Source organism: Phoca vitulina, unplaced genomic scaffold, assembly GCF_004348235.1.
Source record: "Phoca vitulina isolate PV1807 unplaced genomic scaffold, GSC_HSeal_1.0 scaffold4, whole genome shotgun sequence".
Lineage (NCBI taxonomy): Eukaryota > Metazoa > Chordata > Mammalia > Carnivora > Phocidae > Phoca > Phoca vitulina.
The window spans coordinates 67,120,973-67,193,061 of NW_022589707.1; the positions used below are offsets into that span (position 1 = coordinate 67,120,973).

General features: G+C 38.4%; 1 long non-coding RNA gene and 1 other non-coding gene across 2 annotated transcripts; one reads left to right on the plus strand and one right to left on the minus strand.

Annotated features, from left to right (window-relative positions):
* Window positions 1–4,399: 4,399 nt before the first annotated feature.
* Window positions 4,400–28,131, minus strand: LOC116631067. Its single transcript, XR_004299073.1, has 5 exons — window positions 28,025–28,131; window positions 26,269–26,356; window positions 9,477–9,510; window positions 8,649–8,705; window positions 4,400–4,448 (listed from the first exon to the last, which is right to left on the minus strand). It is a non-coding gene; the product is annotated as an uncharacterized LOC116631067 (long non-coding RNA).
* Window positions 15,545–15,694, plus strand: LOC116631192. The gene has a single exon (XR_004299130.1). It is a non-coding gene; the product is annotated as a U12 minor spliceosomal RNA (small nuclear RNA).
* Window positions 28,132–72,089: the final 43,958 nt, after the last annotated feature.

Here is a 72,089-nt window from a genome sequence, read left to right on the forward strand (position 1 = left end):
AGCCACACATTATCCTGTCATCAATTGCCAGGGATGTGAATCTTCTCGTCTTTTGTTAAGGAATTGATTTCCTCTAGTAAAATGTGCTTTCCTGTGGCAGCTGCGTAAGCGCCTTCATTACAGCTGAAAAGGGAAGGCTGGGAGGCAGGATCACCTACCAGCTGTAAAGCAAAGGGAACACTAGCGAGTCCAATGGGGCACCCATCTTCCTTACCAAGGCACAAACAACATTTTTCTCCATGTGTTCCCTCTCGGTGCATGCCTTCTAGATTTTCTATAGGGCCAAATTCTGGCCTGAAGAAGAGGAAGGGGTACCTTCCTGCTCAAGAACAAGGCAAGAACAAATTTCTAAAATCATTGGTCAAACTGTAGAGAAAAGTCTCTTGACACCTAGTAAGACAGTCCATAAACTTATATTGAAAGAAGCACAGAAAAAGCAACCTTCAATTCTTCATAGCATATTTTATATGTTTGCAGATGGGATGCATTTAACCAGGAAAAGGAAACATCACTGATTTCAATATACATCAAAAAACGATTATGCATTGATGGGATACTTTGGATATATTATAAACTGTGTGGTGTAAGAATATTGATTGACATGAAATATTTTCACATTACACAAGAAAGTAGAATGTTCACTGTAATTGCTAACACTCCTTTTCATGTCCCCTCCACTCTCTTGTTCTCTCTCACACCCGCTTGACATCACGTTAGCCCTGCTTACATCCACCTGTCTGCCTAATGCATGCCTGCCCCTGGGCATCAGAGAATTGCTAATAAGAAGCACTCAACCCAGCTGACAGATTTCCCCTAATATTTTTAAGCACAAATCTCAAGTAAACCGTCGGCATGTCTCCAGTTATTTGGTTCTCCCACAAACCAAGATGTTATTTCAGATCTCGTTCTTCAAATTGCCAATATTCCCTCCCCATTCTTTCCTCCCTCTTAGTTAAAGACCATCTTTCCATCACCGAATCTGCCTGTTGGCCTCTCTGCATGTGTATGTAAATGCTCTCCTTTCTCTCTGATTCTAATAAAAACTTACTTTCGCTAATCTTGTGTAAGTCCAAATACACTTCACCTGCCTGGATGCTCGCCTGTCCTTCCTTTCATTCCAGGACTTTGCTCCTGCATTTGACCTCTCATCCTCCACCATCATTCTCTCTTTCTCCATCTCTTTATTACCCACTCCCATGGTTTCAGTGTATCTATTCAATGACAATACAAAACACGATTACACAATTTCTGTCTTCAGCTCTGATTTCGCGCCTCAACTATACAGATTTGTCTAAATAAATAAGAGTCGTATTAGCTGTATTAACTAAGCACCTTTTATATGCAATGGGCAACTCGCAAGTATTATAACCAAAAGAAAATTATGTATTCTCCACTTCCCCCCAGACAACCTCCCCACTACTACTTCTTCTCAGAAGATGGTACTGTCATTGTTCCTGTGGCTCACACTAGAAAACCTGGAGTCATTCTTTACAATCCTCTTTTCCTCAAAGCCTAAGTCCAATTTGCTACCAAGAATTGTATAGTTATGCAAAATATAGTCTAACAGCAGCCGCTCCTTACCTACCACTTAAGTTCAATTTATCATCATTTTCGTCTAGAATAACTTTCTCACTGGTCAAGCTTTTCTGCTTTTGTTCCCAAAGGTCACTTCTGCACATCCAAAGCAGTCTTTTTGTACAATGTAATTCAAGTTCTATCACTCACATGGCCATATTGTCCGATGACTTCATACTTGTTGAAATGTTAACCATTTAGTTGTACTTTTTCTTTTTAATAGAGTCATGGTCCTATGATACATATTGCTCTGCAGTGGTTTTTAAGATTAATTAAGTCATCCATTTAGCAAATATTTGTTGAATGTCTACAATGTTCCAGGTACTATTCCAGCCTCTGGAGATACAGGGATGGAGAAGAAAAGAATCCTGTAAGAAGTTACCCTATTTCCTTGGATGTCCCATAGCACATAAACATTTACTTTTCCTGTTGACAAAAATAGTGCATGTTCACCATATAAAATTTGAAAAATACAGAAAAACAAGTGGAAGAAATGCACTATACTACAGACTTCTAATATTATGTTCATTTTCCTCTCATGCTTTTCTGTATTTCACTTACTATATTATCCCTGTGGGCATAGCCTATGTTCTCTTTATTCTTTAGTATCCAGGTCAGGACACTTCATCCCTTTTGGGTTTTAGAAGTTACTGCACCCCTGAGCTGGCTTCTAAATGTCTAGATCATTCTTTCCTCATCAAGGTCCCCTACTCTGAAGGCCAAGCACATGTTTCTGCCCATCTTTCTAGAGAACCTGCCCTTGAGGTATGTATCACATCAAGCATCCAGTGGCCACACTGGATGTATCTCTACCTCTCCATCAGAAAAGCAAGAGCATCTCCAAACCTCATGACTGTATCTTATAGGTCTATTCATGTAACCTCCAGAGTAAGCAAAAGGAAGGACTTGGTAGTGGTCGTTTCTTTTGGGGGGGGGGGTGGAACAGCCCAATCAGAGATCCTAGGGAATTTTTTGGCTGATTCTAATAGTCAGCAAGTTTGTGGTGCCATTCATAAATAAGAAGAAATAGAAAAATCAAGCAAAAGCATGAAAGCTTCAAATAAAATCAAAAGCCCTATGAGCATGTCATTTTACCACAGAACTACTGCACAGCCTGGAATCATAAAGAGAAGCACCAGGGAGCTGATTAACTAGGACCATGGTGACAGTGAGCTAGAAAATACGTTTCTCTTCAAATGCAGAGCACCTGATGGTCCTGCAAGATACAGTACAATGCCACATACTTCAGGGACACCAATTTAAATCCAAGCAGGGACATTTGTCAGAGCAAAAGTCATTTGTGCCTAATAGCATTTTATTAGTCCATGTGAAATGTTTCAAAGTTCTGAACCTCGTTCTTAGGGGACGTGACTACATTATCAAGTGGACTACTCCATTTGCTCCCACTTCGTATCTCCAACGATAAACCATGCCCACGCCACACAAGAGAACACAGGAGCAAATAACGGGTATCAGAGCAGTTCGGGTATCAGAGCAGTTCAATTTTATAATAATTATCACAGCAACAGCAACTGAAACACCTGGTATTTAGGTAGCACTTCACATTTCACAAAGCACTTTAATGTTTACCATTCATCTCTTTTAACAACCTTATGAAATTAACTAATTTACAAGGTATCACCACTTTTGTTTTACCGAGGTGGAAAATTGAACTTCTGATTTGCTAAGTAACTTGCACCTTGATTTATCACTGGAACTCAAATCCTAACCATCAATAGAAGTGAACAAGGACTCTAAACCGGGCTTTTGGATTTCAAGTCTACCATCATCTCTTGGATAGCATGTGGTCTCTTTGTAAGAGTCTCTGTAATACTAAATTCTTTAGAACAAAGTAATTTCATCAGTGAACGATTTAGAGAATAAATGGTTGTCCAGATGTTTTTCCTGAGTGTAGAAATATATTATTTTATAGTAGAGCAATTATGTGGTACTTTTAGAATAATCAGTTGCGCATGCTAAGATTATTCACAGTGGAAGACTATTTGTTCTTTCTTCAAGTTTATAATAAAGCTAATAATTTAATAGCAGCCAACATTTATTGATTGCCTGACATGTGACAATCTTTCTTCTTCTTTTTTTAAGATTTTATTTATTTATTTGACAGAGAGAGTGACAGACGAGAGAGGGAACACAAACAGAGGGAATGGGAGAGGGAGAAGCAGACTCCTGGCTGAGCAGGGAGCCCGATGTGGGGCTCGATCGAAGGACCCTGGGATCATGACCTGAGCCAAAGGCAGACCCTTAACGACTGAGCCACCCAGGCGCCCCGACAATCTTTCTTCTTAAACCTTATACCAACTTAACAAAATGAGCATTATCCCCTATTTTTCAGATAGAAACTCAGGTATAAAAAGGTTAAGAAACGGGAACAAACCCAGAGAAAGAGAGGAACCGCTGGGATACAATTCCTATCAATCTGGCTTTGAAGCTTGCACTAAATCATTACACTTTTGCCAAGAGGATAAGCACACAGCAGAATCATTAAGGAACTTTCTCTGAGGAAGGTACAAGGCAAAGCAGACGTCGAAAACCTGCATGACTTTTTTAGGGTTCACTTGATCTAGAAAAAATACACAATACTGTTTTCTCAAGTACTATACTATTGTCCCAGGAAAATTATCAAAGGGTATATATTTTACAAACACAATTACTGTGATATGCTAACTCACAGAACAAATTCAAGCGTGATACCCATTTAACAGCAAATATTCAATGAGTTAGTATTGACTGCCAAACACTGTGAATTCTGTGGTCTCAGCAGTACAAGGAATTCAGGATTTAAAAAAAGAGAAGAATAGACATACCTGCAGTCTTGGAAATCCCTCCATGGAATCATTGCAACTTACAACAAACTGCAAATAAAATACAAGTAGTGAGATCCATGGTTCTCAAACTTTAGTGGGCACTGGAATCACCTGGAGAACTTGTTAACAAGTAGATTCTTGGACCCCAACCCCTGAGTTTCTGATTCAGAAGGTCTGGGGAGGGTGTGAGTATTTGCATTTCTAACAAACTTCCAGGTGATGCTGATGTTGCTGGTCTAGGGACCACACTCTGAGAACTACTGTGATTTAGGTTCAACAGAATTCTAAGAGAGCATAGAGGAAGGTGTAATAAGCCTTCCAAAGCAGAAAAAAAAAAAATTCATGCAAAGCTTAGCCTTTTTTTTTTTCTTTTAAGGTTTATTTATTTATTTGAGAGAGAGAGAGAATGTGTGCGTGCACACACACCCTCCTTGGAGAGGGGGGCCAAAGGAGAAGGGGAGAGAATCTCAAGCAAACTCTGCACTGAGTGCAGAGTCCGACATGGGGCTCGATTTCACGACCTTGGGATCATGACCCTGAGATCACAACCTGAGCCCAAACCAAGAGTCAGGCTCTTAACTGACTGAGCCACCCAGGCATCCAAAGAGCTTAGCCTTTGAACTGTGCTTTGACAAAGGAGGAGAATTTCAGATATCAAGGGATAATGTACTTCTGTCTCAAAAGGAGACGTAATTCTTCAGACTCATCCTTCTCTCATCTTAGTGATTTGGTGGCCTCACTCTACTCTTGCAGAATGGAATGAAAATTATGAATCCATCTCTCTTTGCCCAACAGCTCAATATACATTGATATTTTCTTGGCTTCAACTGGGGTCCTGACATTTCAGAAAGGAATGAAAGAATAGTTTTAACACATTTTAAGCCCTATTAAATTCCTTCTTTGTTCCATTTCAAATGATTTCAATTTCCTCTGAAATCTTCACCTAACCTGACTTTCACATTTTAGTGATGATCAAGAATGTGAATGAGATGTTGGTCAAGTTTTCTTTTGTAGATTTGTTTGATTGATTGTAATGGCTGAAATAAGTCACAACTTCCTGAGTAAGTATCCTTCCTATTCTTATCCCAAAAGGCAAAAGAATAAATGGAAACAATTCTAAAACGCCTTTTAACTGTATGCTGGAGCTGGAGAATAATCAAAGGGATAATGTACTGACTCATGAGAATAGTTCTATTCCCCATTCCTCCAATCATTTTACCACATGACCCTAAAGAAGTCATTTAAATTCTCACTGCTTTAATTTTTGCATTTATAAAATGGAGATAATATTTGCCATAAGGTTTAGTTAATGCTTGAAAATGCTTTTGAGATCACTGGAAAAGGAGAGAATAAAATACTATTACTCTACATTGAACTTTGGAACTCAAACTATAAAACAAGAAGAATCTACAATCCTGCAGCAACCAACCAGTTGAGAAGGAATTTTCCTACAACTAAGCTGCTCACTGTCGTGACAAATGTATATTGGATTCCAATATTGTCAAGTGCTTTACGATCATTCCTTCTAATGGTTTTTCTTCATTGCTCTTGCAGATGGAACAACTAATGGGAAGATAATTCAAATGCTATCTGTCAGTCTAAGAGGAGAAAACCTTTTCGATAAGGGCCAGGTAGTAAATATTATACACTGCAGGCCACATATGAGCATGCAATCACATATGATCATGATTATGAGTCATGCTTACAACTGGGACAAATAATGATCACTAATCATTATCATTTTAAATTTTCCCCTTAAAAGCACTAGCATTCCTTCCCTCTTTCATTTTAGTTTATTATTCATTCAGATTGGGTCAGTAATACAGAGTTAGGGAAAATCTACTACCTAAATATTTGGGTTTTTAGTTTGAAAATGGACCATTTTTTCAAATAATACTGTTGCTTTCAAGTTCTATTTTCCCAAAAATAATTTATTAAATCAAGCTAGTTGATTTTAGGACCCCAAACACAAGCCATTCTGTTTCATTCACATTTTCTCTTTTGTTTTGCCTGCTGCTTCATTACTTGTGTTTCCTCATGAGCCTTTAGGGAAAATAATGTTATTCCTTTGGTCGTGCAAACTGAAAACCTATTTTTAAAGAGCTGTGCTCCAGCCATTTTGATTATCCTACATTCCATTCTCCTCTTCATTTATTTAAAAAAAAAAGAGACTATCTATAAGTCCCATGTCTCTCCTGGGAGTTGTAGAAGCCTGTTTTATTCTTATTAACACGTTTACACACATTTTGTTTTCTTATTGCAGTGACAGTTTACCTTCCTGTTTACTTTTCTGTTTATGTCTCCTTTAAGAAGTTTTGTCTAAAGTGCTCTATATAAAGATTTGTAATCAGGTCTCCTTTTAAAACTACATAAAGTAGAAACAACGAGTTTTACATCTTAAGTTACCAGAGTTTATAAAATGGAAAGTAGTTTAAAGATTTTTGCTTCCTTGTGGTTATAATTAAAATTTTTAATATTAGGAGTTTCTCCTTTAACTGAGATGAACTTCCACATGAAGTTCCTCATAAATCCATGTTAAGTCAATCAAACGTTTCTTATTACAGGTTACTATAGTTTCTTCTTATAGGTTAATAAAGCAATTATATTTAGTCTTATGTGATAGAAAATGAGAAAGGCACTTATTTTTAATCTATGACTATAATCTCACAACTTAATATATTTAAAGCCATTTTTTCTGGTTTTTCTTTCCCTGCGGTATGCACTTCTGAAATAAGCTTATCAGTCTTGACACATGGAAGTCGCACTATCCTGTTTTCCTCAGATTCATGCCATAATTAGAAATCAATCAATTGTAGAAATGTCTTCACAGCACTATGATTTAGCATTATGTCCTCAGCTTTTATTGAGGGCTGATATAATAAAGGACTCTATGAGGAAATTCTCTGTGGTTTTGATAAAACTGCTACTAAAGACACCGCCCATTATATTATTCAATATCCCAACATGAATGCTCACATTTTATGTTTTTCTCAAGGTTCCAAGCAAGGAAAAAAATGTTTCCTCTTGATTCTATTTGCTCTCTTATAATTTAAAAAGAGTTTTAAACTAATAAATTCAGCACTAAGTCACAGTATACAAAATCAATATACAAAAATTAGTTGTATTTCTCTATGTTAACAATAAATAATCTGGAAATGAGGATTTGAGAAACAAGACAGAGGATCATAGGGGAAGGGAGGAAAAAACAAGACGAAACAAGATGAAACCAGAGAGGGAGACAAACCATAAGACACTCTTAATCTCAGGAAACAAACTGAGGGTTGCTGGAGTGGTGGGGGGTGGGAGGGATGGGGTGGCTGGGTGATGGACATTGGGGAGGGTATGTGCTATGGTGAGTGCTGTGAACTGTGTAAGACTGTTGAATCACAGACCTGTACCTCTGAAACAAATAATACATTATATGTTTAAAAAAAAAGAAGATAGTAGGAAGGGAAAAATGAAGGGGGGGAATCAGAGGGGGAGAAGAACCATGAGAGACTATGGACTCTGAGAAACAAACTGAGGGTTTTAGAGGGGAGGGGGATGGGGGGATGGGTTAGCCCAGTGATGGGTATTAAGGAGGGCACGTATTGCATGGAGCACTGGGTGTTATACGCAAACAACAAATCATGGAACACTACATCAAAAACTAATGATGTAATATATGGTGACTAACATAATAAAATAAAATTAAAAAATAAAAAATAAATAATCTGGAAAAAAATTAAGAAAACATCCCTAGGGAACTACAATTCAAAACCACAATGATATATCACCTCACACTTGTTATGACTGCCATTACTCCCAAAAAGCAGAAAATAGCAAGTGTTGGTAAGGATGGGGAGAAATGGAAACATGTGCACTGTTGGTGGGAATGTGAAATGGTGCAGCCACTCTGGAAAACAGTATGGAGATTCCTCCGACACTTAAAAATAGAACTACCACATTATCTAGCAATCCCACTTCTGGATAGATATCTAACAGAATTGAAAACAGGACTTTGAAGAGATATTTGCCCTCCCATGTTCAGTGAGGCATTATTCACAATAGCCAAAATGTAAATGACCTAAATATCCATCAGCGGATGAGTGGATAATAAGAATGTGGTGTACACATACAATGAAATATTATCAAGCCATAAAAAAAGGAAACCCTATCATATGTTTCAACATGGAAGAACCTTCAGGACATTATGTTAAGTGAAATAAATCAGTCAAAGAAGGACAAATATCGCATGATTTCACTTACACAAGTTATCTGTAAGAGTCAAACTCAGAAGCAGAGTAGAATGATGGTTGTCAGAGGCTGAAGGGAGAAGAAAGAAGGTGTTGTTAAATAGGTATCGATTTTTAGTCACACAGGATGGAAAATTCCTAGACACTAGCTATACAACATTGTGCTCATAGTTAACAATACTGTACTGGACATTTAAAAATTTGAGAGGGTAAATCTCATGTGTTTTTTACCACAATAAAAAAATTAAACTACAAAACTTCTAGAGGAAAACATAAGAGAAAATCTTTGTGACCAAGAATTAAGAAAATATTTCTTAGATATAACACCAAAAGCATGATTCATAAAACAAAAAATTGATCATTGAATTCCATCAAAATTATGTACTTCTACTCTTTCAAAGACACTGTTAAGGGGATTAATAGACAAATTGCCAACTGGGAGAAAATATTTGCAAATCTAATAAAAGATTTGTATTCTGAATATATAAAGAATTCTGAAAATATTTTAAAAAATGGGAAAAAAGTTTGAATAGACAGTCTACCAAACAAAATATACAGGTTACAGTGGAAAGTACACCAATCCACTGTACACACACACACATGCAAAATAAGCTCATAAATATATACTCAATAGCATTAGTCACCAAGGCAATGAAACACCACTATACACTTACTAGAATTCCTTAAATTAAAAATTTCCACTCTACAAAGTGATGGTGAGGCTGTAAAGTAACTAGAGAAGTAACTAGAACTCTCATATGCTGCTGGTCAGGATGTAAAATGTCACAAACACTTTTGAAAACAGTTGGGTAGTTTCGAAAATAGTTAAATATATACACACCACATGACCTAGCTATTCCAGTCCTTGTATTCACCTAAGAGAAGTGAAAAGAAGTTCATATAAAGACTTGTATCTCATTCAAAGAAGCTTTATTAAATCAAAACTCAAAACACCCCAAACGTCCATCAACAGGTCAATGGATAAACAAAACTGGGCATATTCATAGAATGAAATACGACTCAGCAATAAAAACGAATAGACTCCTGGACGAATCTTGATAAAATTATGATAAGTGAAAGAAGTCAGAAAAAAAAAGACTATATACTGTATCATTCCGTCTATACAAAACTCTATGAAATGCAAACTAATCTAGGAAGCAAAGCAGTGGTTGCCTGGGAATGGGGTTGGTGTGCAATGGGGTGAGAAGGGCTAGAAGTGATTATAAGGGGGCACATAGGGGAACCCTTTGTCAAAGGGTTATTGGAGGTAGTGGTTATGTTCATTAGCCACATTCTAGAAGAATCTGCAGATGTATACATATGTCAAAACTCATCAAACCTCACACTTCAAATATGTTTAGTGTGTTGTTTATCAATTACACATCAATAAAACTGTTAAAAATGTTCCTCATGCGGCTCTGAAGTGATCTGAGTCACACTTTGAAAGGGTGACCAAGAGGCAACATTCTCTAAGATAAAAGAAAGGCTGAGGCTAGGACTTCCACGAGGAGGTAATCTGCAATAGTCCTACAAGCGTTAATAAGAGACTGGGTTGGATAAATCGTGTGGGAACGGAGAACAGAGAAGAATGGACAATTCAATACTTGTTGGCTCACCTATGACAGTATTCCCCTACTCCAAAAGCAAAACCTGAAAACTATTTGGCCTCCAAAAGTCCATTGTAGTTTTATGAAGCATAACTATTTTTCTCCTTCAAGTTCAGTCTCAAGTTTAAGATAATTCTCAGAGTCCAGAAAGGCAGAGGAATACTGCATAAATTTCATCATATTTATTAGATTGACTATCATGTATTCAACCAACAAGTATCTTTTGATCACCTTCTAACTCTGTGCAAGGCTCCTGACTAGGCATCAAGATATAGGGAGTTCCACATACACGTGCTGGCAGATAGGGACTGCCAATACATTTAGCAGGATGAACAACAATTGAACGATTGCCTTTCAGAGTCAGAAGTGACTTACTGGCCTGGTGTTAACGCCCAAGGTCCAGATTTGACTTTTAATTCGTGTCCTATATGATTACACATATAATTTTTAGGGTATCATGCATGTACCAATTACTGTGTTGAGAGGTGTAGTCCAAAAGTCCAACATCTGTCTTGAGCTAAAGCTTTGTGCCCTACATCAACCTTTGTTCCTCATAGTCAGGCTGGCCTCGGGACAAATAAAATTACATATAAATGCACCCTGACTTTTATTTCCCCCATAGGTTCTAAATAATTTGGCTGTAACTCTTTGCGGATGGCATTCATGAAAAACCCTATAATCTTCGTTACTGTGTTTCTCAGCTGCAGGTACTTCCAAAGCTGTGATTTATCTAAATTGTATTTTTGTCAAAGGGGTTATAAAGGGGATAATGTGAAAAGTCTATTGGGATATTGTTAGTAAATTTATAAAATTACTTTCTGTATCCAGTTAGACCAAGTAATTTTTTCACTCGTTGCTTTTAGAGCAGGCTTATGTATCACTGAAGACTTCAAGGGAATAAAAATTAAGCACCCAAACTAAAGATTCTTTGTCTAAAACCATGTGTTAGAACAAGTTTATCATTTACGAAGCTCAAGGATAGTCTTTAGATGAATGAACTATCTGAGCCTAAAGCTACAAAACTGCATACAGATATTTTCAGAACTCTTCCTCTTGCCCACTTTATACTGTTCTTTCAGATCTATGAGTGAATTACTGGTCCCAGTGCCATATACCCACCACAGGAGCACATTCTCACTGCTGCTTGATCCAACCAAGGCGGCAGTCCCTACGCTGGGCTTGACTCCAAAGAGGTTTGTCTAATGTAATGGATGCTTCTGAGCACGGCTATGCCCTTCTGTAGTTGAAAGGAGCTGATGGTACAAAACGCTAAGGAGGGTCTGACCTCCTCTGGTCTTGTGCAGGTGAAGTCCTACTGTATTTGCAATGCCAGAGGGCCAAAGAATTTTGGAATCTCACCTGACTCCTTGATGGTGTTAGGTTGAGCAGTCAGTGAATATGAAACATTTTAGCTCCTTAGTTCTGTAACCTTTAACCATATGTCTGGAACCTTTTCATCTTAACCATCTGGTTAATTTCTATGGATCCAAGAGAAATGTAAAGGGCCTATGAGCCAGAAGTAGCTAGCATGAAGTCCAAAGTGAAAGCTAGCTGGGACTAGCGGCCAGATAACAGCGCACTGCAAAGCAACAAAGTTTTAGCAACAGTTAGAACATCAAGCTGGGAAAATAGCAACATGAGCGAGCAGAAGAACTATCAAAACCCAGCCTAATATCTAAGTTATATCAGTTTAGTCCATTTAGCTGCTGGGTTACAAATTTGAATAAGAAAAACAAGGAAAATAGTAACTTGTCCCAGCTCAGCAGAGACTAAGGTGACAAAGAACTAAATGCAATGTGGTGTCCTGGACTGATTCTGGAACAGAAGGAAATTCATGGGAAAACTGGCGAAATCTGAATAAAGTTTGAAGTTTAGTTCACAGTAATGTGTCAATGTTGATTTCTTAGATCTGCCAAATATACCACAGTAATGGAAGATAATACCCTTAGGGAAACTAAAATAGGTGGGAGCTTTATAGGGATTCTCTGCTCTGTCTGCAACTTTTCTGTGAATCTAACATTATTTCAAAATAAAAAGTTTATGTAAAAATGAGTAAGACAAGATTCTTATCCTGGAGTAGAGCATAATTGGAAAGATATTATAGTAAAGAGACCAGCTCCATTCTAACACTAAATGATTTAATAAAAAAAAATTCACAAGGCTCAATGGTCCATAGGACCAGCAGAGCTCCTCGTCCAAGCTAGAGTTTAATGAGAATACCTGAGATCGATTCTAAAGGCCTGGCAGGAAAAGGAAAGGGTAGCCAGAATTGCAGGTAGGAGGAAGGGCATGAGGCATATAGAGAACAGATAATTTGGAAGGGCAAAGGGTAAGATTAGAGATGGGACCAGATCCGACCGTGCGAGGCCAAGTGCCTGGATAAGGACCTGGAATCCACCTGGGGATGATGGTGAATAACATCATCAGATCTGCAACAGCATGCACATATATTTTTGGAGGCAGAGCTGAAAGTAGGGAGACAAATTAGGAATCTTTTGTAATGCAGTGAATTGAGAATTACATAGGAAGTAAAACAAGCAGTATTTAGTGAACCTGACCTGAGGCCATTGAGTGCAGAGGGAAATGACCTAGCAGACAAAAAATGTCTCTGGATTATCACTGTACAACAACATGATACAATAATTAATTGTCAAACACTAATAGCTGACTTGTGAAAAACAGTTGAAACTCTGCTTAGTATACAACTTCACTGTGGGTACGACACAAAAACTTTCAGTCAACGAGGCAACAAGGCATCAGTTCATGCTTTTAAAGCCCATACACCTGAAACAGAATAGTAATTGATAAAATATTAAAAGGGAAACCAAAACACACAGCTAGCTTGAAAATGTTAGGATCTCTGTGAACCAGAACGAAGACCCAAAAACTTTTCTTTTTTGTAAAAAACAAACATTTCTAAAATACAAAGTTTATATTTTAAGAAAAGAAATAGGAACATGAGTTTCAGAGAAAACAATAAATCAGAAGATGGGAACCAAAATCACAATATGCATTTTTAAAAGTAATAAATGAAAGAAGAAATTTTCAAATTTCAAACAACACAACATTTGACAAAAGCAAATAGAGCACCCGGGTAGAAAATGTTAGCTAGCGTTGTCTAACTGCAATTTTATATGTGAGCGGTCATATCCTTGTCTGCGTATCTCTTTGGGAAACTGGCCATTTCCATATGTGATCATTCTTTTAGGATACCATTGGTACTGGGATGTCTAACCGATAATAAATAAATGACTTCAGCAATAAGTCTCCTATTCCTTCTCTTGAAGTAAATAGTGCCATAAACCTAAGAATGCTACTATATGGGCATTTAAAGCATTTCCATAGTGCCTGGCATACAGTTAGTCCACTACTATTCCCGCAAGCATCAATGATATAATTTATTACTAGTATTACTATCATCATTATTCAGCACTCTCAGATAGTGTTAGAGATGATACAAGTTGTATCATCCCCTCTCCCTCCCTTCTATGAAGACCTACCTGCTCTTCTTTGTTCTGATTTCCAAAGACCTCTGAATAGTTCCCTTCTCATTATTTCACTTTCCAAAACACATTCTTTTTTTTCCCTTTTATTTATTTTCCTAATAATGGAAACCCTTTTGATTACTCTGTTTCTGTAAATAGTGCCACCATTATTCCAGGCTTAAAACCTCAAACTAATCTTTTAATCTTCTATCTTCTTGTTCAATTCAATTAGCCATCATCTAAAAAAAAGAAGAAGAAGAAGAAGAAGAAAAAATGCGTCCTTTAAATCTCTCTCACATCTGTCCATTTCTTTCTGTCATCATCACCAGCTTTAAGGTTTTAGAAGTTCAGGGCTAGCTAGCTGTTATTACATCCCATCTGATTTGATTCCCCTTGTCTCCTCATACTAAACTTTCCCCTTTGCACAACAATATGTAAATACTGTATTCAGGGAGCTGGACTCAATAGGGTGCAAATGGAAAACAGCATTATTCCTTCTTCTACATTCAAACGTGCTCATGCACTAATTCTCTCCCTGCATCTGCCACAAGTCACAGGCAGATCAGAAAATTTTCTAGGCCCTTTGGTCACAAACAGTCTCAATCTGGTCCAAAACAATTTAAAAATCTTCCTCTCCGTTCTCCCACCTCCCCACCCCTGATAGGGTCTGTATCAGATGTAAGCCTGCAATGGAGGGTGGGGACTTCTTTGCTTCTCCTCTATTCCTCTGTCACTTTCTCCTCCACTTACGGCTGTTCTAACGGACACCTCAAGAGCCAGGACCCGGAAAAAATGTAATGAGAGATAGAAAGAATTGTGACAGGTGGTTAACAAAAGGCATTCCTCCTTTTGGATGTGATGGATGCACAAATACTGTTTTATTTCCATTCATTTCCCATTTGGGGAGCACTTTTTTTTTTAAGAGAGAGCATGCAAGCAGAGAGGGGCAGAGGGAGAGAGGGAATCTTAAGCAAGCTCCACGCCCAGCATGGAGCCTGATGCAGGGCTTGCTCTCACAACCCTGAAATCATGACCTGAGCCTAAATCAAGAGTCTGACACTTAACTGACTGAGCCACCCAGGCGCCCCTCATTTGGGGAGCACTTTTGTAGGTTTTCCAAAGTGTCTCTCTCAGGACTGCTGACTGCAGTTATCAGGACACTGTCCATAGCGCCCCCTGTAAGGGCGATAAATAGACCCACAGGCACCCCTGTTCAGAGAAACTCCCTCGGGTCTGTTCACCCCCACACACTTAAGAGATGCAAGTGAGCATTCACGAGACTAAAAGCAATAGGTTTCCAATCTGCTAGCATGCTTTGCATAGTCCTGCAGGATCCAAAGTACATATTCAACCCCTATTAAAGTATTCTCAATTTCCACTGAAATTATGGTAAGAAAAGTTCCATTTTTATAGTCTGTTAAAACTAATGTTTTCAACTCACACTTTTATGAAAAGTCCTCATATGCTCATAAAGCCCATAGGCTATTTTCTTAGCCTAAGATTCTTAACCTAAAGCCCTCTCTAATCTTCTCTGACTGGTCATTCTAATCTATTCCCTACTACTGAGTGAATCCAGACATCCTGTGCTGCCCCAGATCTAATCACTGTTCTCTGAATTCTGGCCTTGTTGCATCTCTATTTACTCCACTCTCCACCCCCAGTCAGGACTCTTTTTCAATCTCCATTTTCAATGAAACTGTAAATTTGATTAATTCACACAGTAAAGGAACTAATTGGAGGGATAGTGGAGTGTTCACAGAATCAACTGGAAAGCCAGAGAACTCTATGTGGAAGGAAATTAAGAAAGGAAGAAATCTATGCCTTAAACTTATGAGTAAGTAAAATAACAATTCGGGGTGACACCTGAGTCCTCACCGCTAATGTGAGATGAATTTGTGAGTGGATACAGGTTGCCCCTCAGGTGATCCGCCTACTTGGTAGGATGCCTGGGAGTCATGATCTGCCCGTCCCCCTTTAACACTGAAAGAGTAGACTGGTAATAAATTAATAATCGAGATTGAGAAGGTGCTTGTTTCCTACAAGTAATAAACAGGGTTAATCCAAGGAAGGAAGGAAGGAAGGAAGGAAGGAAGGAAGGAAGGAAGGAAGGAAGGAAGGAAGGAAGGGAAGGAAGGAATCCAAGATTATTTCATAGGAATGATCTGTTGGGGAGACCCTCAATGTTATCAGTCATCATTACACTACTTGGCCCTCCAGTCTTCTGCAACCACAGCAAATGATCTCTCTCCCTGTCCTTTCCCATTTTTTTTTATTTCCACAAGATTTAAAGTCCCAGGCAAGAACACACACTTACCCATGGCTGACTCACGTGCGCACAACTCAAAAACCATGGGGCAAGGGAAAGTTACTTAGCATTAGAAATTAGTCAAATGTATTACTTGGGGCACATAATATCATTGTTTTTATAAAATCCCAAGAGACTATATTAAAAATAATTAGAATTCAAGGGAGATATCCACAAAGCAACTGCGCACAGACATATATGCAAAAACTCAATGTCTCCCTTATACAAAAACAAAGAAAACTGCAATGCCGAAGACATCAATCACTTAAAAGGGAAAAACAAATATAGATCCTTATGAAGAAAACTATAGAGGTGCCTGGTGGTTCAGTCAGTTAAGCATCCAACTTTTGCTTTCGGCTCAGGTCATGATCTCAGGGTCCTGGAATTGAGCCCTGCGTAGGGCTACACTCAGTGGGGAGTCAGCATGAGGGTTCTCTCTCTCTCTCTCTCTGCCCCTCCCCCCCCACTCATGGACACACTTTCTCTCTCAAATAAATAAATCTTCATTTTTTTTATTTAAATTCAATTAGCCAACATATAATACATCATTAGTTTCAGATGTAGTGTTCAATAAATAAATCTTTTAAAAAGAAGAAAACTATAAACACTAATTTAGATGTGTAACAGAAGAATTGAATAAATAAAAACATTCATTATTTTTGGATGGAGAGATTGAGTATTTTAAAATAACTCTTTGTTACTTTACCTATAATCCAGGATGAATCTGGATTAAGATTTGTAACCATGCCCCTCCTTACTGAACAACAGGTATTTAGTGTGTGAATTAAATTTAGTTAATTTGATTGAGCTTATTTATCTTTTATGTGGAGAAGGAGTGGGATGTGTGTGTGTGTGTGTGTGTGTGTGTGTGTGTGTGTGTTCTGGAAATGATTTGAAATTGGCCTACAGACATAGATAAATAGAGAATTTACAGTTACTTAGACTAACATACTTGATATTAAACATGAAGTAATTAAACAGAAAAAAATATCTAAGTTCATGGCAGAGTCACAACATCCACATTTCTACCCAAAGAAGTGTTCATATTTTAAATCTGAAATCTCTCTAAGGAAATCATATTAACTTTTAGCTTATCTTCCAGACTGTCAACCATTAAATACGGTCACTTACTCATGGAAAGATCCCACTGTATCTTCCATCTTATCCAGAAACTAGAAAGTTAGATTATTCTTAGCTTTTTTGTGTCCCTTTGTCCTGCTATTAGGGGTCTGGGCAGATGGGAAGATAGGATCTAAGATTGTTAAATCTCATGTTAAAGAATCCCCCATCTAATTATCATGTTATACTCCAGACACAATGCCATTACTGATGGAGATTTGATGAAGGTTGGGAATTAAAGCAAAAATAAATAAAGTTGAGAACAATTAGGGAATTATCATCAAATTGCTGGCCAATACAGAGTATCCAGTTGATGTCTAGAACAAGACTTATTTTTTACTCCTCTGATACTAACAGCTTTCCTTTACCAACTCCTGTGACTGAAGAATATCAGAAGGTCAAAAGTCCTGTGTAATCATATGAAACCCTTAATCCTTGCCTGGTATCAATGTTCCTGTTCAGGTGCTTTTGCTGTACCTCCAAATCCTCACACAGTGTCCGCTTGATCTAGAGCCATTGGGGGAGGCTAACTAACCTTGTTCCACCCCAGTACGACCCAGTCCTCATGTGCTCTGAAGAACATGTCAGTGCACTCTCACCATTCATTTTTTATCTTGATATAGTGGTATGGATTTGTTTACAGAAAAATGAAAACAAAACAAAGAGACAAAACGGGAGCGTTATTCACCTAAACATTTCTCCCTCAGATACAAATAGACTCAAGTGGATCCATTGGTTACTTAGATCCTTCCTGGTAATCCCTCTCGACTGAAAAGATAATTCCTACATTAACTAAGAATGTTTAAGCTCCTTTTGTTTGGAGAGAGAATATAATGTAAAAAGCTATCAGAGCCAAGTCCCTTTCCAGTATTTCATGGTGGTCGAAGTAGTCCTTCATATAGAAAGGATGTCCCCCCACCCACCCACCCATCCAGAAAGACAAGGCATTCATTCACTCATTCAACAAATATTTACCGAACAAGTACTAGTGCCAAACACTTGGGGACTCGGGGGTGATAAAAAAAAAGACAAAAATTCATGTCCATGGACTTTTACACTCCAGTGGGGAGAGACAGACAATAAGCAAAATAAATAATAAGCCCTTCTCTGGCTCTACATCAGCCTATTTCAACCACATTGCTCCTTGAGGCCACAAAGATTATGGTGTCTACTGACGTTGGGCTGGTTGGGATCTTGTTTCTAGTCATTTTCTCTGCTACTTTTCCTTCTTACTGGTTATCTCTGCTCCAAGCGTTTTTCTTTGCTACTACATCCAACTCCAGAAATGTCTGCAATATAATGAGTTTCTGCTAAAAACAGTACTAACCCCAGCAAGGCCCATTAAACACACAGAGATGCAGAGACTGGAAAAGAGTCACTGTTTATTACATTTCTTTTCTTTTTTTTTTTAAAGATTTTATTTATTTATTTATTTGAGAGAGAGAGAGAAACAGCATGAGAGGGGATAGTGTCAGAGGGAGAAGCAGGCTCCCTGCTAAGCCGGGAGCCCGATGCAGGGCTCGATCCCAGGACTCCGGGATCACGACCTGAGCCGAAGGCAGTCGCTTAACCAACTGAGCCACCCAGGCGCCCTGTTTATTACATTTCAAGAAGAAATAAGCTGGGGTTGTACATTATTTATGAACTGTTTATGATGTCATCCAACACTACCATAAACACAGACTGACAAAACCTAATAAACACTCTTCCCTCCACCACTTCATTGTTCAACTCTTCTAATTGAGAGTTCAGGTTTTCAGTTTTTCACTCTTTAACCTTTTATGATACTGATTGACCCAGTAATATGCTAATCAATCCTCATGCCAGATCTCATTACATAGCCAGTTAAATACAATAAATCATACATTCAATATGTAAAAAGATGACACCTATTTTTGAAACAACTTTGTTAGGAAGCAAAGTTATTAAACTTTATTGGGCTCTGCAAATAAATTTGGTGGGGGTGAAGGCTCTAAGCTCTGAACTCCAAAGCTAAATTTCTAATTTGGCTTTTTTTTGAAGTGCTGGAGTTCCTGTCTATTTTAACACGCCTGGTGTGAAGATAAGTCTTTGCAGATTTAGAGATAAGTGAACATTGCTTTGGAAGTATTTGCACTTTATCTTTTTGATAAGTGTCTTTTAAGAACAATAAAGAGATTTATTTCTGTCAGGTAGTAGTGAAAATATTATGAAGGCCCTTACTGCTTTGATATTTCATGAAAGGCATGGTGTATCTATGGCAGTTGAAGCCCGAAAAAAGAGGAACTGGACAATGTCTATTGAGTTGAGCAACAGCTAGTAGGGCAAGGAGGGGAGCAGAAGGGAGATGACGTATCCTCTGTTTAGCTTTTCCTAATAGACAACGTATTTAGGAAAATCAAAATAACCATATATGCAAGAGAATGTCTATTTAAAAGAATTCATTGATTATGGTATTTTTTATAGTTCTAGCAGAAAGGGCAACCGTTTTTCAGGTTATAATTCTGTACTAAGAACTCTGCTTTATTGAAAATATGAGCTTGTCATAAAATGTTAACTGTAAATTTATCCTGACTATAAAATTAAGCATGTTATTTATTTATGATAGAGAAGCCACCAATGGCCAGTAAACTATTTAGGAGTTGGAAATGGGAGAGTAAATGTCATTCTAAAGAATGAATTTGGGGGCGCCTGGGTGGCTCAGTCGGTTAAGTGTCTGCCTTCGGCTCAGGTCATGATCTCAGGGTCCTGGGACCAAGCCCCACATCCGGCTCCCTGCTCAGCGGGGAGTCTGCTTCTCCCTCTCCCTCTGCCTCCCCCCCTCTCCTGCTCTCTCGCTCATTCTGTCTCTCCCTCTCCCTCAAATAAATAAATAAAATCTTTTTATAACAAAAAGAATGAACTTGTTCAAAATTATCTCTCTCTTCTGGGACACGAATTTTCAAAACACAGTAAGAGTTGATGTAAGTCAGCGCTGTCAACCCTGCTGCCCATGACTATGAGGTACAAGTCCACAACAGGATAGAAGAGGAACTGAGACGATGTGTTTCTAAACTTCTATAGTTATTTGAAAGTGTAATTTAATATCTATTTAATCTAATAAAAACTACGGACTTGAATTATTTATTTTGTACATTTCATTTTTCTATTAATTTATTTTACAAAAGTATCTCTCTGAAGAGTACAGAAATTAAAAATGAAGAAAATGAAGAGAAAGGACACACCTTCACCAAAGTTAGAAAACAAACAGAAAAATACCAAAGAAACAAAAAGAGTAGCTGTGGGAAAATGGAGTTTTGGCTTTGTTTCCTTTAATCTGTAAAGGAAAGTTTTTGACAAAAATTCTGTCACAGAGGTTAAGACAACTTCTTGGAGGACTTTTTTTTTTTATTTCCTTCCTCCTCTCCAGTCCCTGATATCCTTTAGAGTATAGGTATCTCGCTCTAGCATTGATTCGACTGGGTCAAATATATTGCTTCCATCAGCTTCAATAAAGCAGTGGGGTTTTTTTTTTTCATTTTATTTCATTTGTTAATAATCTCAACAACTTTAATTTTTTCACATAGGCACATATTTCTAATAGAAGTTTAGGACTTAACTAGAGCCAATTTCATATCCTTGGTATTACAGTAGGTAATTGGTTGTTTATCTCTCTTTTTCACTCCTGCCACACATTTATCCATACTCAGTGAGTATCAGTTGCAAAACGTGGCTGCTCTTTGTCAAGCTTTCTTTTCATAGGCTTTCGGTGGGTTAGCATTGGAACTAATGGAAAAATTCTTACAGTCAAAGGACGATACTCCCACCACTATCACATCAGCTTCCTGACAGAGGCAAACAGTTATACATGTTGTTCGCACCTCTTCATCCTTGTGTATTGCCACAGCTGTCTGGACGTGGCAAGTATATTCAGGGAGCAAAGGAAAACAAGTGAGGAAGGCTAAATATTTCCCACCCCGTGAAATAATCAAGTTCTTTACCTAATGAGCAAATTCCTATTGTAGAAAGGACAAGTAGAAGTTAAAAGTCTGAAGGACAACTAAGAAAAACACCCTGACACAGCAGATCCTAATATACGAAAACTCAGGGAAAAAATCTACCCATAGTTTTTCCCCACTTTGCTTAAAAAATGCTCTAGATTGGCTTTACTCCTTTTTTCTGTTTTAAAACCTATTTTTGTTTTTTATTTTTTATGTATTTTTTCAAGTTTTTGTTTTAATTCCAGTTAGTTAACATACAGTGTTATATTAGTTTCAGGTGTATTATATAGTGATTCAACACTTCCATATAACACCTGGGTATTCATCACACCAAGTGCACTCCTTAATCCCCATCACCTGATTCACCCATTCCCCCCACACACACACCTCCCCTCTGGTAACCAACCATCAGTTTGTTCTCTATAGTTAAGAGTCAGTATCATGATTTGTCCCTCTCTCTTTTTCCCCTTTGCTTGTTTGTTTTGTTTCTTAAATGGTTGGCTTTACTCCTGAGCACAGGAAGAATTACACAGGCTTTCAAAAGGCAATTCTTTAGTATTGGCAATAAAGAAGACTGAACTGCTGATACAACAACATGGATGAATTTCAGAAATATTATGCAAGTGAAAGAAGCCAGACACAAAAGAGTATACATGGATTGAATTCATCTATATGAAGATCAAAAAACCAAAACTGATCTCAGTAGTGAAACACATCACCATAATGAGTACGTCCTGAATGTGAGGGGTATAAGTAGGTGCTGACTTAGAACAGAACTTTTTGGAGTCATGGTAATATTCAATATCTTGATAGGAGTTTGGATCATACCTGTGCATGCATTTGTCAAACCTCATCAATTGGTATGCTTGAGATGTATGCATTTCCCTGTGTATAAAATGCACCTTAAAAATAGGAACATAACAAGTATAAAACCCATTAATTATATGCATGGTGAAGTGTCTAGAATTAAGTGTACAAACGTCTATAACTCCCTTTGAAATTTCATTCAAAATCTGAGATAGATTGATGGGTAGATAGAGATAGGGACAGATGGATAGATAATGTGATTAAGTAAACATAGCAAAATATTAATTGTAGAATCAAGATGAGGACTATGGGTACTCACCATACAATCCTTTCAACCCTTCTGTATATTTGAAATTTTTTCATAATAAAAGGTTTGTTGGCAGAAAAGCAATATTTTCCTCTCTGAGCCCAAATGTATCTCCCCAAAACTCTGTCAGGTCCTCTGAAATGGCCCCCATTAAGTATTACAAGACTTGTTAGATCATTTTCCAGTATCTTGAAATGAAAACTTCAGGTGGGATGTAAAAAAAAAAAAAAGAAAAATACTGAGAAGAAGAAACCCCACGATTAAACAACCATTCATATACCTGGTACTGGCAATATCTCATTTAATTCTTGAGAGAACTTCTTAAATCAGGTATTGTTTTGTAAGATCATGTTTTTAGTAACAGTAGCCACTTAAGTTCTATGGTCACTTAAAAGAAAACAGAAATTAGTGTTTCATACAACACTATAGATTTTATTAATGTCTTGATGGCTTTGGGGACAATAGGGACAAAAAAAAATTAAAAAGCTCCCAAATAAACATTCTGAAGAATCATTTTAAAAAGAGAAAAACACCTTCCCCTCATAATGCAATCCCTTCTCTTTGACAGGTAACGTCTTTTTTTTTTTTTTTTTTTTAAAGATTTTATTTATTTATTTGACAGAGACAGACACAGCGAGAGAGGGAACACAAGCAGGGGGAGTGGGAGAGGGAGAAGCAGGCTTCCTCCAGAGCAGGGAGCCCGATGCGGGGCTCGATCTCAGGACTCTGGGATCTCTGGGATCGTGACCTGAGCCGAAGGCAGACGCTTAACGACTGAGCCACCCAGGCGCCCCTGACAGGTAACGTCTTAAGAGGCCCTCTTCTGTCTGCTGGTGAGCCTCAGCAATGAACAACAGTTAAGCCAACATCTTGGTGCTCAACGATCCTAGTCAAGCCAAGTATTGATCTTTAAGATACAGAATTGCAATTGTACGATGTCTTTCCTCTGTCCCTATCTTAGACCCTGGAGAACTGCAACTGGCTCCAAGCAAAGGAGCAAAAGGAATGGAAGGAGTGATGTTCTGTGAAAAAACAATTTGGTTTGGGAGATAAAATGTCACATTCTTGGCTTAAGCTACTAAAACTGGGGTAAAGGATAGATTCTGAAGTTCATAGCTCTCCAAGTTGGATCTCTAAGGGTTCACCTCCTTCCACTTTAAGCCCATAAAGAGGTTTCACACAGAAATTTACAGAGAAAGCACAGTTTAGAGAGCTTATGGACTTGCCCAAAGCCACATAGCTAGCGTAGGGAACCAAAGCCCAAACACTGAACGGTTTCCTCTGCACCAAGTCTGGAGCTACACAGTGTGAACTGGTTTACTAGAGCAGTTTCTAGATATGTTACTGAAAATTGAGCACTGAGAACAAAAGCGACCTTCCCCTGAAGAAAAACAACAACAACAACATGGGAACGTGAAGCCCTCCCTGGAGATGGCAGGACCACATGGAGTGTCCGGAGAGCCAGGAGCACAATGAGAGAGAAAACATCAGAAAAGGCCTAAATAGGAAAAGAGGAAGGCATCAAAAATCAACGTCACCCATTTTCCAGTTACACATTATTCTAACTGGTTATTTCCACAGCAGAAATGGGGTTATCATATACCGCAGTTTGTCCAGGATGGTCCTGGTGTGTTCCTCTTGTCCTGTGGATTATAAATTTCAGGGACACCTTCTTTAGAAAGCAGAGATTTATACTGAGAAATGATTCATTAGAAAAAAAATGTGTCTTATGAAAAGGGGCCTTTTTTAAGTTGAATGTGATTGTAATTAAATTGTAGCCAAAACTATTTTGTGTGGCTACCTTCCTAGTAACCCCACTGTTGACTCATTGGCATATTACCTTTTAGAGAATCAATACAATTCGGATGACGTTTTATGGAGAAGCTTTGAGTTCACAGAAATTTTGCTATTCTTCTTTCAAAAAGTAGACTCTCTGGTCTAAGCATATTGCCCAGATTCCCAGGTAATTTTTCCCCATCTATCATACTTACATTATTATATGAATGTCTATTTCATGTTCAATATGAATTTTCATTTATACTTTCAAATATGATATGAAATCTGTTTAAAGAATGGGAAACCATCATCTCTGGTTCTTAAATTTTAGTCCCCAATTTACTTTGTACTTACATCTTATGTTATATATGTGGTGAAATAAATAGTCACGATGTTTTAAAGATGCAATAGACTGAAGGAAATCTCATTTAACTCCCTGCAAAAGCTGGATAACATTTCTAAGTTTGTTGAACTATTACATAGTGACAGTTTATTACAAGCCATTTATACTTCGTCCAACTGCTACAAAGATGTGTGTTATCTGCATCATGCAAAAGGATTCCTCTGGCAGAGTTCAAAATAAATTCGGATTGTGTATGCCATGTCACTGATAAGACTGATAGATGGAGGAAAGAAATGTGGGTGTGTCTCCCCCTAAGGAATCTTAGTAGGAACTGGAGCCTCTCTCCTGTGTACATCACAGCATCCTAACTATATAACCTCGGACACATCATCTCATGTCTCTAGACCTCAGTTCCCTTATTTGTAGAATTAAGAGGTTGGGTTTAAGACCTTCCCAGCTGTGAAACAATGTAATATTTGGATCACAATTTGGAAAAAAAAAAATCATTCACATATCTCAAACCTTTTGAATCTTAAACAACAAAAAAAGTAAATATAACTTTAGGACATACTGAATGCTCACTGTGATCAAACATTATGTAAGTACTTTCCTTATGTTGCAGCATTTGATATTTAAACTAATCCTGTGAAGAAGCTGAGGAGGAAAGACATACCTAAGGATAAGATGCTGAAGAACAAAATAGAACAAAGAGATTTAGAAAATCATCCAAGACCATATAATCACTAAATGGCAGCACCAAGGGTCAAGGCCAGGCCTCTCAACTCTACACCACATATTACTAATCAAAATGATATCCTGCCTCCCCTCTCCTCCAACCCCCCATTGGGGCTCCAAAGAACAGCTATCTGTTGCTTTGACACTAAATAACTAAATTAACATTGACAAGACTTTTCCACCTGGGCCCCAGTTTCCTAATTTTTAAGTGACAGACTTAACAAGATGGCTTCCAAGATTTAACCATTTTTTTATTCCGTGGCTATCATTTGACTGCCTACCATGTCTAACCTCAAGTCCTTCTCTGATTCCCATAAAAACATGACTTAAGAAGTTACATAAATCAGGGCACATGGGTGGCTCCCTCAGTTAAGCGTCCAACTCTTGATTTCAGCTCGGGTCATAATCTCAGGGTCATGGGATCAAGCCCCATGTAGGGCTCCGCACTGAGCTTGTCCCTCTCCTTCTCCCCACTTGCTCTCACTCTCTCAAATAAATAAATAAAATCTTAAAAAAAAAGTTGTATAAATCACTTCCTTATTACAATGACCCACGCAAATAAGTAATAGTAGTTCAAAACTGGTTATCTATAGGCAAGATGGAGAAGAGTGAAGAAATTTGAGAGATCCAGGAAAAACAAAGTCTACAGAATTCAGTTACAGATTGGCTATAGAGCCTGAGAGAAATGAGAGGAGGACCCTTGGGTTTCTTGCTTTTATAAAAGGCTGATATAGTGTGATTCACAGTTGGCCAAGAGTATTTGGTAAAGGGACAAGAGTATTTAGTATAGACCTAATTTTCAATTTCATAGTTAAAAATTTGCATCTAATACAAGATTTGCTACTGGTCCTTCACAGTGAAAGAACAGCAGTTCTCATGGGAAAATACACTTGCATAAAAATCTACAGAAATAGAGCAGTAACGGGACCTATGAAATAAGAAAGAAAAGGTGTCTTAGTCCTTTCTCCTCTATCCATAGACATGATTATATAAATAGATATAGATCACATATACATGTCAGAGATCCATGACCGGAACCCTATGCACATGGTCCCTGCTCTCAATCTAGATTCTCTCTACACCTCAGCCATCCTCATGTGCTGAGTATGTTCTTTGAATCTGGCACAGCCTCAGGCCCAGGCTGTCATGAAAGAAATGGGATTAAAATTTCACTAATGATGGGCACTTACTGGTGCTTGCCTTTTCTTCCACACAGCTCAGCTTACATGTTTCAGATGTCAGTTCATAATCTCAAATCTGTTTTCATGGGATGATGTTCTGTTGAGGAATATGCAAGAGGAATAAGATGGTTGGCCCACTATGACACGCAAAAAATAGGAAAAATCTCATAATAATGATAATACTGTCAAAATCCCTAAGTATCTATTTCAGAATTTCTCCATAAAATTCCCCATGAACATTTTTCTTCAATTCCATTCTCTTACTACATCCTTTATTTGGGCCAGGCATAATATAATAATTAATATTCAAACTTTGCAGCTGCTTGGGAAGGAAGGAGGATTTCACTCTGTAATTCGACAGCTGATATAATTGCTGCTACAGCAGTTCACTATTCCTGATTTTCAGCAAAATAAAGATTCATTACATAGATCATTGTCTCTTAGTTTTCAAATGTCACTTTTGATGGTGTCTAGAGAATATTTTTGAATTACACTTTTTAGAAGTTGTTAATGGGCAGAACCTAGTGGCTTATGATTCTCTTTTCTATAACTGCCAAGGGAGCATTAATACCAGTAGTGGGAAACAACACATAATGTTAACACACACAGTGTCATCGATACAGACACATTATTTTCCAAACGTATGTAAATTTATACCATCATCTTGTTTTTTTGCAATATTCATGTATACCTTTATTATTAATTTTTCTTTGACATAATATATTTATTCAATACATTTATTTATAAAGAAAACTGTATCACTATAGTTTAAGTGAAAACATGAGTTTTTTTCAAATATGTACTAAAATAAATTTATATCTACTTGTGTTAGACTGCCTTTAAAGATGGCCCTCATTGATCCCCACCTCCTGACATTCAAGCCCTTGTATAATCCCCTCCTCTTGAGTATGGATTGGACCTAGTGACTTGCTCCTATGAACAGAATACAGCCAAAGTGATGTGATGTCACTTCCATGACACCCAGGCTGAACCCTGATCAGCACAATTAAACCTGAACTTTAGGGGTGGGACCCAGGGATCAGTACTTCTTTTTAAGGTCCCTCAGTAATCCTACTTGCAGCGAAAGTTGAGAAACACTACCTGAAATTTAAGATTGTGCCAAGGAATGGCCTCTGAGCCTTCTCTTTTCTCTATCAACCATTATTCTTTTGGTGATCTCACCAGAGAGTTTCACTGCTCTAAGAACCACATAGGTGCCTAAGACTCATATTCTATACATCTGTATCTCCAGCATAGATTTCTCCCTTGAAATCCAGGCTCCTGTACCCAACTACCAACTCAAATGAATACCATTCCAAATAAGCATTTTAAAACTGTGCTCTTGACCTCACCTCCAAATTTGTTCCTCCATTTTCTTCCCCTCAATAATTAACAATCCCACCCTTCAAATACTCAGGGGGGTGGAAATGTGTACCTCATACGTAATCAGCAAATCCTGTAGGTTCTATTTTTTTTTTTAAGAGGGATTGAGGGAGTGGGGGGAGAGGGGCTGAGACAGAATCTTAAGCAGGCTCTAGGACCAGCACAGAGCTCAACACCTAGCTTGATCTCACAACCTTGAGATCATGACCTGGGCTGAAATCAAGAGTCAAAGGCTTAACTGACTGAGCCACCCAGGTGCCCCAATGTAGGTTCCATTTTTAAAATATATCCATAATTCAACCTTCTCCTGTCAGCTCCACTACTATCACCCAGGTCCAAACCACTGTTATATATCTCTTGATATACAGCAAAAGTCTCTTACCTGCCTCCATTGCTTCCTTTCTTTCTCCTTACACTCTGTGATCCACACTGCAACCACAGCAATCCTTTTAAAATATGTTAAATCATTTTACTTATGAGATCAATTGTTTCTACTCTAAGAGTAAGTCAAAACCATTACAGTAAGGTATAAGAACCTATAAGATCTACTTTTCCCAACTGTGACCTCCGTGACCTCATCTTCTATTACATAACTCCAGCCACACTGGCCAACTTGACATTTACCACACACTCCAGGTCTACTGCCACCTCATCGCCTTTGCATTCTACGGTCATACTGCCTGAAACGCTCATCCTTCAGAAATCTGTGGGGATGTCCTTATTGTCTTCTAATCTCTGCTCAAGTGTCACCTTCTTGGTGAAGACTTCACAGACCCTATTTAAAGGTGCAAACCCCCCATATGATCCTTTCTCACTTACTTTTTCTTAATAGTTCTTATCACTATTTAAACATGCATACACACATACAAACACACGCTGTGTGTGTATATGTATACACGCTGTTGGGGAGAAATAATTTTCTCTACCCTTGAAGGTTTTTTTGCCTGGTCTAAAAATTAAACTGACACAAGACAGATTAACTGGAGAAAATCACATTTAATTACTTATATATGGGGAAGCCACATAAACATGAGAGATTCTGAAGACAGGCAAAATGAGGTATGTATGTTATTCTAGACTAAGGGGTAGGGGTGGGGGTCTGGGACTTCAAAGAGAAGAAAGGAAATTCATAGGAAGATGAAAGAGAAACATTTGGGAAACAAATGTTCACTGGGCCATCCAGAAACAATGGGACATAGGACTTTGATCAAACTAGGTTCCTTCCTGTTTATCACAGCTAGTTCATATTATACTGTCATTATCTATGGTGACAGCTCCTGCCTTGGAGCAGTTCCTCTGTCTAAATACTTTTAGGCAGTTAGATGGGGAGGCAAAAAAAAAAAAAAATCTTGAGTCTTCTGTTTCTTAAAAATAATCAGCCTAAAATAAGCCACAAGCCAAAGAGCACATTTTGGGGTAACAGATTTTGCTCCCTTACAACACACATACAGACATACCCATCAATATTGTCTGCCTCTGTCCACAAGAATGTAGAGTCCTTAAGATAAAAGAGATTTCTGTCTGCTTTGTTCACTGTCCGTTTTGTTCACCAGAACAGTGCTTGACATACAGTAAGCACTTTATTAGTATTTGCTGTATTTTTAGTGATAAATCTTGTTTGCTGCAGGAAAAAAATATGTGATAAACATAATTTTGCCATTCCCCTAAAGAATGGCAATTACACAAACCTGGGTGTGGAGGTATTTTAGAATTTACAGATAGATTGGCTATAGTTGGCTGGCCCCTACTTTAAATCACTTTTGCAGTCTCCTTACAAATAGTAAGATTTTGAAAGACACCAGAGATGTCATTCCGAATACAATGAGAGTCACCCAAACATGCGGTTGTTTTGGGGGTTTTTGGTAAGAAATGACATACAGAAAGTAGAGCCATTTAAACCACAGAGTCGTGAAAAATGAACGAGGCAAGGAGCAAAGAGGTGGTAAAAATGAGAGGAAGAATTCTGGTGTCCACTTAACCAGCAGGAATTATGTCATTTATAAGATAATGAGAGAGACAAGAGGACACTTATTTTAAGCATCAGACACATTCAGAAACAGATCAGAAAGATAACATCGGTCACCTAAGGCCTAACTAGACTCCTTCAGCCAAGATGGCAATTAAATGATCCTTTTTAAATGAGCTAATTCAAATTCTTCATGCTTGGTCGTTAAAATGTACCTCAATAGTTAAAATGTACATAAGAAGAAAGACTACAGATCTGGGTGTTCTATTTTCCATCTACATCAGAAGACTGAAGAGGCCTCCATTTCTGGCAAGCCAGATTTTTCTCCCCTTCTTTTCAAAAGAATTTCTGCACCCAGCCCAGATGGCTGACAAGAGCAGAGGAAACCGCCCTTGCCCTCCCCACCCCCCAGGTAGGACCAAGGCAAAACCTTTTAACCTATCCACCCCCTCCCCCCCCCCCCCACTCCCCATCCACCTGCCAGATCCTTCTCCCTGTCCTCACAAAAGCTAACCAAGCCCCTCCCTCTCTCCAGCTTTCCTCTCTGCTGATGACCTTGTTGCTGTTTCACAGAGAAACTGAAGCTGTCAGGAGGAAGAGCCTTTAACTTCCCGCCCTCTCAGGGACGAACCTCAGGATCTAGTGCTTGCTCCTCCTTTCAAGTCTCAGAAGCTGAGATGTTCCTTTGTCTTGTTTCAGGCTAGTCCGTCCCCTGAGACCTCCCCCCATCCACCCCTCCCATCTGGAACAAGGACTTTGTTCCATCTCTCCTACCCTGTCTTCTATATTTGCAAATGTCCCCTCTTTCCCTGCTCCTTGCGCACAGTCTGTAAACACACCTGGCTCTCTCCGGTTGTAAACAAATTCATGAACCCGGATCCTCAGCACTGGTGTTGGCCTCCAGCTTCCCTCTTACCGCGCATAGCTAGCCTTCACACCCAGTCCCTCAGAACATTCAACCTTCTGTCCACATCCTCACCTCCCATTCACTCACCAGGTCCCCCACAGTCCGGGCCTACCATGGCACAGAAACATCTAGGGCAAATATCTCCAAGAACCTTTCCTCCCCTGCATGAAAGGTATAATTTCATTGTTATGTTCATGGAAAACTGTAAACATAATCCCCTATATTTTTAATTCTTAGGTTTAGTTTTACTATTTTTAAATTCTCATTAAATAATTTCAAACTGAAAATTATGTTTTCATGGGGTCCTCATAAAACCTCTACTAAAATGTTATCCAATGAGAATGCAGTAAGTCCATTTCCATGTGTTTAAGATAAGTTGGGGTCTAAGTTGACCCAAATTTGGATCACACTAGTTTTACCATAAGAGACACTCAATCACTCACAAAAGCAGTGCTTCAAACATAATGCAAACAAAACACATTGGTTTATTTTCTCCTTTTTTTGAATTCTTCATTTTTCTGGGTTTTTTTCAGTAATAATTATAATTCATAAATGCAGGAAGTAAAAGCCTTTCCATACTCTTACCTCCACAAAACAGCTCTTATTATAATTGCCACAAAGCTGCCTAGACCTTCATCCATAAAGAACATATGTATATGTATGCATGCATAACCTGGTTAAAAATTCTAATTCTTTTCGGGTCTCATTTTATCTAACATCTTCTTAACATCTGACACAATTGATTCTTCTCTTTTCTTGCCACACTCCTCTTATTCAATGGAATTAATCTTAAACTATTAAACTCCTTCTTTACTTTAGTCCCATATTTCAAACACTGACCAAAATCTGCCAGTGCTACCACCTGACTATTCCTCTTACGTACCATATCCCAAGAGATTAGTTTAGGCAGTCACGTTATCTCAGCCAGACAGCTTCATTGAAATTCTCACTGGTCTCCCTGCTTCTGCTCTTGTCCCTAATATATATTTCAAACTGCCAAGAACACAATATTTTTCCAATGAAATATGATCATGTCACTTCTCCAGCTGAAGTGCTCCTATGACTTCCTCATACCTACAGGATGAAGTTCATACTTCCCAACACAAAATGTCAGATCATATGTGATCCGGCCCCCATCTACCTTGTCAACGTTAGCTTTCACCAAGCCACCCTCTCATTAATCATGATCTAGCAAAATGAAACTGTAGTTCTTTGAACTTGCTCCTTCTACCTGGACTGCCACGATCATATCCTCCCCTAGCTCTACAGCCTGTGCAAGACAACTTACCATTCTTTTCTTTTTATTATTATGTTATGTTAGTCACCATACATTACATCATTAGTTTTTGATATAGTGTTCCATGATTCATTGTTTGCATATAACACCCAGTGCTCCATGCAATACGTGCCCTCCTTAAAACCCATCACTGGGCTAACCCATCCCCACACCCTCCTCCCCTCTAAAACCGTGAGTTTGTTTCTCAGAGTCCATAGTCTCTCATGATTCGTTTCCCCCCCGCAACTTCCCCCCTTTCATTTTTTCCTTCCTCCTATCTTCTCTTTTTTTTTAAACATATAACGTATTATTTGTTTCAGAGGTACAGGTCTGTGATTCATCAGTCTTATACACTTCACAGTACTCACCATAGCACATACCCTTCCAAATGTCCATCACCCAGCCACCCATCCCTCCCACCCCACACCACTCCAGCAACCCTCAGATTGTTTCCTGAGATTAAGAGTGTCTTATGGTTTGTCTCCTTCTCTGGTTTCATCTTCTTTCATTGTTTCCTCCTTCCCCTATGATCCTGTCTTGTTTCTCAAATTCCTTATATCAGTGAGATCATATGATACTTGTGTTCCTCTGATTGACTTATTTCACTTAGCATAATACCCTCTCATTCCATCCACATCGTTGCAAATGGCAAGATGTCGTTTTTTGTGATGGCTGCATAATATTCCATTGTATATATATACCACCTCTTCTTTATCCATTCATCTGTTGATGGACATCTTGGCTCTTTCCACACTTTGGCTATTGTGGACATTGCTGCTATAAACATTGGGATGCACGTACCCCTTCGCATCACTACATTTGTATCTTTGGGATAAATACCAGTAGTGCAATTGCTGGGTCGTAGGGTAGCTCTGTTTTCAACTTTTTGAGGAACCTCCATACTGTTTCCCAGAGTGGCTGCACCAGCTTGCATTCCACCAACCATGTAGGAGGGTTCCCCTTTCTCCGCATCTTCGCCAACATCTGTCATTTACTGACTTGTTAATTTTAGCCATTCTGACTGGTGTGAGGTGGTATCTCATTGAGGTTTTGATTTGGATTTCCCTGATGCCGAGCGATGTTGAGCACTTTTTGATGTGTCTGTTGGCCATTTGGATGTCTTCTTTGCAGAAATGTCTGTTCATGTCTTCTGCCCATTTCTTGATTGGATTATTTTTTCTTTGGGTGTTGAGTTTGATAAGTTCTTTATAGATTTGGGATACTAGCCCTTTATCTGATATGTCATGTGCAATTATCTTCTCCCATTCTGTCGGTTGTCTTTTGGTTTTGTTGACTGTTTCCTTTGATGGGCAAAAGCTTTTTATCTTGATGAAGTCCCAATAGTTCATTTTTGCCCTTGCTTCCCTTGCCTTTGGCGATATGTCTAGGAAGAATTTCCTGCAGCTGAGGTCGAAGAGGTTGCTGCCTGTGTTCTCCTTTAGGATTTTCATGGATTCTTGTCTCACATTTAGGTCTTTCATCCATTTGGAGTCTATTTTTGTATGTGGTGTAAGGAAATGGTCCAGGTTCATTCTTCTGCATGTTGCTGTCCAATTTTCCCAAAAGCATTTGTTGAAGAGACTGTCTTTTTTCTATTGGACATTCTTTCCTGCTTTGTCAAAGATTAGTTGACCATAGAGTTGAGGGTCCATTTCTGGGCTCTCTATTCTGTTACATTGACCTATGTGCCTGTTTTTGTGCCAGTACCATACTGTCTTGATGATTACAGCTTTGTACTAGAGCTTGAAGTCCGGAACTGTGATGCCCCCAGCTTTGCTTTTCATTTCAACATTCCTCTGGCTATTCGGGGTCTTTTCTGGTTCCATACAAATTTTAGGATTCTTTGTTCCATTGCTTTGAAAAAAGTTGATGGTGTTTTGATAGGGATTGCATTAAATGTGTAGATTGCTCTATGTAGCATAGACATTGTCACAATATTTGTTCTTCCAATCCATGAGCATGGAACGTTTTTCCATTTCTTTGTGTCTTCCTCAATTTCTTTCATGAGTATTTTATAGTTTTCTGAGTACAGCCTCTTTGGTTAGATTTATTCCTAGGTATCTTATGGTTTTGGGTGCAATTGTAAATGGGATCAACTCCTTAATTTCTCTCTTCTGTCTTGTTGTTGGTGTATAGGAATGCCACTGATTTCTGTGCATTGATTTTATATCCTGCCACTTTACTGAATTCCTGTATGACTTCTAACAGTTTTGGGGTGGAGTCTTTTGGGTTTTCCACATAAAGTACCATATCATCTGCAAACAGTGAGAGTTTGACTTCTTCTTTGCCAATTTGGATGCCTTTTATTTCTTTTTGTTGTCTGACTGCTGTAGCTAGGATGTAGTGTACATCCTAGTACTATGTTGAATAGCAGTGGTGATAGTGGACATCCCTGCCGTGTTCCAGACCTTAGGGGGAAAGCTCTCAGTTCTTCCCCATTGAGAATGATATTCACTGTAGGTTTTTCATAGATGGCTTTTATGATATTGAGGTATGTACCATCTATCCCTACACTCTGAAAAGTTTTGATCAAGAAAGGATGCTGTACTTTGTCAAATGCTTTTTCTGCATCTATTGAGAGGATCATATGGTTCTTGTTCTTCCTTTTATTAATGTATTGTATCACACTGATTGATTTATGGATGTTGAACCAACCTTGCAGCCCAGGAATAAATCCCACTTGGTCGTGGTGAATAATCCCTTTAATGTACTGTTGGATTCTATTGGCTAGTATTTTGGTGAGAATCTTTACATCCTTGTTCATCAGGGATATTGGTCTGTATTTCTCCTTTGTGATGGGTTCTTTGTCTGGTCTTGGAATCAAGGTAATGCTGGCCTCATAAAATGAGTTTGAAAGTTTTCCTTCCATTTCTATTTTTTGGAACAGTTTCAGAAGAATGAGTATTGATTCTTCTTTAAATGTTTGGTAGAAATCCCCTGGGAAGCCATCTGGCCCTGGGATCTTGTTTGTCGGGAGATTTTTGATTACTGATTCAATTTCCTTACCGCTTATGGGTCTGTTCAGGTTTTCTATTTCTTCCTGGTTCAGTTCTGGTACTTTATACTTCTCTAGGAATACATCCATTTCTTCCAGATTGTCTAATTTCCTGGCATATAGTTGCTCACAATATGTTCTTATAATTGTTTGTATTTCTTTGGTGTTGGCTGTGATCTCTCCTCTTTCATTCGTGATTTTATTTCTTTGGGTCATTTCTCCTTTCTTTTTCTCTTTTTTTTTTTTTAATTTTTTTTATTGTTATGTTAATCCCCATACATTACATCATTAGTTTTAGATATAGTGTTCCATGATTCATTGTTTGTGCATAACACCCAGTGCTCCATGCAGAACGTGCCCTCCTCAATACCCATCACCAGGCTAACCCATCCTCCCAACCCCCTCCCCTCTAGATCTCCTTTCTTTTTGATAAGTCTGGCCAGGGGTTTATCAATCTTATTCTTTCAAAGAACCAGCTCCTAGTTTCATTGATCTGTTCTACTGTTCTTTTGGTTTCTATTTCATTGATTTCTGCTCTGATCTTTATTATTTCTCTTCTCCTGCTGGGTTTAGGCTTTATTTGCTGTTCTTTCTCCAGCTCCTTTAGGTGTAGGATTAGGTTGTGTATTTGAGACCTTTCTTGTTTCTTGAGAAAGGCTTGTATTGCTATATACTTTCCTCTTAGGACTGCCTTTGCTGCATCCCAAAGATTTTGAACTGTTGTGTTTTCCTTTTCATTTGTTTCCATGAATATTTTTAATTCTTCTTTAATTTCCTGGTTGACCCATTCACTCTTTAGTAGGATGCTCTTTAGCCTCCATGTATTTGAGTTCTTTCCGACTTTCCTCTTGTGATTGAGTTCCAGTTTCAAAGCATTGTGGTCCAAAAACATGCAGGGAATGATCCCAATATTTTGGTACTGGTTGAGACCTGATTTGCGACCTAGGATGTGATCTATTCTGGAGAATATTCCATGGGCACTAGAGAAGAATGTGTATTCTGTTGCTTTGGGATGGAATGTTCTGAATATATCTGTGAAGTCCATCTGGTTCAGTGTGTCATTTAAAGCCCCTATTTCCTTGTTGATCTTTTGCTTAGATGATCTGTCCATTTCAGCGAGGGGGGTATTAAAGTCCCCTACTATTATTGTATTGTTGTCGATGTGTTTCTTTGCTTTTGTTATTAATTGCCTTATATAATTGGCTGCTCCCTATTTAGGGGCATAGATATTTACAATTGTTAGATCTTCTAGTTGGATAGACCCTTTAAGTAGGATATAGTGTCCTTCCTCATCTCTTATTACAGTCTTTGGTTTAAAATCTAATTTGTCTGATATAAGGATTGCCACCCCAGCTTTCTTTTCATGTCCATTAGCATAGTAAATAGTTTTCTACCCCCTCACTTTCAATCTGGAGGTGTCTTTAGGTCTAAAATGAGTCTTGCAGCAGCATATCGATGGGTCTTGTTTTTTTAGCCAATCTGATAGCCTGTGTCTTTTGATTGGGGCATTTAGCCCATTTACATTCAGGGTAACTATTGAAAGATAGGAATTTAGTGTCATTGTATTGTCTGTAAGGTGACTGTTACTGTATATTGTCTCTATTCCTTTCTGGTTTATGTTACTTTTAGGCTCTTTCTTTGCTTAGAGGACCCCTTTCAATATTTCTTGCAGGGCTGGTTTGGTGCAAATTCTTTTACTTTTTGTTTGTCCTGGAAGCTTTTTATCTCTCCTTCTATTTTCAGTGACAGCCTAGCTGGATATAGTATTCTTGGCTGCATATTTTTCTCATTTAGTGCTCTGAATATATCATGCCAGTCCTTTCTGGCCTGTCAGGTCTCTGTGGATAGGTCTGTTGCCAATCTAATGTTTCTACCGTTGTAGGTTACAGATCTCTTCTCCCGAGCTGCTTTCAGGATTTTCTCTTTGTCTCTGAGACTTGTATGTTTTAATATTAGATGTCAGGGTGCTGACCTATTTTTATTGATTTTCAGGGGGGTTCTCTGTGCCTCCTGGATTTTGATGCCTGTTTCCTTCCCCAAATTAGGGAAGTTCTCTGCTATAATTTTCTCCAATATACCTTCTGCCCCCCTCTCTCTTTCTTCTTCTTCCGGGATCCCAATTATCCTAATATTGTTTTGTCTTATGGTATTACTTATGTCTTGAATTCTGCCCTCATGATCCAGTAGTTGTTTACCTCTCTTTTTCTCAGCTTCTTTATTCTCCATCATTTGGTCTTCTATATCACTGATTCTCTCTTCTGCCTCATTTATTCTAGCAGTTAGAGCCTCCATTTTTTATTGCACTTCATTAATAGCCTTTCTGATTTCGACTTGGTTAGATTTTAGTTCTTTTATTTCTCCAGAAAGGGTTTCTTTAGTATCTTCCATGCTTTTTTCAAGCCCAGCTAGTATATTTATAATCGTCATTCTGAACTCTTGTTCCTATATCTTACTAATGTCCGTATTGATTAGGTCCTTGGCAGTCTTGTTCTTTTTTTTTTTTTGAGGTGAGTTTTTCTGTCTTGTCTTTTTGTCCAGAGGAGAACAGATGAATGAGAGAACAAAATGCTAAAAGGGTGACAACGACCCAAGAAGAATATACACTAAACAAATCAGGAGAGACCCAAACCAGAGGGAAAAGAAAGGGAAAGAAAAATAAAAGAATATGATCAGGCTGGTGAATAGATCAGAGCCACGCACTAGATTTCGGGCATATTTTGGTCTGTTAGAAGAAACTGCCTCCCAAAATTTTAAAGGAAGAAAAACTAAATGTATGTACAAAAATCAGGGTAAATACGATGAAGGGATGGAATATGACTGTAACTGAAAATTATAAAAGATTTTATAAAAGGAATTGATAAGGTAAGAAGTTGGTTGAAAAAAGAAAGAAGAAAAATTTAAAAAAACAAAAGAAAAAAAGGGGGGAGAGAATGTGATCAGGTAGGAGACTAGAACAAAGCTATACACTAGAGATTTAGGGTATATTTTGGTCTGTTAGAAAAAACTGTATCCCAAAAATTTTAAAGAGAGAAAAACTTATATATATACAAAAAATAAGGTTAACTACAATGAAGGGATAGAATATGACTCTAAAAATGAAAATTAAAAATTTTTTTTCCAAAAAGGATTGATAAAATAAGATGTTGGTTGAAAGGGGGAAAAAGAAAAATTCCAAAAAAAATAGAAAAAGAAAAAGAATAAAGAAAATTTTAAAAATTAACTTTGAAAGACTAAAGAATCAAGGGGGGAAAAGCCATGAATTCTATGTGCTGTATTCCCCTAACATTCTCCAAGGAGCCGAGAACTTGGGGCCCCACTTCTCAGTGCACCCCCAGAGAAAAGCAGTCAATCACTCCTGTCTCCCCGGTCTCTGGCCGCACTCCGTGCTCACCCAGCCTGTCACTGAGCGTTTCTATCTCTGGCACACGACCCCGTTTGGAGTCTCCAAACCCAGCAGATTCCTGCAGCAGGCTCCCATGCCACTCCTCCCGGGGGAGGAAGGGGAGTCTCCCCTGATCTGCTGCTTGTTGGGTCCCTGCTGGAAGAGCAGTGGCCCAAATGTGCCGCGGATCACGGTTTATGGCAACCCCGAGCTGAGAGCCCACTCCTCGGCTCTGTCTTTGCAGCCGGCTTCCCCGCTCCGATACCTGGGAGCTCTGCCACACTCAGGCACCCCCGGGCTTTCTGTGACCCCGAGGGTCCTGAGACCACACTGTCCCACCTAGGGTTCCACCCCCCCGCTTAGCCACTGGAGCGACGTCCCTCAGAGGCGCAGACTTCTAAAAGTTCTGATTTTGTGCTCCGCTGCTCTACCACTTGCCGGTAGCAGCTGACAGAGGCTCCCTCCCCCACCGTCTGTCTTCCCGAATATCACCTCAGATTCACTTCTCTGCATGTCCTACCTTCCAGAAAGTGGTTGCTTTTCTGTTCAGAGAGTTGTTGCTATTCTTTTCTTCGATCTCCTGTTGAGTTCGTAAGTGTTCAGAATGGTTTGATCCCTATCTAGCTGAATTCCTGGGACCAGACAAAATTTAGGTCTCCTACTCCTCCACCATCTTCCTCCTCTGCTCAAGACAACTTACCTTTCAACACTCATCACCATTTTGAGGAATGCTTCCTTTTCCCCTAAACTCTCAGGTAAAACTCGTCATTCTTGTTCTGCAGTTTCTTGTAATTTTCTAAAATTTTTAAGCCTATCTACACCTAATGAATTGTAAGCTACTTGAAGGAAAAGACTGAGCCTGAGTTGTTGCTATATCCCTAACAAATTTTTTAGGGATACTGTGTTCATCTCTCTCATAATGGAGACTATTTATTGGGCATCTAGAATGATTTAGATATTATTCTAGACATTTTATATTCATTATCCCACCTAATGTTCACAATAATCCCATCTCTACTTTACAGAATTTAAAGCTGAGGGATTATGTAGTCTAAATAACTCCACCAAAGTTACACAGCTAGTAAATGGGGAGCCAGAATTCAAGTATGTCAGCGCCAACACGCTTTCTTCTCCCACAAAATAGTTCTGACTTAGCATTTAATACTATTAGTATTTATTCTGTCCTGTGTGATTTATTCCGAATTTATGCCCCATGTCAGTAAGAGACAATGGAGCCTTTGGCTCTCCTCTTTTGGCTTGAGAGATTACTCAATATACACTCTTTCTTTTTACCACATCTGCCTACATAGAAATCAAGAGAGATGAGTACTTCCTTTATAAATGCAAGACTGTAAATTACCATGTTCAAATTATAATTCTAAGGTTCCACCTTTGTCCTGGTTTGGCTCTAGTCTGTTCACTATTATTTTATGAGAAGAGTAGCTAAGTTTCTGGTACATGAAATATTTGTATTCAATTCATGTCATAATTTTGAACACTTTGAGGTTTGGATGTAGAGTAACTGAAACCATAGAAACTTCTCTTTACAACCTTCTTGGTGGTTTCTCTAAAATTATGTATTATCTCATCATTCTTTCTATCCCATTTAAATCATTCATAACATTGTCTACACATGTACATTTCCATGTTGGACTGTGATACTCCAGTATGGACATTAAATGTATTCATATTTATGGTACCAAAAAAAGATAAAGAAAGTATTTTTAGGGGCACCTGGGTGGCTCAGTCAGTTAAGCATCCGACTCTTGATTTCAGCTCAGGTCATGACCTCAGGTTCGTGAGATCAAGCCCTGAGTTGGGCTCCATGCTCAGCTCTGCACTCAGCGTGGAGTCTGCTTAAGATTATCTCTCTCCCTCTGCCCCTCCCCCCACCCTCTCTCTCTCTCCTTCCCTCTAAAAATAAATAAATAATAAATAAATAAAATCTTTTTTAAAAAGAAAGTATTTATATTTGCAAATGGGAATTACATACAGAATTGCCCATTTCCAATACTATGTAATATCAATGTGTCAAGAGAACACCAATTAAGATCTAAGTATAAAATATACTCTGAGTTGGGCATTAAAACAATCCACCTTATTAATAAATATATAGTGAAGTAATTTTCTTTAAAATATAAAATTAAAAAGAAATTAGCAACTGTTCTTTTATTCATAAGAGAAGTTAACTATGTTGTGTGTGAATAAGAAGTTTAAGACAATGTAAACTCCATAGTATAAAGAGGGAAAATACTACCACCAGACACAGTGGATCTGGTCAAGCCTTACAAAACAATAGTTGTTTATATGTTATGTATGTTATATGTATCAATAAGTTGCGTATATGTAACCTCTTTGCCTCAGGAGTAGCCATTTTATTCTAGAGAGGCAATATATTTTGCCAGAATAATCTGTTTTCCATTATTGATCTAAAGAGATCATTAAAAATTCCTTATCCTTAAAACTTGGGCTTCCACATTCACTGAATAGTTTTTTATGTACATTTGACTTGTTACCCAACACATTACATCCACAACAATGACTACTGAATGCCCACTAAGCGTCTGGAATTTCTAAACCAATGTTTCTGTGTATTTCCAATAACTTTACGTTGAGTTCTGATTTTCTTTGATGTTGACTGAATGTCATCTCAATAGAAGACAACATAGTCAAAAGGTCCTTGCAGCTAAAACACTGGGGTCAAAATATCCTGCTTTGATTAACCACTGTGCACGGGCTAAAGTCACCATATATTATAAATCTTACTATCCCAGAGCCTTTAGTGTTGTGGGAGTGGAGAAGTAAGGAATTATGGAAGGTGACTATTACACAAAGAAAGAAGCAATCCAGATGTTGCTGGGGTCCTCTAGAATCATTAACCATTAATTTGACTGAGCAAGAAATTCTGAGCTATAATAAGAAAAATATGAAATAAAACAATTTTAAAAGCCACAATTATAGTCTCAAGCAGCCCTTTCATAGTAGTCTATTTCATGAGTTTCATTCAGCATCTACCATCAAATAATTCATTTACAAATCAAGAATTCTGGAAAAACTTTCTTAGTGTATGGTATAAAAAAATTCTACTTTTTTAATAATCTAATTTTAAGAAAGTATTTTACATGCTGAGTAGAAAACATTTACTTCTCCTATGTGTTGCTCTTTTTCTTTCAAACTACTAACACACTCAAAACACTTCTGACACCAGATGTGTGGGATTTTTTCCCCACACTAAGCAGTTCTCTGTGACACCAGCTGGGTATCCCACAATTTAATTCAATTCTGACACCAAAAAGAACTAGTGCAAACCCCACAGGTTAAGGGCTCAGTCACACAAAGCTGCCTGCCCTGCCCCCACTTCAGATGTCAATCGCAAGTAGTATGTCCCCAAATTATGCACAATTTCTGTCCAACTTGGTTCCGATGACCCTCCCCTTGGATTTGATTATTTGCTAGAACAGCTCACAACTCAGAAACCCTCCCTTATTTACATTTACAAGTTCATTACATAGTAAAGAATATGATAAAGGATACAAGTGGATGTCAGATGAAGCTAGATGAAGAGATATATAGAGTACAAGAGCTTTTGTCCCTGTGGTGTTGGGATGCACCACCATCCCAGCACATAGATGTGTTCACCAACCCAAAACCTGTCTGAACCTCCTACTTTGGGGATTTTTATGGAGGCTTCACCATGTAGGCCTGATCAAACATTAAATCCATTTTCAGTCCCTCTGCCCTCTCTGGAGAATGCGGGATTGGAGGAAAATTCCAAGCTTCTGATTTGGCTTGGTCTTTCTGGTGACCAGCTCACATCTAGGAGCCCACCAAAAGTCACCTCATTAGAACAAAAGACACTGTTATCACCCAGGACATTCCAAGGGATTTAGGAGCTCTGTGTCAGGAACCAGGAGCAAGGAACACTATGTATAACTATTTCTTATTATTTCACACATGCCTAAACAAATTATTTTTAAGTCCCAAATCCATCAGCTAACAGATATACAATTCATACAAAGTCTTAATCACAGCTTTAAAAATAATGTAAAGAATACTCATTCTGTTCCTGGCACTGTGCTATGAGCTTTAGCTCTAACTGCATCTTTGAAACCCTGTAAGAACCGTATGAATTGATACCAGCACAACCCCAATTTTACAGGTAAGTAAACTGAGTCAAAAGGCAAAAAATGGTCTAAATTTGAAATGTGAACACAAGAAATCTCACTCTCAAAGCCCATGCTGTTAATCCAACATCCAAATGAGGAATACATAGAATGAATGAGTTATATGATGATAGATAGATAGATAGATAGATAAATAGATAGGTAGATAGATAGATAGATGATAGATGGATAGATAGATAAATAGATAGATAGATGATATATAGATAGACATAGACAGACAGACCATGCCTTCCAGGCCTTTAAATTCATTTATGAATTTCTATCATAGATACTGAGTTGCCAAGACCTATCAAATACTAGCTCCATACTTTATGATTAATAATATACTTGAGGAAATATTCAGTTTCTGCTTTTCTGAAAAAATCCAAAGATGTTCTGTTCTGTGTATTGTTCACGTGGTCAAAATTAATATTGCAAATGGAAATGTTAGTAACTATGTTTAAATCTATTTATATTTATTACTTAATAAATGTAAAACTCTACATTTCAAATATTCATTCACAAAAAAAAAGCTCTTTTTCAAATCTAGTACTTTGTGGAAAGAAGAATAAAAGAAGCTAGTCTCCCCCATATTAAATTGTTAGAGAATTATAATAACCAATGTTGGAAGCTATCTGAAAGTTATCAAAAATTAGCAATAAATGTGAGTTTTGGCTCGCTCTTAACAATGCCCCAAATTTATTTAAGGACCTAATGGAACAACTGAAATTTTGTTCTATTTCTTAGAGTCCTGTTTCATAACCCTGTTGCCACAGCTGAAATTAACAAAAGCCCTTCTAAACCTCATAGCCGTCATCACAGCAACTCTCAGAGTATGCTCTTGAGACCCCCATGACTGTATGTGGGGGTCGAGAACTCAAAACTATTTTCAAAATAATACTAAGGCATTATTTGCATTTTTCACTCTCATTCTCTTCCAAATGAACAATGGAGTTTCCCAGAGGGCTACATAATGTGTGCTACCATTACAAACTAGCGTAGAAGGTAATGTGAAAATTCAGCTATCTTCTGTTAGCCAGAGACATTAAAGAGAGCCACAAAAATCTAAAACAATACCTCCATTATCACTATTTTTTGCTTTGAAAACTATACTTCTTTTTAATAAAAATGTTATTTATGTTAACAATGAATACATTATCATTTTAAAATTAATGAACAGGGGAGCTGGGGTGGTTCAGTCGGTTAAGCATCCAACTCTTGATTTTGGTTCAGGTCATGATCTCAGGGTCGTGAGATTGAGCCCCACGTCAAGCTCCATGCTGGGTGTGGAGCCTGCTTAAGATTCTTTCTCTACCTCTCCCTCTGTCCCTCCCTCCCCTTGCTTGCATGCTCTCACTCTCTCTCTCTCTCTCAAAAACAAAATAAATAAATATTAAATTATATTAAATTAATGAACATATAAATATGTGTTAAATTTTCTGTTTCAATTACCAATACAGCAAATATAGATAGATATTATAAATAAAAACTCTTTGGCATCTTCAATAATTGTTAAAGGGGGTCTTGAGAACCACTGATCTAAAGCACCCATCATTTGTCCTACTCAAATTCCTCACTCTTTATATTCTCTGAGTTTAGCTTATTGACTATGATCATCCCTGGTGTGTTGTTCCATTTTTGGTTGTCTATTACCTTACAAAATCTAAGACAGTACAGGGGCGCCTGGGTGGCTCAGTCATTAAGCGTCTGCCTTCGGTTCAGGTCCTGATCCCAGGGTCCTGGGATCGAGCCCTGCATCGGGCTCCCTGCTCAGCGGGAAGCCTGCTTCTCCTTCTCCCTCTCCCCCTGCTTGTGTTCCCCTCTCCCTATGTATCTGTCAAATAAATGAAAATCTTTAAAAAAAAAAAAATCTAAGACAGTACAAAGTCTTCTGATTCCAACTTTTGAACAAATTAGTCTCAGTCAATAACTCCATCTGAGGGTACGATACATCAGATGGTGCTATTCCATAGACAGACTTGACAGAATCTGTTCTGAACAACATCATGCTTTATCTGGAATACACCATGCCATCATGGAAGTCTGGGAACTTATTGTTGAAGAGAAATTGATTAAACTTCACTGTTAAACTTCTTGATGTCTGAGAATTTTCATGTTACCATTGTGTAAGGTAATGAATTGTATTAAAATTGTGTAGACCCTCAGCATATCAGACTCCATACTGGGCCTTCCACAGGTTCAACAGGAGCTAAGGACCACTCCAGACCATCCATATGCCCTGCTTAAAGCCTGGCCTGAGTGGCTCAGAACAGAGGTAAAGGAACATCTCTCAGCAGCTCTGAATATTTTCTGCCAGTCTCTCCATTTTAAAACATTCTCTCCGTTGGGGCGCCTGGGTGGCTCAGTTGGTTGGGCGGCTGCCTTTGGCTTAGGTCATGATCCCAGGGTCCTGGGATCGAGCCCCGCATTGGGCTCCCTGTTCCGCAGGAAGCCTGCTTCTCCCTCTCCCACTCCACCTGCTTGTGTTCCCTCTCTCGCTGTGTCTCTCTCTGTCAAATAAATAAAATCTTTAAAAAAAAAAAAAATTCTCTCCATTTATGATTATCCCACTATATCCCTCTGGTTCTACTCCTATCTCTAATTATAATCATCCATGCTCTAAACAAAAGTCTTTCATGGTGATTTCTCCTTAGCCTTTTTCTCTGCTCAACTCACAGGAGGAGACCTTCTATACCCAAGTGTGCAGGTATCATCTATATACAAGTGACCCTCAAATCACAAGTCTAACCTTGACTTTGCTTATGACTGCAAGGCCTCAATTCCTAATGGACTGTTAAATAACTCCAGATGGATGTTTTGCTAGCTCCTCGCATAACATACGAAACCCAACTCATTATTTTCCCCAACAAACAACAAAACTTAAAATTGCTCCTCTCCCTCTGTTTCACTAGTTCTCAGCCATAGTGATTTTTCCCCTCTAAGGAACATTTGCCAATGTCTGGAAACATTTTTTGGTTGTCACAACTGGGGAAGGGGGTGCCACTTGCATCCAGTGGATAGGGCCACTGATGTTACGAGGTACCCTACAATGCATAGGACAGCACCCACAAAAAGGAATTATCTGGCCCCAATGTTAACAGTGCTGAAGTTGAGACATACTGCTCTATTTCCATCACTTGTCCATCCTCCCTCCAGCCAAGGAAGTTGACCCATGGCTCTGGCACAGATGGGGCTACCAGGAGCCTCACAGCTGAATTTGAAACAGAGCAGCTGGAGGTCATGGAGAAACAAGGGCCTGAATACAGTAGGATGGTCTCTAAGGTGAAGGTGGGTTCAAAAATCGAGTGGACGGTAACTGAAAGCAGTGTTAAGTTGGAAAGTTCATCTGAAATATCAGTATCTAATAAATGCTTGCATTGGAAAGGGGATGCTAGACTATATGACATTTTTCAAAAGATTGAGTTAATTATTGATCTCATGATTCTTTCAAAATATCTCAGCCATTTTAAAGGTTAAGAATAAGCATGACAGCAGAAATAAAGAGCATTTTGGTGTGGAAGATATCTTGAGGAGCAAGGTGGGTCCCACCTCTTGAGGAGCAAGGTGAAGGTGGGTTCAAAAATCCAATGGATGGCAGACTGGCAGATCCCTGCTCCTCATCTCAAGCTGGTGAGAGGGAGTTCATAGGGATCACTCAGAGTTCTACGCATCTTCTGTATTTGTGGAGATGCAGTAGCCTACCTTTTGACTTCTACTTGGGCAATCAAGACGTTGAAATGAGCCGGACAGCAGTTTTAGAAGCAGCACGCTGCTGAGTTAGGATAAATTTGTTCTCTTACAGCCTGTCTGGGTCAAGAATGTGTTCATGTTTCCCATCGACCAGATTAAGGTCAGGCAGCGTGCTAGCTGTAGTAGAGCCTCTCCTGTAAAGACTTCCTGTGATGAGCTCTCAGCAGACACATGCTCAAGATGCACCAGGGAAGTGCTAAGAGTTGTACAAAGTAAGTCACTAGCTGAAATAGGGAAACTTGCCTCTGCATCAGGGGAATTATAGGTGAGACACTCATAGATATGCAAAGGTCTCCAAAGACCCCACAAAGGCACTTACAAGAGAATCAACTTTAATCATCTGACAGGCTGCAAAGGCAGAGTGATATTATAAGGGTAGCAAAAAGTAACAACTTTTGCATCTCCCTGGTATCTCCTCCCTCCCATGGGTCTAACAAATTAAAGGAAGGGAAGCATGCCAGGGGTGAAGCTGCCAGCCGCCATTGCAAAGCAGGCCCCCGGCTTGGCAAGGGAGAGTGGGAGAAGGTTTTTACTTTCAATCACTTTCTGAGTCTTGCCACAATTTGACTGCACATGCTCCTTACTGAATTGGGACAAATTACTTAAAGCAATTATAATTTTTCCTCTTACCTAAGAATGAACAGAAAAGTTATGCAGTCTGCCCATGTTTGTATCCAGAGACAGGGAGAGTACTATCCCTACTGAGCAGTATACAAAGATCAGTGGGACACTGCCTTTTAATGGGGTTACTATTACGATTACAGTTCCTACATGTAAATCAATTCTGAGGTATGGGCAGTGAGGCAAAACCTAGATTTGCCTGAAGTATCTGGCACCAGTCAGTCCAACAATATGGGTGCATTTGAAAGGAGAAAACTAAAGAAGGTATCAGGGACCTTCCCTGTATTTATGGGAGTCATTGAGCAACTACTAGATGAGGGGAATATAACCTTAAAATGCAAAGATTTAGACATCACCCAAGTTAAATCACCCAGTCTCCCCCTCACACTCCATATGTAATAAGCCACCAATCAAATCTACCTCCACAATATTCGACAACCACTCCTCTCCATTCCCACTATGCTGGTTTCACTTCCCAAGTTCTCATTCCTGGATCTCCCAGCTGGTCTTTCTTCCACAGGATCTAACCACAACCATTTTTGAGTCAGATTCAGAAGAGTAGAAATGTGGTTACCAGGGGGGCAGGGAGACAGAGGAAACGGGGAAATGCTAGTCAAAGGGTCCAAAGTTGCTGTTATGTAGGATGAATAAGTCTAGAGTTCTAATGTACAGTATGAGGACTATAGTGTATAATATTGTATTGCACTGGAAATTTGCCAAGAGAGTAGATTTCAGGTGCTCTCACCACACACACACTCAAAAAATGTGAGTAAATGAAATGCTAATTAGTGAGGTACCAGGGTGGCTTAGTCAGGCTGAGTCAGCTCAGGTCATGATGTCAGGGTCTCTCTCTCTCTCTCTCTCAAATAAATAAATAAAATCTTTTTTAAAAAAGAAATGCTAATTAGTTTGACTATAGTAGTCATTTCACTATGTATATCAAAACATCAGGTACACCTTACATATATACAATTTTACTAAAAAAAATAAAAGAGTTATATTTTTAAAGCACAGGTTTGAACATACCATTTTCCAACTTGACAACATTTTTGGGGTATTTATTTTGGAGAATAAAATCTAAACACCTTAGCATGACATTCAGGGCTCTCCATGGTGTAGCCTCAATCTCCTCTGCTGTACTCATCTCCTATTATACACACACAAACATACACACTGTGATGCCCTATCATTCTGGACTGTTTGCCATGGCCCAAATAGATCATACATTTTCCTGTCACTATGCTTCTTTTCATATTTTGACTTCAATCCCAAATACTCTTTCCCCAGCCCTACCTTCCACTGTCTTTCTCTCCTCCAGCTTTTGAAACCCGATGCGTTGTTCTGAGTCCAGCTTATGGTAGAGCTAGTGAAGCATTATCTGGCCTCCTTCCTCTGTGCCCCAGCTTTTTTTTTTTTTACTACACTTATTTGTACCATTTGTTTTGACTCTAGCTTGTAATATAGATCACTTTTGTTTGTCTATCTCCCCCACCAGTTAGTAAATCTCTTGATGGCTTACATACAACAGACAATCAATAGATACTTGTTGAACTGAATTAAATGCTACGGACCAAAGTAGTTTCCTCCACACTTTTAATTTTTCTAGAATATACCATTCTCAGGTTTTATTATCTACTGGTCCTTCCTGTTTCAGCAAAAATAACCTAGAAGAAGCAATACATTTCTTTTGTAAAGAAGTCAGGACTATTTTTTTTTTTTTTTAAATACATGGAGGTGAAACAGAATTGTTTAAATGAACCTTTTTAAATCAAGTACTGCTAATGGTAAATAGATGAATTTCTAAAAACAGTGACGTGCTTCACAATTTGAAACAAAGGTCTGTTCTTAGGGAAAAACAGCTTAAAAATAAATTATCTAAACCTGGTTTTAAAGATACCCAATAATTCTGACGGCACAGCAAAACAATTTCTTTCCCTTAATAGAATGAGCACATAGTCTTCTTTTGTTTCATCTTTTTTTTTTTTTTTAATGGCTGACTTAGTTGTTACCTGTTAAGTGGATGAGGCAAAGATTATGTGATTAAAAAAACTCAGGCGCCTGGGTGGCTCAGTTGGTTAAACGACTGCCTTCGGCTCAGGTCATGATCCTGGAGTCCCGGGATCGAGTCCCGCATTGGGCTCCCTGCTCAGCAGGGAGTCTGCTTCTCCCTCTGACCCTCTTCCCTCTCGTGCTCTCTGTCTCTTATTCTCTCTCTCAAATAAATAAATAAAAAAAAAATCTTAAAAAAAAAAAAAAAAACTCAGTGACTTTAGAACTCCAAAAGCCTCATAATCTACAGACCATTTCATATGTGCTATTTTCATTCTACCCCAGCCCTATCTTCTGTGGCAAGCATGGAACTAATCTCATCATAGTAGAGTTCTGTGTTCTTTTTCTCTACTGAATTGTGGATGCCTTGAGGACAAAGACTTCTCTATTCATAGTTGTACCTCTAGCTCAGTGATTAGCATTTTATAAGCACTCAACAAATATAAGTGCTAATTAAATGAAAGAACAAAATGATGACAATGAAGTTGACCAGCAATCTGACATCATGGATAAAAGAGGGTCTTTGGAGTCAAAAGATTTGAGTATAAATATGACTTCAAAGTTTACAAAGCTTTTTTATATACAAAGCCCAAGAATCCTACGAAGTGATAGTATAGCCATTAGTACTGTTGGCAAGATACTTCTCTCTCCTATATTTATAATAGAATTGCATTTCCTGGCACTCTTGGGGTTGAGTAGGACCATATGACCAGCCAATGAGTTGAACATGTAAGTGACATTTGTCATCTCCATACCAGAGCCCTTAGTTGACAATGCAAGATTTCTGAACCCTCTCTTTTTCTTCTGGCAGAGAAACAGGTAGCATTCCATATGCTCTGTGAGCTCAAGTCCCTGAGTGACTATGACAAGAACAACCCCACCCTCTCCAGCCAATCTTTAAAGAACATGTTGCTTAGGTGAGCAAAAATTTTAAAAAAGTTCTTGAAAGCCACTGAGATTTGTAGGTCATTTGCTAGCACAGCATAACCTACCCTATCTGACTGATACAGGCAGGCAAAACAATCACTGGTCTCCACATTTAATAGATAACAAAACTGAGCTGCAGAGAAACCAAGGGACATTTTTAAGATTGTATTAGTCAATAGCTAGAAGGGTAGTAAGTAGCAGAAATAGAATTCATTACAAGCACAAATAGAATTCATTGCCTATAAATGTAGGTAGGGCATTTGTATACCAGTTTTTAAGGGAAAAAATGTTTAATGTATTTATTTAATTGAATACAATTGTGTATGTATGTATGTGTGTGTGTTACATATATAAACACACATATACATAATTTTAGAACAGACGTAAGATAAAATAGAAGTAATCATGGCACCTGGGTGGCTCAGTCAGTTAAGCATCTGCCTTCAGCTCAGGTCATGATCCCAGGGTCCTGGGATCGAGCCCCGTGTAAGGCTCCCTGCTCACCTGGGAGCCTGTTTCTCCCTCTCCTCCCTGTTCATGCTCTCTCTCAGTGTCTCTGTCACTATCTATGCCTCTCTCTTTCTCTCTCTCTCAAATAAATAAAATCTTTTTTTAAAAAGTATCAAAATAATAAATTCTAGAATTACATGAAAATATTTTTTAGTTTTAGTCTTCTTTAGTGAAAACTTTTAAATTTATTATTAAACCTAAAATTGTTTATAATTTTAATTTACAAAAAAGCCTAAAATTTTAGAATTGTGTATTCACACCACTATCTTGAGTTTTTGAAATTATGTCCTTGTTTAGAAAAAAATACAGATTTTTTTGTTTATTTGGAAAATGAACTTGATTTCTAATTAAGCTATCTTCAGATACTTTCTAGTAATTAGACACCTTATAATTATATATTCTTGTCAAAGTTGCTTGCATCTTTTGGAATTATTACCAGAATAACAAGAAATATTTTATATATTTAAATTATTAAACTGAGTATTGTGTGGATTATGAGCTAAAATATACTTTTCTGTTTTTGTTATATAATCAGAATTTGCATTTCTGTTGCTGAAATTCATTGTGCCTTTTCTTACTCTCATTAACTGTGACAAATATAAACAAGCTAATCTTTCTCTTGAACAATAAAAAGTATTTTCAAGAATGTTAATTAAATATCATTTGTACTGTGCTGCATAGGCTACCATCAATGTCCTTCCTTTTTCCATCAGCAATTTCTATCTTTAGGCAACTGAAAACATTTCCTCTAGTTTTCATCTTACTCTTCAAGTACATTATACAAATGGACTGGGGAACAATGTACATCACTGAGAAGCCATTTCAATTCAAATATATCCATACACAAAACCTGAACCCCTGACTGGTTTTCATGATTACTGTATTCCCCTGAAAAATTTAACTACTTCATGATCTAGGATCAACTGACAAAGTACATGTTCAGATGCTTCAGAGAGGTAAAAATATCTACAAAACAATAATTATCAAATAAGGAATTTATTTCTCTACTACCATAATCATCCCCAGATAGACCAACGTCATAATGCTAGAAAAGTGTAACACTAGAAAAGGATGGTAGGCTGAATCAGTTAAGGATCTGTGACTGAATGCAAGAGAAAACAACCCTTGTTAACTTAAGAAAACTGAATGCATTGGAAGGATACTGAGCATCTCACAGAATCCCAAGGACAAGTAAGGTCTTGGGTAAAACAAGGACAGGTAGTTTGGGGTGCTTCTAGCCCATAACAAAAGGAGTTGTTACCACCACCGGAACGAATTGGTTCAAAATGTTTGCTTCCTTGTGATAAGGTCAAGACTCCTACAAGGAAAAATCTAATTCTTCTAGCCTCAATCACATGCACAAACTCTGGCCAGGGAGCAGGGCATGGCTCCTCCACTGACTGTCCTACCAAGACCAAGCCGGATGCGGTTGGCGGGGGGGGGGGGGGGGGGGGCAGGGGATCCTTTTTCAGGGGACAATTGGCATGTTATTAGCAAAATAAGAGGGGATGGATGCTGAGCATTCAAAAAATCAGATGTCCTGCTGTTTTAGAGTTGAAAGCTGAAAGATGGGGGCGTTATTTTTGCTCCCATCTTAATCCCTTTGAGATACCAACAAAGTTTTGACAAATAAGACAGGGTAACAGATATGATTCAGGTACAGAGCAGGCTTATTTTCACACACACCTGCCTGATAAGATTCTACCTTCAGGATTCTGTAAAAAGTTAACAAAAGATATGATGAGTATCTTCTTTTCACTGGGTCAGTTTATCTAGTAAACTCTGGGATCCCAGCTGAGGAAGCACCTTAGCTTACGGGCAATGATCCTATTTCCAAGCAAGATCACATTCTGAAAACCTGAGAGTTGGGGGCACTTGGGTGGCTCAGTCGGTTAAGCATCCAACTCTTGATTTCGACTCGGGTCATAACCTCAGTGTCATGGGATCCAGCCCCGCATTGGGCTCGTTGCTCAGCGGGGAGTCTGCTTGAGATTCTCTCTCTTCCTCACCCTCTGCCCCTCCCTTCCACAAATAATAAATAAATAAATCTTTTTAAAAAATAAATAAATAAATAACCAAGAGTTAGGACTTCAACACATGAATGGGGGGGCATATACATTTGAACCCATAACAGCAGGATTCTGGCCTCATGATGTACCAAAGCTTATTTTGCTCATTATCCAACTTGCAGCAACTAACCTATCCTGACAGCAGATGATCTGTGGGTTCCGGTTCCTTGTATTTTTGACTGGGCATGAGCCAAGTATTAACATTTTACTCTTTCTAGCATTCCCACTTTATAAACCAACTACCTCCCACAGCACTTTGCTGGTGTACATATACTGATACCCCCTAACTGCACCAGTTAAAAGCAAAGAGAAGGGTTAGGACTAGACTCAAGGAAAAGTATTCAAATTCTTAAGTGATGCTGAGAGAGATGTGACGTCTTGCATATGAAAAATGTCTAATTCTCCACAGTCACACAACATAGACATCAGGTGCTCACTCCTCTATTCATGTACAAAAACTACAGGCCCTCTCTGCTCAGAAATGCCCTGTTTCCCTGTCATAGCTGATGCTGTCACAGACTTCATAATCTCTCAGGGCTGTTCAGAGTCATAAAAATTACTGGGCCTTCATGCCAGTCTATAAACTAGAGTCGCTGCTCTAGAAAACAGCATATTAATATGGAAGAACATCATGAACACAGACATAAGTATACTCCATTTTTATTGATATTGACTTCATTGGAGAGAAAATTCCTCGCAAGTCCATACTTTGCTGTTTGATTCCTTTACTTGGCTCTTCATATAATCTCTGACTTCATAACATGTGAATCTCTCTACTGGTATTAGGATGGTATCTCTAACAATATTGTTTAATTCATTCCAGTTGCTTAGAAATGGTTTCAGTGACCAATCATATTGGGAGAAAAAAAATTAATTTCTATTTTAATGTGTCGAATATCTTCTAGAACTTCTCCCTCCAATTTTTTAAATGTAATCTTATAAAATCACTTTTGAACTCCTTCGTGTGTAATTAATATTATGTTCAAAATTTGTGTGGCCTCTTCTAGGATTAGAAGAAAAAGGAGAAACACAACGAAGAAAATATTCTACTTATAATTAGATCCCAGGGAAACCCTTGCACTAAAACTCAGATTACTTGAAAAGATCCTTGCTTCGGCTTTGTAGCTGAATTTGAAATCAGGAAGACAGCTTCTGATTAGTTTTAAAATAGAACTGCAGGAATAATTGTTATATTCGCTAGAGTTTTCAAATGGGAAAAGTTCCACCAAATTATTCGAAAATGGAAAAGTATGGGAAATAGCATTTATTCTACAGGTGCCATTTATGGGGCAGTAATTGTAAGTCATCCTTGTCAAACACAAACATGAAAGATATTGGGGTCAGCTCAAACTGGGAATAATTTCATCCAGAGGCAATAAGAATTAAATCACCTAAATATATGTATATAACTTGGTTAATCAAATACTTTATTTTTGTGAGGTCACAGAGAGGTAAAGTGTATATTTAAACCTAATACCTACTTCATTTTATATTTTTTGAAGTATCTTGAATAATTTTCCTTAGTTATTTCTTCCCATTCAACCGTATAGAATTTAAATGCTTTCAACTTTACCTTTTCTTAAAATAAATAAGGTTGACAACATAATCATGGAATAAATTAATATAAGTTTCATCTTCCTCTCCAGATCCACTCTCTATTCATTTTCACTCTGTTCTGTGCAGGTAGGGGTGTGGGAGAGGGGTCACTGCCCTGGATCACTGCATTAGCATCTTCTTGTGGACTTGAGTGACATTAGGCACCATCAGCAGATGGCAGGAGGGAGTGGAATCGGTCACAGTACTTATTCCCCTAGTTCCCTCCTGCACGGTTGCTAAGGGCTGGCTGTATCTGCCCAACAAAAACCCAGTTCCTGTCAAGCAGCTCCCTCCATACTTGTACAGCTGTCTTCATCTCCAGGTGCTGGTAATCATATCCTCTCTTCACACTTCCAGGTCTAGGATTAGTAAAGAATCTTCTTGTTCCTAGCTCCAGCATGCTGTCCTCTTCCTTGTGGTGTACCTACATCCTTTCCATATCTTTGAAAATAGCCCTTTATGGGGCGCCTGGGTGGCTCAGTCAGTTAAGCATCCGACTCTTGATTTCAGCTCAGGTCATGATCTCAGGGTCCTGGGATTGAGCCCCAGTTGAGCTCTGTGCTCAGTGGGGAGTCTGCTTGAGATTCTCTCTCTCCTCTCCCTCTCCCTCTGCCCCTCCCCCCACTCGCACCCGTGCACTCTCTCTCTCTAAGATAAATAAATACATCTTTTTAAAAAAGATTTTATTTATGGGGCGCCTGGGTGGCTCAGTTGTTAAGCATCTGCCTTCGGCTCAGGTCATGATCCCAGGGTCCTGGGATCAAGCCCCACATCGGGCTCCCTGCTCGGCGGGAAGCCTGCTTCTCCCTCACCCTCTCCCACTCCCCCTGCTTGTGTTCCCTCTCTCGCTGTCTCTCTCTCTGTCAAATAAATAAATAAAATCTTTAAAAAAAAAAAGATTTTATTTATTTATTTGACAGAGAGAGAGAGAGAGAGCACAAGTAGGCAGAGAGGTAGGCAGAGGGAGAGGAAGAAGCAGGCTCCCCTCCGAGCAGGGAGCCTGATGCGGGGCTCAATCCCAGGACCCTGGGATCATGACCTGAGCCGAAGGCAGCCGCTTAACAGACTGAGCCACCCAGGAGTCCTACATCTTTTAAAAAAGAGAAAATAGCCCTTTATTAATCTCTATTCAAAATATCCTAATGTGAGTATCCCATCCAATTCCTGCTGGAACCAGGACCGTATACTGTAATTCTGTAATCAATCTAACAAGATACATATACTGAAAAACTAGAGGAGGAATGGTTACTCGTTTAGGAAAGCTGAGAAAACTGAATCGTGAGCTGACAGTTGCGTAAACAACAACAACAACAAAAGATTTACATAGCAGAATCTTGAAATGTAGATGTAAAGATGACCAAAACTAGGAAGAAAATTTGACAAATTTGAGAAAGAACCATTTGGACTGCCAGATCCCATCCTCCCTCTCCAGGTAGCCTGGTAGCTGCCCCTCCTCAGCCAGACAGACCAGGGGTTTATGGAGATCACAGAGCCTCACTTAAAAGCATGTAGCACTTCATAGCAAACATAAGAATTTAGGGAAGATTAAGGGGCGCCTGGGTGGTTCAGTTGGTTAAGGGTCTGTCTTCGGCTCAGGTCATGATCCCAGGGTCCTGGGATCGAGCCGCATCAGGCTTCCTGCTCAGCCGGAAGCCTGCTTCTCCCTCTCCCACTCCCCCTGCTTGTGTTCCTTCTCTCGCTGTGTCTCTCTCTGTCAAATAATAAATAGAATCTTAAAAAAAAAAAAAAAAAAAAGAATTAAGGGAAGATTAATACCCTGAATAATTAGGGTATTTCTTCTCCAATTTGGGTCCCAGAACCCTTCAGGCAAGAGTTTAGAAAATCACCTAGAGAATCCAAAAAGCTCCAGACACAAGAACCCAAAGACACTGAAAGCAAGAATTTCTTAAGGAAAAGGTAAATCTAGGATTATCCTATAGAGAATTCCATAAATGCCAAGCCCCATCCATGAGAACAGAGCTACCAATGTTTTTTAATGTCCCATTATTAAATATGAATATATCTAGTAAGCAAAACCAGATTTGATAAATGTCTCTACTGTGAAAGGCAAAGATCAAAACAACCTACAGAAATAAGCAATATGGAGATGACAAAAATGATGCATAGAAGTAAACTTTAAGCAAGCCTAGCAGTAATATCTTCCAATAGGTAAGAAAAGATCTTACATCCCTGAACAAGAACAGAATGCTATAAAGAAACATTTGGGAAACAAAAATATGAACACTTGGACATTTAAAATACAAGAGCAGAAATAAAAACTCATTTGGAGAGTGTTAGAGGATGAAATTGATGAATTCCCCCTAAAAATATAGCAAAACACAAAGTGATTAAAAATAGGAGAGGAGGGACGCCTGGGTGGCTCAGTTAGTTATGCATTTGACTCTTGATTTCAACTCAGGTCATGATTTCAGGGTTATGAGATCGAGCTCTGTGTCAGCTGTCAGCGTGGAACCTGCTTAAAAGATTCTCTCTCTCCCTCTCCTTCTCCCTCTCCCTCTGCCCCTCCCCAATCCCACTCATGCTCTCTTTCCCTCTCTCTCTCTAAAAAAAGAGAGAAAGAGGAAAAATTAAAAAGAAAACAAAGAGAGGACCAATGCAGTAAGTCTAATATCTGCATAGTAATAGTTACAGAAAACAAAAAAAAATGCAAAAGCAGAAATTATCAGAGAAATAATGTAAGAAAATTCTCCATAACTGAAAGATATGAGTTTTCATACTAAAAGGAACACATTGAGTAACCAGATCAGTGGATCAGAAAGAGACCAAAGAACATTTAGAACACCAGGGATAAAGGGAAATCACTACAAACTTACAAAGCGGGGGTAAAGCAGTTATAAAGATCTCAAAAATTATGTCCTAAAACTCCTCAACAGCAATCCTGGATACCTGAATATAAAAACCAATTCTTTGAACAACATACAGGAAAATATTGTACAACCCATATTACTCAGCCATCAAAAAGAATGAAATCTTGCCATTTGCAGCAACGTGGATAGAATCAGAGGGTATTATGCTAAGCAAAATAAGTCAGTCAGAGAAAGACAAATACCGTATGATTTCACTCGTATGTGGAATTTAAGAAGCAAAACAGATGAACATAGGGGAAGGGAAGGAAAAATAAAATAAGACAAAAACTGAGAGGGAGGCAATATAAGAGACTTAAATATAGAGAACAAACAGGCTTGCTGGAGGGGAGGTTGGTGGGAGGATGGGGCAATTGACTGACGGAGATTAAGGAGGGCACTTGATGTTTTTAAGCACTGGGTGTTATATGCAACGGAGGAATCACTAAACTCTACCTCTGAAACTAAATAATAAATAAATAAATAAATAAATAAATAAATAAATTTCTATATCTAGCCAAATTCAGACATTCAACTGTCTATAGAGGTGAACCAGTCTGGGTAGAAGCAGTACAGAATACTCTGAGAAAAACTTCAACAGGTGTTGCTGATGATATACCTGAAGGGAATGAATACCTCGAAAAGAGGATTAGATATTTGGCAAAGAATTTGAGATTGAATTATTGATAAATATGTTCTTCAAAAACTAAGCACAAACGATAGAATCATTAATACTATAGAATAGGTGAGGTTGTATTAGTGATATATATGTTTTAAAATTAAGCAAAAACAATACAATTAACTACAAATAAGCAAAAAATACTAAAGAGTAATCATAATTTACTACATGGCTCCACTCTAAATAATTTACATATTCTAGGAAGATACACATGAATATTAATATAACAAAAATGATGACAGAAATATATTGGGCCACTGGAGAAATGGGAGGTGTGTATGTGAGTAGTGGCAGAATACAGGAGAATTTGGTAAAACAGAGTTAAATCCTTAGTGGAAAGTCAGAAGAGCCTACAATATTAAAAACAATAAAATAGCACTCTAAACATGTTATTTTATTTAGAGATATAGAGGTTACTATCAAAAATACCAACTAATAAATCATTAAAATTTCAATAGCTGATTCATTATTCCCACTTTGAAATCCTGAATTAATTACTGTCTCAGCCTCTCTCATGCCTTCAGCCTACTCTACCACCTTTCCATCCTTCAGAACAAGCAATGGTTAATTCAACCCATGCTTTCCAACCCAAGTTTTATGAGCCTACATCCACAATGAAAGTGATTTAATTGAATTTATTCATTCATTAATATATTTGAATTATGAAAATGTATTTCTTCAACCTAAATTAGTCTCCGTGGTAGTCAAATATGGAGAATCCAACCATGATTTCTGCCCTTTCCCAAGCTCTCTGCCCTCAGACTTTTCAGAGTTAGTATGATGTTATTTGGGAGTTGGCCTTGTTAACACGCTTTTCAAAATGTCCTAAGTTGTGAGAAAAACTTACAGCAGTCTTTCTTTCAATGCTAAGGGTTGGGTTTTTGTGTAAACATTTTTTGATGTTTGGCAAAGTTCTATCACCCTTCATTAAAAAAGTTTCAATATCAGAACAAGAACAGGATTATTCCTAATTCCCATACTAAATAGGATATTCTGTCATCCTTGAAGGGTTTTAACCAATAGTTAAAGATGAGAGGTTTCTTAAGAGGCCAAATGTCTCGGCCGTACACAAGTTACTCAATTCCCTGTCATCAGGTAGGAGTGTTACAGTGTCAGACTACGTGAGCAGAAGATGAACAGCCAGGAATAAGCAATGCATAAGAACTTTCCCAGATGTATAGTCAACCCACTTTCTGCCTGCCCCTAATTCTACATATCTTTCCATAACTCTAAGACCTGGATGTAAAATGCAGAAGTCAGGGATATTGCCAAGATTTATGGTCTTTTCTGGAGCACTGGGGGACTCATGCCCTGGCCAAGGATTATAATCATTCATATATGTAGGGTTTCTTTTTCTCCCTCTGTGGCAGATGTAACACTGACTTCTTATTTCAGGAAGTCACTTAAACATGCTTCAAGCCAAAGATATACGTGAGAAACCTATTTAACTGTTTCTTAGCCCAAGTACAAAAAATACACTGAATGAAATGGGGGACATAAGATGGCTTTTGTAGGAGGTGGCAAAGCCTTTAATGAAGCAGCAACACCATAGTTTCCCTGGGGGCAATTACTACCAATGAATACTTTAACGTGGGGTTATATGCTTTAACTCCTAACAGTAACACGGAAGCTGGTGGAGGTGGGAGGAGGCAAAAGGGAGGGGGAGGTGGTAACTTTAGTGTTTGCCAGCTTCAAGTTCAAACCAAACATTCCACATTTCATGATATTCCCCTAAAAATCCCTGGGGCCACATTTATGGCACTTGTACATTCATGATACAGTGATCTGCAAAGAAAGCAAACACTGTATTGTTTAGTCCATTACGACTGATTCCAATTCCTCAACTGACATATCAATGACAGGCTCTGGTCTGGGCACTTCACATACATTATCTCAAGTAATCTCCACAAAAACCTTTGAGGTAGAAACTGTTGATACTTCTTCTACGTATGGGAAAAATCAGTTTTGTAGAGTTGAGTACCTTGCTTGTGTCATAGCCATGATCAGAAATCACTTTGTGGGCTGCCTGGGTAGTTCAGTCAAAGTGTCCAACTCTTGATTTAGGCTCAGGTCATGATCTCAGGAGTACCCAGTACTCCTCGCTGGGCGGGGAGCCTGCTTAAGATTCTTTTTCTCTCTCTCTCTTCCCCTCTTCCCTCTCCCCCAACCAAAATAAATAAATAAATAAATAAATACTTAAAAAAAGGAAAGAAATCACTTTGTTATATTGCCGACTCCTCACACATTCAGGATTTTTGTTTTCCTGAGTGAAGTCACATCTCCTCAGATTGCTGCCTTAGAAACCCACCTTAGAAAGAGATCTTCTTTCATCCCTGAATACCATCCCTCTTTTATCTTACAACCACCAGGAACATAGGATATGAGAAATAGAGGGGAAAATAAGGTTGACTGATACTAAGGACAGGGAAAAGGAGATGAGGGAGTAGGGTTTTAGGTTTTACTTAAAAATATGTACATAAAATAAAAATATGAAGCTAATATGGGAAACATTAACAAATGTTAATTCTAAACAGGTGGCATGTTGGTTTCTGTTATATAATCTTTGTACTTGCCTATATGTTTAAAATGCTTTATAATAAATTTTAGAAAACATTTATTTAAAATGAAAAGTAGATCTGGGCTAAATTTGGACCAAAATGTTAACACCGCACTGATGATTTAGACTGTGGTCTAAAAGAGGTAGTCACTGAAGTTTTTTAAGAAGGAAATGACAGTCTTGGGACTGTGATCACTCTCACAGCTGAGTGAAGAATGTATTGAAAAGGGAAAAGATGAGGGCCAGGGGAATAAGTGGCCAAAGCCACCAGCACAGTTATGAAAGAAGCTGAAAATGTGAGGCATGGAGAGGGCAGAAGGAATTGAGAGGGAAGGACAGAAGTGAGAAGTTTCTGGTAGTGAGTGCCCTGTGATTTTGTGACTAATGGGCTATCAAGGCCAGGGGTAGACAGAAGACTCAGACAGAATCCAAGCTTCCCAGGATAGTTGGTTAAACTGACATAAAACCAAGGAAAAAGTGGCACAGGTCAGGAAGGAAAAGTTATGACTTCAGTTTGGCACTCCTATTTAGAAATACTGACAGGATATCAGAAGTGAGACGTCCACAGGCAATTAGGAATGGGGGCCTAGAGCTCTAGAGAAAGATCAAGGCTGAAGACAGATAATCAAGGATCTTCTGCACAGATATGCTCATCTGGGCCATGAGGTAAATACAGCTGTTCAAAAAAGAGAGCAGAGCAGAGGAAAAAAAGCAAAATGATAGGGAATGGGGGAACAGTACTATACGGGTAAGAAATACCTGCCTCATGTGAACACACCCTCAGCAAAGAAACTCTCTACTGCCTTGAACACATCCTCAGGGAGCCAGGGCAGGAGAGAATTGCCAGTATATCCATTATGTCCCAGGAACAACTCTAAGTGTTCAATAGGATGTTACTTTTCCCTCACTACAGCCCTTCAAGGTGATAAGACAATGCCAGTTTTAGAAAAGAAAAACCTGAAGTTCAGAGATGGGTCAGAATTTACCCAAGTTCACACAGGAAACAAGGGGCAAAGCTGGGGTTCAAATCCACATTTGAATGATTCCAAAGCAGATATTCTTTCCTATGAATTCTGAAATAATCCACCTGGGGAGCAATTTATGTGTCTGATAGGTCATAACTCAGGTGTGCTAAACATATAGCATGGTTAAAATACTTTATTATTACTTCAGATAACCATTTATTTGGGTTTCAATTGAGCCTATGACTTAGTCATTTTTCTCTGTTGTTTTTTTTTAAGAGGTGGCCTTTTATACAAAAAAAAAAAATGTTTGCATTTGGTCCAGATATTTGTTTCTCTAACAAGAGAATCACAGCAAAATATTTGTTTCAAGTAAGTTTTTCTTACATGCTGAAGTGTTCAGTCAAAGCAGTAAGTTAGCCACAAACTTTGGAAGCCTTAGCTCAGTCCGTACTGAGCTAAGCTCCATGCTTGCTGGCTGCGCAAAAGTAAGTGATGAGTAAGAAAATGAAAACGAAGGTCTCTGAATCGGGAGAAGGAAGTGGATGGACTGTGGTATAACCTGATCTTTAGCAGGTGCCCACCAAGGTTGCCAGCCACTTTAACATGCCCTCAACATGCTCTGCAATCCTTAGCACAGAGAACTGATGAGAAATATGCTTTAGAAACAGCAGTGTTAAGAGCTGTTTCTCACAAATAGAACCCATGAGTGCCTAGGCTTAAGCCAACAACTACCATTTACAATTTTGAGTCTCAACTCATTCCAGGTGGCTCACTGGTAGCTTCATAGTGCAGCAAAGGAGGTAAAACAAAAACCAAAATCAAAATCAGGACTATTGCTACCATGCTGTCAGTAGGGAAGGTATACCGAGGATCGAGGCTCTGAACAATCAAAAGACATAATGGAATGAGTTACACTCCAAATCTGTGGTTGGTTCATGGTACTGCCCAAGAGATGGGATAATATGGACCAGGTCTGAGCTCTCCACATCAGCACTCAATCAGTAACATTGTTTTTTAAACCCCAAATTTAAAAGAGTCCACTAAAGGATGTCCTTTTAAAAATCTGCCATACTCTGACAATGACTCCTTGATACTGCTTTGTGCTAAATATCCTGAAATACTGTAGTCACCTGTGTGGCTCAAGAAAACTATGACCCTTAGCCGACGTAGGCACAGAATGCATTTTGCATACAGAAGCAGAAAATATCCTGTACCTTGGTCGTTGACCTTGAAGGATGGAAGTTATGAGAAAACTAATGTACTCCATGGATTGCTACCAATCTATATTTGTTTACTGCCATTCTAAGTCAGCCTCATCACAAATAGCCTAGAAAATATTTAAAGGACATAGAATGGATCTAGCAGAAGACTATAAGATTGAACTGTTGCCAACACGATGTTAGTAAAGTACACAAATCTTTCCAGACAGACTAAAGAACTATGCAAACGTCAAGTCATTCTTTTCTCTCATCTGGTGTGGAAATGATAAACAGACCGAAAATCAACCTTGTGTTGATTCCTCGCTTTAATGCACTGACTTGTTAATCTAATAGCTTAGTTTTATGGGCCAGCTATTTCAAATCAAGAGTTGCACTCCATGAGCCCATATTTCACAATACTAACTGTGCACCCAATATAAACAAGTACAGTAAGCACATGAATCAACGAGACACATGAATAAACATGTCCATGTGGCAGGAGACTACTGTTAAAAGAAAAGGAAACAGTAGTTGAAGAAAAAAAATAACTCTGCTTAGGAGAATTTATATTCAATCTTCCTCTCTTTAATGGTTTTGAAAATTGAAAGCAGAAAGATATGACACATTACCAAAATAGTAAATATTCCTGTGTGATGTTTTGCATAAAGTGTGTCTATTCATTTTGGTTCCCTTCAATCTCTTACTGTTATAAACACTGGCTCTAATCAAAGGAAATACCGACCCATTTGAGGTGTTTTGAAGAGCTTATTTTAATGTTTTAGCTTTACATTAATTACTTTCTGTAAACTATATGTTCTGTTTGAAGCCAATTCAGTAAACTATTGTGCACACATAGCCATGAGCACATGTTTTGAATATTAAAAAAAAAGTTCTGACTTGCCAGTGCCTTAGAAAAACATCAGAATTTGAATGTGGCTTGAAATTCAGCAACTTAATAGTGGTTTAGTTTCAGGACATAGTTCATGTCCATGATCAAGGAACACTTCTGAGGAATGCACAAGTCCATACTAATTTTCCAGATTTGGCTGATTTGAAGCAGAAGCCTATTGGTACTGCCAAGTAGGTCTGGGAAATCATTAATACAGCTCAGAAATATAGATGGTCTTGCCTGCTGCCTTTCTGGTTTAATCTCAAACTATCCCAACTCACGGGTGAAGGAAAAAATCAGACTCATCGATTTTATTACCATATTTCATCAATTCCAAGACATTTTTACATATTTAGCCTCCTGAAATTGTGATGTATCTTTAATCTACAGCATCTCAGAATTAATTAGAAACATTTTTCTTTCTTAATGGCATATAAAATAAATGTGTATGCTACTACCGTTGTCATTTTGGATTAGATGAAATGTGATATAGTTACATCTTACTATTTCCTAGTATAATAAATATCATTTCAAATTAGTGAAAGCAAAAGATCTGAATTGTAGAGTGTTTTTAAAATACAGTTTTATTACTTTCAACTAGTCTTAATAGCAGTTTGCGACCTAAAAACCTTAGAGGAATTTTAAAGTATGAATTTGCTAGAGGGATTATATTTAAGTAATAACAGTAAATACAATAAGTGTTTCATATTTACCAAAGTCTATATTATAACCTTTCCAAATGCATTTTTCTTGTTTAGCCCTCTTAGCAACACTACTTGTCAAGGGATTTGAAGCGGACAAAAACCTCTCCCATGACTAAGTTATGAACCAAATGAAAAGCAAAACGAACAGTAAGAGAGATGGGCGATCCAAATACTACCTTGCTGTTGATAGAGCCAATGGGTGAGAACATGGCCTACCGGCAGATAACACAACTGATACAGAAGGAAACAGCAGGGCAGGAAAATACTCACCAACACGTATGAGGCAGGAATAATCGTATTCCCATGATAGAAAGGACAGTTGGGGGACAGTGATGTCTGACAGTCAGATGGTTAATGTGAAAACAAGAGTGACTTCGACGGGCTCTCCAGTCATTAATTTGTTCTTTTTCTTCACAAGGATGACTTTCATGCCTGCCCTCCTAATCGCTGAGAACACTGGGCAAGTTGCTTAACCTCTCTGTGCCTCCTTTCCTCATCTATGAAATGAAGAATAACAATAGGATCTACCGTCAAGGGATGTTATGAAGAAGATGAGGGATAACAGATGACATGCTTGGAAGAGTCTGACGGGAGTAAGCACTCAGTACCTACTGGCCACTAGTAAGTTAAACCATATAAACTTGCCTTTTTCAAGTCAAAAATGGCCAACCATGAGCAACGTCTTAGGTTTCAACCCACTGTCATCTGAAGGAACCACATTTGGCTAACATTTCAGGGTTAAACATGGACTCACTGGGGAATCTTTAACAGAAGTATGTCATATTTATGAAAACACTTCCGTTCTCTACAGTTCTTCAGAATAGAAACTGGCAAAGCCAGAGTTCAAACAAAATGAAAGAAGTTATTCTAATATAATACAGTTCCAGCCAAACGCCTCACCAGATCATAAAGCTATTGTGATGATTAAGGGGACTGGCAGGAAGAGATGTGCAAGGAAGCCACTGTCCATACTGTGTTGTAAACCCTAACAACTTAATTAAACCACTAACAAGCAAGCATCACCTTTCCACTGAAAATTTTTTAGTGCTTCAAGTTTGGAAAGAAAATCAAATATAAATGAGAATTTAATTTATTTTGCTCATCATCCTCAAATGTTCAGAAATAAAGTAGTAGAAAAAAAAACATTTTTAAAATGCTAAGAATGTACTTAAAGACCCCTCCCCTCAACTGCCCTTTTTGTGCAAATAGTGTTTGATTTTTAAAAATTTACTAATGTCCATTTCCATCTTCCAGGTATTTGTATTTCTTGTTTTGTTAGAATCTTAGAGACTGAAAACAACTCTCTTTTGACTATAGTGATCATTTGCATCTTTGACTGCTTAAGACAAGGTTACGCTCACATCACTTTCTTTGTCACAATATCTTTACCTGATTTTGTTATTTTCATTAATTCCTTCCCCCATTTCATTCATTTCATTTGTTGGTGTGGGGTGAAGTGTATTATAAATTTAAATACTGAAATACGCAATGAATTTTTAAAATTTTTTTATTTAAATTAAATTTAATTTACATATACTGTATTATTAGTTTCAGAGGTAGAATTCCGTGATTCATCAGTTACATATAACACCCAGTGTTCATTACATCACGTGCCGTCCTTAATGCCCATCACCCAGTTACCCAATCCCCCGACGCACCTCCCCTCCAGCAACCCAGTTTGTTTCCTATAGTTAAGAGCCTCTTATGGTGTGCCTCCCTCTCTGACTTTGTCTTATTTTATTTTTCCTTCCCTTCCCCTGTGTTCATCTGTTTTGCTTCCTAAATTCCATATGAGTGAAATCATATGGTATTTGTCTTTCTCTGACTGACTTATTTCACTTGGCATAATACCTCTAGTTCTATCCACGTCATTGCAAATGGCAAGATTTCATTCTTTTTGGTGGCTGACACAACAACAAAATTTTTTAAGTATCCATTTCTTTGTGACTAGTAAATTCAGTATTAACTTAATGGAAAGGGATTCCATTTTATTTTATGCCTCGCTCCTTGTCATTCTGGTTGTCATTAGCCATATTTAGGTATCTGAGAGTAAGTGCTAAGGAAAATATTACACTAATACTCCCCCTTTTCAGTCCTCTAGATAAGTACATATTTCTTATTTTCTCTCCCAATATTTATCACTATTCATTATGGAAATATTTAAAAGTGGAGGCCTTAGAAAATTTATATTCCCCATCGAATGAGCACAGTTGCAGCATATTATATATGCTCAATGCATAGTTATATGTTCAATGCATAGCTGGTGAATGAACCCTCTCTCAAAAGATTCGGTACAGCTGAATCTGTGGGGGAATTTCACCCAATCTCAGTTCTGACTTTACAAGGTGACTTGAGGGTTGCTTTCCTGGTGGAAATGACCTTTCAGTGGTATTCCGAGTACCTGAAGAGGAAACTGAAAGCCAAACGTGGGAAAAAGAGGAGAAAACCATCTAACAAAAAAGTAACGAGAAAGACAATACAGGCGTGAAAAAGTAAAAAATGATACTGGAATGAGATGGCTGGCTAAAAGGGTTAAAGCCAGGGCCATTATTTAGGAACAAATGATAAGGGGCCATGGAAGATGATGGGACAGGATCAGACAAGCTTACCAGATACCTAGAGGACTTAACACTTAGCAAGCACTAACATTCTTCCAGCAGCAGCATCCATACACTGAATGAATGCTGGGCTGCTTGGAATAAACACCCATCCATTTTACTGGAGCAACAACATGGCATTGATGACATAGTATGATTGATGGGCGCTGCCATCTGGACTTTACCACCGTCCTTTTGTTGTATATTTCTATTAGTATCTGTGTTTTTCTGCTGAACCCTCTCACACATTTTCTGTTTTGGAAGCTGTTTACAGGGGAAATTTTAGGAGAGGACTACTTCTGTCAGTTAAGTAACAAATTAGCTTTCCATATAGGGCTTTTTTAGATACAAAAATGCAAACCAGATTCTTTGGAAAAATTCTAGATATTAAGGCACTTACTGGTGTTGTAAAAGAAAACTCTTCAAGTTCCAACTTGAAACCAGGTTTTCCTATAGAGGATAGATATAGCCAAAGAACTTCTTATAATCAATTATCTAGAATGTCTAACATTTCCTTAGAGAAGCAATATGAAAAGACACATTCAATAAATACTTATAAATCATACAGTCTCATAAATTTGAGACATTTTACATAGAAAGTTTCTCTATACTAGGAAGAATAGTGCTTGAAGTATTCAAGAAAAAGGCTGTCTATTGAGAGCATTTTTTCTTCTTGTTGTATAACTCTAAATAACATGCAAAGTAGTGAGAAGTGTTGCTTACATAATGAATTGAACCAAAGACCTTCAGAAGCCAACTAAATTTTGAACCTCCCTCCACGTTAATGCATTTGGCTTTGAGGACAACGCGTATGTCTATATACCAACTATGTCCCCTAAATTTCATAAGGGAACTCATATGTCTAAATACATATAATAACTTAGCATGACAGCATGGTTCTTCATTATTTGTTTATAATTTAAATATAGTAATCCAACATGATATGAGACTAAGACAACAGAATTTTGAATGTGGCTGAGACGGTAAATTTGTGAGCCAAAACCCTTATGTATTATTTTATTTTTGTCAAACACAAAAATAGGAGAAGTAAAGTTACTCATGGCCTAAAGAGATGTTTAAGGTTGGCAAAGGAAACAGGATTTTGTAAAAATCACATCATTGTTCAACATCTATTTCCGTCTTTGTACTTAGTTTGCTATATAACTTGGCCAAGTTATTTAAGTTCCTTTCACTTTGGCTCTTTCTCCACCAAACAGAAAATTGGCAATTACCCTGTGAGCTAGTACTATGTGTTCAGCAAAAGAATTTGGGTTAATAAGTGGAATTTTAATCCTAGCTAATCCAGGGACCCTATCTCTGTGTATGGAGATTTTGCATTAGTATACGGAAGAACAACTAACTTTCAAAAGACAGATGGCATTAGATTACAAATAACACCAGACTCCTCTAAATAATGCACGGAGGTTAAATGAAAGGACAGCACTGTTTTAACTCTGATATCTTAAAAAGTCTCTGGAAATTAAGTGGCCAGAAAAAAATACCAGACACTTGTTTGAAATTTATATATTTCAGGAAACCTCAAAATACACTAGACTTCAGAGTTACTCACCTTGGTGTTATTTATTCAGAGACACTATGCTGTTTGTCTTTCTGATTGACCCTGTTTCTACTGATTCCAGGTGCCAAGCCTTGGCATGGATGAGTGTCACCATGGGATGCAAGCTCCAAATGAGCCTGTTGTGAGCTCCACCCATAAGGACATGATCTTATGGCTCCCTACCCAAATGCAAATTAAGAACCCACAATTTGCCAGGCCCTAGAGATGACACAGTCAATAAGGAGCTCACGTTTCAATACTTTCCTATATATTATTTAAGACAGTACTTGCCCTCAGCGAAGTGGCATGAAGAGGCTAGTCTGATAGCTGAGTGCAGACAGATATGAAATCATCTGAAACAGCTAAATCAAAATAGGCTCACTAATCACTGCCAATGAGAAAGGGGTCTCTCTGTATGGCCCCCCTTCCATGGGGTCATGCTACAACTTGGGGCTCTCCATGGCGAAATTGCACTGAAGATTCCTATTACATTATAGGCTCCTTTTATATCGAAACTGTGTCCTCTGTAATTTAATAAGTTTCTGCCCAGCCACATAAAATGCTGCTAACACTAGATGCTCCACACAGTCATTTTATAAACATCCACGGAGAGACTATGTGCAAAGCATAGTGCATATGCCAGGTTTGAGGACAGGGGATGCAATAAGGAGTAAAAGAGAGACCCCGAATCCTAAGGGAGTTACACTTAAAAGGGGAGAGACAGATAAACAATTATGTAATACAAGCTATTCATTATGGGATTATAGAGGAGAAAGCAATTATATTTACTTGCAGGGATTTATTTGTGGGGCAGGTTTATGAAAGCAACAGCACTGAACTGAACATAGGAGAAAGGGCAGAATTTTGCTAAGTAAATGAAGAAGGAGGACGTTCCAGCCAAAGAGAATGTCATAATTATATTCGTGGAGGTAGGACAGCACCAGATGTTTCCAGAGAATAAGAAATACCATATTTCCTTCTGGCTGGTTAGCAGCAAGAAAAGAATGAGATAATGCTGGGAATGCAGTTTGGAAGCAAAGCAGGAAAATCTGTGAATGTCATGCTTAGGCATATGTATTACACTGTACGGGCATTGGGAAATCAAAGCTAGAATCAATCTTTTTGCTGGGAGCATTCAGCCCTACCCCTCGTGGTAGAGACGAGGACACTAAAATCAGAGAGGGATCTGGCTGACATCACACAAATGATTAATAGTGGAACCACCGAACATTTTTTAGTACAAGGCCATAATGATCTGGTTCTGCTTCTGGAATGTTATTTTAGAACATATTATAGAATGAGGTAGAATAGGGAGAGATTGAGAATGGGAGAAACCAGTTAGAGAGATCTATCAGCCACTAAACAAGACATAATGAGAACCTGAAATAGGATATACATGAAAACAGAAAGGAGAATACAGATGACAGTGATGATGATGATAGTAGTGATTACTGGGCACTATTTGAAATCTGTTACATGTTAACACATTTCGTTGTCATCACAACCCGACAGGTGATGCTATTATTACCCTATTTTACAGAAGAGGGAATATAATCACAAGAAATAAAGTGATTGCCAAAAATGACAGGAATTCATTGGAGGATGGAGGATTCAAACCTGGCATTCTGGCTCTAAAGTCTAATTTCCAAGCTAATGGATGTGAGAAACCCCATGGACTACAGTCCACAGACAGAACTAGGTACTGATATTGGAGTCAAAAGAGGAGGATTCAAAAGCATGATAAATAAGGTTCAAATTTGGATGTGAGAAACCCCATGGACTACAGTCCACAGACAGAACTAGGTACTGATATTGGAGTCAAAAGAGGAGGATTCAAAAGCATGATAAATAAGGTTCAAATTTGGACGACTAGAAAAATCGTATCTCTTTAAAAATGAAAATAGGGTTGTCCCTAAAAGAGTATTTGAGATATGTTTGGTTTTAGATGCTGGTGTGATATCAAGGGAGAAAGGCAGGCATTAAGAAATGTAAGAGTTGGGGCACCTGGGTGGTTCAGTCAGTTAAGTGTCCAACTTTTGATCGCGACTCAAGTCATGATTTCAGGGTTGTGAGATTGAACCCCATGGCGGGCTCAGCAGGGCGTCAACTTCTCTCTCCCTCTCCCCCTCTGCCCCTCCCCATGTTCACACCCTCTCTCTCTCTAAAATAAATAAATCTTTAATTAAAAAAAAAAGAAATGTAAGAGTAAAGCGTAAGAGAGTGATTTAAGAAGAGTATACACTGGAAGTGGCAGAGATAAACATTGGAAGTCAACCTTGGAGAGGTGAGAGTTCAAATCCCAGGCATGAGTGAAATCCTCAAGGAAAACGAACTGAAAAGAACTTATCACTAAGGAGTGAATGGAAAATGAGGTCATGAAAGATTCTGAGACCTTTTTAGAGAGTTGGGGAAACGAAGCAAGTGTGGTGTAATGGAATCCAGGAGTAGAACATTTTGAGAAAGGTCTTGTGCTGAGCAAAGACCAATCAAAGAAGGGGGGGATGAGAAAAGGTGATGTGATTGGTAACCAGAAGTCACTGGCGACCTATGATGGGGCTAGTATAGGACAGCTGTGGAGGTAGAAGTCCGTTAGGGACTGTTTAGAAGGGATAGGGAGACCATGATATTGGGTACCCTGATGATAAAGGGAAGACAAGGAGGAGGCTGATAACTTGAGAGCAGCAGAGAACGATGTGAGGTTTCAGAAACTGCTGAGAGCCACTCATTATCTGTAGACAAAAGATGTCTATATGGGCCATGTGATTTTTTTAATATCAGCATTAATATAAATCCTAAAGAAGGGACCCAAATTACTGAAAGAATTCAGAGAGAACCTAACATATCCAGAAAATTAAATAATTGTTCAATAAAACCACCAATGAAGTGATGACGATATTAATGCATTGCTTAAATGCAGAGTCCCTAAAGGAATTTTAATTCTGGGTCAATCAGTATTGTTTCTGCGCAAAACAGGACATCAAGGAATATAATAGAACATGAAAATATTTAAGGAAGCAAAACTAAAATGGCAAATCATTGTACCGTCATCATCAGCAATATCACACCCAACACCAATCTAGGAAACTGTGTCATCTTTCCTCTCCACCTTGGACATTCTTCTAATACTGCACTCACCAACAATTCTACTTCTATTAGATTCTTGCTTCAAGCAAAAATATCTTCATTCCCATTTAGATACTTAAAGAATGTTTGCTAGATTAAATCGTGCAAATTACGGCAGACTAAGAAAAGACCAGCTCGGTGTTTGGGATAGAAAAGGTAAGAACCACAATTCCACCCTGCTGAGGGCTTTTATCCCATGGAAAGAAAAGATAGTACATAGCATTTAGGGGCATCAGCTACGGTATCAGAAAGACCTGGCCGCAAATCGCACCTCTCTTGTGCCTGTATAAGCAACCCTGGAAAAGTTATTTAACTTCAATAAGCCCCCAGTTTCCTTCTCTATAAAATAAGGCTAATACAGTTAATGATAATGTCTTTTTTTTTTTTAAGATTTTATTTATTTATTTGAGAGAGAGAGAATGAGAGAGAGCGAGTACATGAGAGGGGGGAGGGTCAGAGGGAGAAGCAGACTCCCCACTGAGCAGGGAGCCCGATGTGGGACTCGATCCTAGGACTCCAGGATCATGACCTGAGCCGAAGGCAGTCGCTTAACCAACTGAGCCACCCAGGCGCCCCATGATAATGTCTTCTTGACAGGACTTCTGTGAGGACTCTATGAGGTAGTGCATACAGAGTGTTTAGCACAGATCCTCACACATTTTAAACTCTATCACCGTTAACTATTACATTTTCCCCTTTGTCCTGAGAGTAATACTGGAACATACCCTGCATACCGCTTCGATGAACCATCTCATCATATTTTTAAGGTTGTATTTATTTATTTACTTACTTACTTATTTATTTATTGAGAGAGAATATTTATTTATTTATTTATTTATTTATTTATCTATCTATCTATTGAGAGAGAGAACATGCGAACCAGGGAAGGGGCAAAGGGAGAGGAAGAGAATCTCAAGCAGACCTTCCCCCCACGACCCTGCTGCTGAGCACCGAGCCTGATTTGGGGCTCCATCTCATGACCTTAAGATTATGACCTGAGACAAAATTAAGAGTCAGACACTTAAGCAACTGAGCCACCCAGGTGCCCTTCGTCATGGCTTCTTCTATCCTCTTCCTCCTCGTCCTCCTCCTCTTCATGCT